General features: G+C 37.8%; 1 protein-coding gene across 1 annotated transcript; it reads left to right on the top strand.

Moving 5' to 3' along the window:
* The first annotated feature begins 39,049 nt into the window (after positions 1-39,049).
* Positions 39,050-70,961, top strand: wars2 (tryptophanyl tRNA synthetase 2, mitochondrial). The gene is made up of 6 exons (XM_042002654.1): positions 39,050-39,159; positions 55,168-55,428; positions 59,941-60,021; positions 65,439-65,521; positions 67,263-67,381; positions 70,238-70,961. The coding sequence occupies exons 1-6, from the start codon at positions 39,055-39,057 to the stop codon at positions 70,684-70,686; spliced, it is 1,098 nt and encodes a 365-aa protein (XP_041858588.1). The 5' UTR covers positions 39,050-39,054; the 3' UTR covers positions 70,687-70,961.
* Positions 70,962-72,089: the final 1,128 nt, after the last annotated feature.

Here is a 72,089-nt window from a genome sequence, read left to right as displayed (position 1 = left end):
GTTGTGCTTTGGGAAACATGGTTTTAAAAAAAATAAAATAAAAATGAAAAATATCTTCATAGTATTTTTTTTTGTAAATAAATGTCCAATTTCCCTTCAAAAGCAGATTTAAAATCCATTTTGTAGCCAAGAGTTTAAACAAGAATTGATTTTTGCAGGTCAGGAATTGATTTAGAATATTTATTATTTTGGTCCTGTCCAATATTAAATTAAATTAAATTAAATTAAATTAATTTGTTTTATTTTAATGCAAATTTGGCAACTTTATATATGGTTTTAATTTAATTTAATTTAATTTAATTTAATTTAATTTAATTTAATTTAATTTTAATGCAAATTTGACAACTTTATATATGGTTTTCAACATAGATTTAAGTGCAGTTGATTGTAGTTGATTATTTATGTTTAATTGTGTTTATACTGTGTTTATCACACTTTCCCCCCTCAGCGGCCATCATTTGGGAGTATCAGGTCCAGCAGAGTGTTTGCACATCGATTAAAACCCACACTTAACTATCAGGATGCTGCGAATTATTATCTGTTGACCAAAAAGCAGAAACACTATAAATACTGAAGTTGTTAATATCATGAGAATAATCTCTTTCTTATGGAACAGCACCCAACGTTAATCCACTTTGTAAACACGTCTTTCTGAGTTAATTCATGGGAAACAAAAAAACATTTGGGATAAATGTGTCATTTCCATTAAAGTACTGTAGTGAGTGGTGAATTAACACGCCTCATTTAAGAAACTTGGTGGAGACATTAGATTCAATTAGTAAACGCCACAACATAATGACATAATCTGTGTGAGATTGTAATGTGAAAACCAACATGCCCGGCTGAAATAAAAGGAAAGAGTTGATGCATACAATGCATTTTATGGTGAAATGATAAGATTTGAATAGATACTGAAATCTGTGTATTTTTTCCCACCTGACGTTAAAGACTTTTTACACAGTTAAAAGACCGCCTTGCAATGTTAATTGGTCATAGGATGGACACGGCTAATGAAAATCAGACACCTGATTTGTGACAGCTGCACGTAAAGAAAAAACATCAGAATTTCTAAGAGTCGAGTCAATATGAGGACATCTGGAAATGTATATTTAGCACAAATAGCTGAGTGGGGAGTAAATATTTTTACTGGATTTTTGCTTTTAATGATATGCTGCACATGTGGAGTGAGGCGGAGGCGAGAGGCATGGGAATCACTTTACTGACTGACTGTGTCAACGCCAACATGAGACAAGTGAGGGGCAACAGCAGACTTTTAAGTTAGCATTAAAAAGGCTAAAGGTTGGACACAAACCTTTTTATGTATAGACTCAAGACAGTTTGTTTCCAAATAACTTAGTTTTAAAGAAAGAACAGTCTACAGTTGTTTCATTCAAATCTGGGCATTTGTATGGTCTGGCAGAGGAAACTAAGGATTTGTTATGCATTGCAGACCGTATGCTAAACTCTCAGTTTCTTACTCTGATGAAAACTGGACAAATTATATTCTGAGGACCAGCTGGCTTTAAAAGAATAGGCATGTGCATGCATGTGTTTTTGTGTGTATCCATTCATGTGTGAGTGAATCAGACAAAATAAGGTCTCTGAATTTCCCCTCCAGTCATCACTAAAAGTTGTCAATCAGCCCTTCTTATAATTCTTAAAAGATGAGCACTCTCATGCTAAAGCTTGGCCCACCTCGCCACAGGCTTTGGCACAGCCTCTAAAGCACAGCCTGCTGGTCTACCCCTCACCCAAAATATGGAACCAGGGTGACGGGCACAAAAAAGTATTTTTCCCAAATGTAAAGTGGCGCCACATTAACTTTACACATTTTCAGTTTAATTCAACAAAGCAGTGAAAACACAAATAAAACATATCAGATCACAAATCGAGTGCATGAGGGTGTGTGTATTTTGAGTTTGAGTGAGTCTCACTTCTGGAGTGTTAGCATTGTGCCAGCATTTGAAAAAAAAATTTAAATTATGCATTAAGAAGCTTTTTGATCCAAAACAGATAGCTGAAATTAATGCAATACAACAGCAACCTACAAGTCAGATCTTTCTTTGTTTTTTGTTTTTTTAATAGAATTCTTATAATAACTTAACTTCTGCTGAATTAAACTGAAACTGTCTTACACCATTGGTGGTACAATGAGATCAGTTCTGAACCAGAATCTGTTAATGATTTTCATCTTTTGTTGCACAGGGAAAAAGTCCAAACCAGGGATACAGACTTGGTTTCAGCTATTAAAGTCAGCCAAAGTACCACCACTAATGTGGGAACCAGCAGCTCTATGAGTGAAAATGAGAAAGAATGAAGTGGCCGCGCTGCCAAAACATCCCCAGCAGACTTTGTTTTCATTGAAACATATGACACAGTACTGGTACAGTGTTATAAGTTTGCTCTAATGACCAATTGGGCTGTCATCTCAAGTAAATGTGTAATAGTGTTGAATAGCTCAGTTACAATTTAAATTACTTACAATTTTACTGCTTTTGTTTACATAAATCTAATTGCTCTTCCCCTTAAAATAAACCAGATACATCTGATAATGGAGCTAAGGAATAACCAGCATAGTGATAAGTTTAGATAATCTTAGATCTCAGGTTGTGAAATGCTTATCAGAAGGAGATAGAAAGTGAGAACAGTGTGGTGATGACAGATTTATATGCTCAGGAGGGATGTTGTAGGCTCCTCTCCTTCAGCACCGCAATCAGTACCGCAACACGGTCCTCAACTTCCACCTGCCAGCCACTGTGAGGTGCCCCCACCTGGTCACCTGGTGTCCTCGCTGACAGGTGAGGACAACCATCCTGTAGAGAGCAAGGCTTTGCACATGGCATCAGGTTTAACAAGCTGTCACCAGGCTTTAGGGAATGAAGAAATGATGGAGAGTTTGAATGTGTGTGTGCTCAAATGAACTGTACGCTTAAACATATGCACACATGTGTGTATATGTGCATGTGTGGGACACCACACTGAACCTGTTTCCAGTTAAAAGCAGAAGCCCCCACAACAAAGGCCCTGGCCGGGGGATTCGTAACGAGGAGAATATCATTTTTCTTTGGCCTCTGTGATCTGCCATTCTTACGTTTCACTTTCAAAGCTCTGCTTGCTGGCAGAAGTTCTCTCCTCCACAACTCTGATGGAAAGAGGGAACGCTGCCTTCCACCTCTCCTCACCTCCTTTCTCCTTTGCCAGAAAAAAAAGCAAAAAACTTAAAAAGAAAATGCTGAGACTGATAAAAGAAGCATGGGCGTATTAGAAGTCATTTCTCTGTGTTAACCTAGCTCTGAGGAGATCCTGGTATAATCCCATGACAAGCTGTTTAAAGCTTGTGGCTTCCTAGTTAAGGTCTCTTAGGGAATCCCCTGCTCCCTGCTCCCAGAAGGAAAAACCTTAAGGTTTTCTTGTCATCCAACTTAATCCAGTAGTTGTAAGACACAGATTAGGTTGATCTTGTGCAACTGCTGATGCAAAAGCTGTGTTTAATACACTTTTGCTTGGAAACATTTCCAAATTCAACAAAGAGTGCTGAAAATAAAACAAATTTGTCAATTAAATAATAATGGATTCCATTTATATTGCGCGTAATTGCTCAGCACTCAAAGCCCTTACAATGGATCCATTATTTGTCCACTACTTATTTATATTTGGTGATTGTAAGCTTCATGCGTAGCCACAGCTGCTCTGGGGTAGACTGGCAGAAATGTGTGTGCCAACGGCCTCTCCAACCACTACCGAAACATTCATACATATTCATACACCAGTGATGCTAACACTGGAGGCAAGGAGGGTGAAGTGTCTTGCTCAAGGGCACAACGGCAGATGACTGGGGGAGTGGGTTTCAAACTGCCAATCTTCCGATCATTGGACAACCTGCTCTACCACCTGAGCCACTGCCGTCCCACAACTAAAAGTTGGCAAATGAACCTTTCTTACACAACTCTACATATTCAGAAATCATCACATCTTTACCACAGTAAAATCCCTAATCAGAGCTCTCCTCCCCAAGCTTTTCATTCTCCTTCGTATTTTAATAAAGCCTTAAATTCACCCCACATTCAGCAATCATAATACAATGTCTTGCACTCACAGAATTTTCACGTGTCTCTGAGCACAGCACAAAACCTTCAATGTTTTCCAGCAGACTGGAATAATACCAGTATGGCAAAAGCCACTGAGAAAAAGAGAACACAGAAACTGTTTATATGGCAGTGGTGTGTCATTACAATTGAGGTGTTTCACAGTTTCTGGGCAGAAGTTGTTGTATGAGCAACAAATTTTAAATAGAAACTTTGTTTTTTTTTCTGGTGTAAGAAAATTGGAGTGACCAAAAAAAAAGAAAAGTTTGGGTTTTGTTTAAACAGGTTTAAGTGAGAGATAAGCATGAGTAATTACCGTAAAGCTTTTTATATTGTGTGCCAATTCATGTGTCTGCTTTCACACAATATTACTGAAGGCCAGTCTGCTCAGCTGAGTCACAAATTATGTGACAAATTGTGATATTAGTTCAGGAAAAGCTGTGTAGCATCTTGCTTTTAAGAAGCTCAGGGAACATGGGTGGTTGTGAAAGTGGATGTGTAGTTTCAATGCATTTTTGAAAGGTAGCAATATAAACCCACTACAAATTAAGTGACAGATAGTTTGATGCCTTTTCAATCCTGTCACTGGGGTTATCAGTGTCAGCTGAGCCAGTAGCTGATACAGCAGTTCACCTGCCAAGGTGTGCCAGGCTGAACCAGCAGCCAAGGCAAAAACACAAGTTGTCACTTAGGTGGAATGAGTAATTGCCCTCAGATTTTCCACCACTGCGTTTTCATAGGCCAGATCAGCAGCTGCTGTCAGCAAGCATGTAACATGACAGATTCTCAGTAATCTTAATTTTGTCCCATTTAACCTTTTATTTGACCTGATAACTACTCAAAGTCAAATTTACCTAAAATAAACTCTCACCACTTTCTGCATTCTGTTGCTTCTTAATTCATATTTATTTTCAATTTTAGAAATACTTTATGAATATTTTATTATTTATTTTAAATTAGTTATAAAACACACATGCTATATTATGAATTATATAATTTTAAAAAATGCATTTTATAAATCAAACATAAAATATCAGATTTACCTTCTGGGATTAAGGATTTATTGTTTTAATTTTTTAAATTTAATTTAATTCAGACACTTGAACAGGAGCTTTTGAAGGCTATGTCTTTTAACTATCAACTAAGTCTACTCACAGTGCCCCATAACTGCAGTTTTATGGTACATATTGTAGGGGCCATTGATTATTTCCTTAAAGTGATGCTCTTCCCTCTCATGTGTTGTGCAGATCTTGGATTTGACTTAATGCCCGCAGTTTGGCAGGGGGGATATTTTTCACTGAGCTGGTATTTATAGGCGGAAGGAAAGCAGCTTTGATAGAGCGTCGCTTGGGCGTTCTCCAAGTAGAGATGTATTCATGTCCTCAACCTCTTGCCTCTTCCTCTCTTCATCTCTTTTTATTTCCTATCAAACAAAATGGGGAACCTCTGAAGTACTCAGTATGTGCATGTGAGTGAGAAGAGAGAGAAAGATCTAATGCTCTGTTAAAATGTTGAAAGACTAAAAAAAAAAAAAAAAAAAAAACGCCATGTAAAACTCGTACTGGACGTTCAGAATCTCGTCCGATTCTTAGACATAAAAGAAGTTGAAAGTTTGTGAGTTCATAAAGCACAAAGTGTCACACAAACTATTCATTAATTCGTCTTTGCTACCTGTATTTCACATTACTGTCATGTTCTGTTGGACAGGGGTTTGAAGTAGAGTCATAGCTTTGAAAATGATTCAACCCATGTGTTCCTCTTGGTATTGTTGTAAAAGCTTAAATCCACCATATGTGTACCACATAGAAAGCAGACAAAGGGCTGATGCTGCCAGTTGCTTTCTGAATTACAGCGCTGGCTCTACAGGGTTCCTCCTCCCAGGTTTCAGGCTTTGAGGCTTCAAGGGGAAGTACTGATACTTTCATGCTGTGCTAACTATGGATATAGCCATCATACAAGCTTCACATTTTACTGCTCCGGCAGCATGGAGTAAGAAATTATCACCAAACCATGGCACTACTGCTCGACGGGAAATGTTTGGAAGTTAAACTGTCCTCCTGGTCATTCGAGTGATTAATATGGGTAATAAAAGACTAGTGATACATTGTAGAGCAGCCAACAGATTATTTTTTAACTAAGCGTAGTCAGACTGTAAAAGGCTGTTTTCAAAGCAGAAAAGAACAGGTGAAACAAATGTAATTCAAGATGACTCAGTTCCCTGATGTTTCACAGCTAGTGAGCCAAATTCCCTGTAGCAGAGCCCTGGATATTCAGCAAACACATTGAGCCAATTTTAACTTTGATTATACATGTGTTTTTCTTCACTTTACTGACAAGCCAATAGAATTTAGTTAATGAAATTGATGTAAAATCTGCTGTCTGTGTGTTTGGATAGGTTTGAAGCTCATTTAAAAGCTAAAGAGCAAATTAAATTAGTAAAAGGTGTAATGTGCAAACCAACAGGTGTTGCTTTATAACGGCAGAAAGTGAAAACCAAAAATGAAGCCCAAAAATAGCTCATTAAATCTTTTTGTCCTTATATGGAGATGTCCATCTGGGTCACTCTTAGCAGCCAGAGAATGAAGGATTTAGAATATTTAATCTTGTATCTTGAGGGTTGTTGGTTCGATCCTCGGCCTGTCGAGCTCATATCGAGGTGTCCCTGAGCAAGAACCCCAAATTACTCTTGATTAGGGCTGCAACTAATGACTATTCTGATTGTCGATTAGTCACCAACTATTTAAATGACTAGTCGACCAATTGGATTATGTATCATGATTATCATAAATGGATCTTATTTCACTTTCAGCTTTGAAATTTTGCATAAGGTTAAGTAAGTCCGACGTGCCTCATCTTTAAATGTTCGAGCATTGCAGACGTACTTCCTTGGTACACAAGGTCCGCTTTACAAATCTCACATGTATTTATTTTGTAAGTTTAACGTGAAGTTATCCCAGACTTTTAACGTTCTCTGCTGCCGTTTTCCTCCCTAGTCCACCATATTTTTCCCCTAGCGGATTTTATTGCGCATGTGCAACTCTCAGCAGAGATAAAAAAAAAAAGACGATGTCTCACTCTGTATTTTTTTTCCCCTCTTTGCGCATGTGCATTGTGCAACTCTCAGCAGAGATAGGATTAGAAGACGATGTCTCACTCTGTAAAGCACTTTGGGTAAAAGCGCTATATAAATACTTACCACTTACACGTTCAAAGCGGCCATGTATTAATATCCACTTGCTGGCATGTGAAACGGGGTTAAAGTGAAATTTAACTGTAAAGTGTCCCTGAAGTATAAGTTGTGAAGTCTGAGCCTCGGGACACTGCTGGGCAACAACAACTCCAGGAATGTTCATAATAAATGCCACTGTGTCGTGAAGATTAGTCAGAAACATATATTTTAAGGTCAGAATGTTAAATAGTGTTACTTTAAAAGATAAGCACCAAAAATAAGTAATAACTGCCTAAAAGGAAGGTGACTATGTTGGTGTAGGTTATCGATCATTGTAAGTGCTTCAGTAAAAGCAAATCAAATCAAATCAAACATTATTTATAAATTACTTTTAATGCCACAGGCAACACAAAGTGCTTTACATGATTAAAGACACTTATGCATATTAAAAATAAAACAAGCCTTTACATACATCACAGCAGAATGACATAACAATAAAAACACTCATTAAAATATTTTACACAGTCGCACCCCCAAACAATAATAAGACAACAACAACAATAAGAACTGCTAAAAATGAATGAATAAATAATGAATAAATAAATAAATAAATAAGAAGTAGTACAGTTGAGTAAAATGAAAATAAAATTTTGTGAAATAAAATTATGTAAAATAAATTAAGATCAAATAAAAATATGTTAAAAGCTAAGCTAAATAGGTAGGTCTTAAGCCTCTTTTTAAAAACATCAATGGTCTCTTCGGCCCTGAGGCCCTCCGGCAGACTGTTCCACAGACAAGGGCCGTAACAATGGAAAGAGACCTTGCTGTATGTCTTGGTCCTTACCCTTACAACAACTAAAAGGCCGGTACCAGAGGACCTCAGGGTCCGCGGGGGTTATTGACTTAAAAGAAGGTTCAATAAATCAGAGGGCCCAAGACCATTAAGACATTTTTAAACTACTAGAAGTACCTTGAAATCAACTGGTGTACCATGCCACCAAGTTCTGAAGTAGCTGTAGGATTAAGATGGACTTTTTAAGAAGAGCAGGGAGCAGGGCATTACATTAATCTAATCTACAAGAAATAAAAGCATGCATCAGCACCTCCTTGCTGGAAAGAGAAAGAAATGGGCAGATTCTGAATATATTTTTAGGATGATAAAATCCAGTTTTTGTTATATTTCTAATGTGTTTAGTAAAATCCAGCTCAGAGTTGAAAAGAACACCCAGATTCCTCACGCACTGAGAGGGATTAAAATGATGTAGTTTTGATAAAATGATCTCTGTCTTGCCCTCAGGACCGATAATTAAAACATTTGTTTTGTCCTGGTTAAGCTGTAAGAAGTTCTCTGCCATCCATGACTTAATGTCTAAATTACAGTTTAAAAGCATGTGGCTCCAGATCATCAGGAGACACGGCGATGTAAAGCTGCGTATCATCAGCATAGCTGTGAAAATCAATGCTGTGTCTCCTGATCACATCCCCAAGAGGTAACATGTACAAATTAAAAAGTATTGGGCCTAAAATCGATCCTTGGGGAACCCCACATTTGACTTTATGGATTGCTCAGAAGCCTGTATCCATACTTACAAAAAATTGGCCATCTGTGAGATAGGAGTAAAACCATTTAAGAACAGTACCTGAGTTTTCCAGTCTGTCTAATGAAATCTGGTGATCAACTGTGTTGAAGGCAGCACTAAGATTCAGTAAAACCAGGACAAAAAGTTTCTGTGAGTCTAAATTAAGTCTAAGGTCATTACACTTCTATTTCTTGGTTCTTGAAGACATTTCACCCATCACTCGAAAGGCCTCATAAGTTCAGTCCTGAAATAAAGAGGCATTCCTGATGAGAGGTGAAACGAAACATCTTTAAAATCTAAGAAATAGAAGTCCAGTTGTCTTTTTTCAAGCTTTCATGGGTAGGAAGCAATGGGTAGGTAGGAAGCAATTAATATCCATGTCTCTTCATAGACCAGTATGCATGCACTGTTAGTAGACTATTCGCATGTTTTCTCAATAAAAATATGTTTACTAAAAGATACACTGATAAGAACACTAGCAAGAACATTAAAGCTTTTCTATGTCTTCACACATAAAGTAGTTGTTTGCTGCTGTATTAATATTTCACTGAACATAAGTAAGGAAATATTCTGGTAATGAGTAACTAGGGAGTGAGATTCAGATTACAGGAAATTAAAAGGCCTATATAGCATGTGTTTATATTTCACCTGTATGTTTAACATTCTAACTTACTTACTTGTAAAATATCTAATTATTGTGTGATACATTGAAAACAAATTATATCGGTGTAGTAAACGACTATATTCTGGATTGGACGATGACAATATACAGACTTATAGTTGGAATTTATGAGTCGGCCCTCTGATGCCACCCCACATGTTTTCTCTATATCAGTTTTTAAATTTGAAGTTTGAAGTTTTTATTGCAAAGATCACAAAAAAAAAAAAAAAAAATCCCATAGACTTTTTCTGTGTTTCTGAACTACAGTTCGTGCTTTTGCTCTCTGTCTCAGTTACCCTCAATCTAGGCAGTGCACAAACACAACCATGTGAACATCTGTGTAGCAGGTTGAGAGTCAGGGTTCTCTACTGCATGTGGAACATCTATCTGCCTTAGATGTCTGCTCCACATGTGTCAGAGATGTATTGGGTGGGGTAAATATATATGTATGTGGGTGAATAACTTGGGGTGAGTGTTGGTGTGAGAGAGCAATAGAAGACAAAGAATGTGTAAATGATTGAATGATGTAAGATTTAATAGAAAGCTGTGCTTCTAATATACAAAATAGGACAAGCACCGGCTTCACTGCACCGTTTGTGTTTTTGCAGTAGACAAAAAAAAAAAAAAGAAAAAAAAGAAAAGGTATATATATGTGTGTGTGTGTGTGGGCATACTCATTGCCCCCCAACTTGGTGCTTGTACTTTGGGGTACCCACGGTGGATGGAAGGGTAGCCTCCCTCCGCCTTCAGGTGGGGGGACAGGTCCTGACTGTTTGTGCTTATGCACCGAACAACAGTTCCGAGTACCCACCCTTTTTGGAATTCTTGGATGGGGTGTTGGAGAGCTCTCCTTCCAGGGACTCCCTTGTTCTGCTGGGGACTTCAATGCCCATGTGGGCAATGATAGTGAGACCTGGAGGGGCGTGATTGGGAAGAATGGCCCCCCTGATCTGAATCTGAGTGGTGTTTTGTTATTGGACTTCTGTGCTTGTCATAAATTGTCCATAACAAGCACCTTGTTCAGGCATAGGAGGGTCCACATTTGCACTTGGCACCAGGACACTCTAGGCTGCAGTTCGATGATTGACTTTGTAGTCGTGTCGTCGGACTTGCGGCTGCATGTCTTGGACACTCGGGTGAAGACTAGAGAGGGGCGGAGCTGTCAACTGATCATCACCTGGTGGTGAGTTGGCTCAGATGGTGAGGGAGGATGACAGTCAGGCCTGGCAGACTCAAAGGTGTTGTAAGGGTTTGCTGGGAACATCTGGCAAAGTCCCCTGCCAGAAAGAGTTTAATCTCCCATCTTCTGCAAAGCTTCAGCCATGTCCCAGGTGAGGCGGGGGACATTGAGTTTGTGTGAGCTGTGTTCCGTGCCTCTATTGTTGAGGCGGCCACCAGGAGCTGTGGCCGTAAGGTTGTCGGTACCTGTTGCGGTGGAAATTCCCAAACTTGTTTGTGGATACCAACAGAGAGGGATGCCGTCAAGCTGAAGAATGAGTCCTATTGCGCCTTTTTGGCCTGTAGAACTCCAGAGGAAGCTGATGGGTATCGGCAGGCTAAGCGGAACGCGGCTTTGGTGGTACATAAACACTGGGTACAGTGGATATGGGGAGCTGCTGACCTCAGCTCAGGACGTTGTCAGTTAGTGGAAAGTGCATTTCATTGTGAATTTCAGCACCAAATTATGTTGTTTTCCAATAGTTAAGACTATACATTAAATACCTTACAAAGTTGTGTTGTAATGAAGAGAGAAATTACCAACAAAAAAGTTAAATAGAAAAAAGGGGGAAAAAAAGTGAAACTCAGTAGTATAAAGGTTGGACTACAGCATGCTTTGAAGTCAGATGTCTACCCCCCTCTGTCCTTCCAACTTCTTTGCGTTCCATTTTAACTGATAATTTCTTAAGTACAAGCTGCCTGAAAGAAATGCGTAGTTTGTTTGATTGATTACTTTGATAAACATGCTTTCTAAAATAAATGGTTTGAACTTGTAAAATAAAACATGGTTTTATATGTTTTCTGCCAGAAAAATAACTGATAAAATAAAAGCTTGAGATGCTGTGATTTAGCATCATCTCCCTGTCTTAGATTAAATATATTAAATCAACGAGTTGGCATACTATTCTACGGAAGCCGAGAGCGGCTAGGCCCGCATGCTTTTTTAACACCGTTTTCTCGTAATGATGGGATAATTTATCTATTAAGTATGTACATTAATAAATTATACTGGGACAATCATTGAACTCCTCCAAGTGCTCCTTCATGCTTTAGATGCAGCAATCTGGTTCTGAAGGAGCTCTGCATGGCTGTCAGTGTTCATGGGGGAAGTGAGCTGTTCTGTACAGGGATGCCTCAGTATGTCAGATCAAGCAACATCCATCACTGAACAATATGCCCGATTTTACTTCAATTAAGTCTTACAAAGGCTGAAATTGCGACCTGTCTGACTGTTAAGTTTTACCAGTCACTCATCCACATAATTACACATTAACACCATGACTGTAGCCCCTCACGTCAGCTGTCATGGGATCTGTTTTGATCAGGTGTCACACTTACTTTTGAGCCCACCTTAATTATCTCATTATCTTGAGAGAACAAATTTGTTTTCTCTAGATAATGAGATAAATGATCCCGTTATCACAAGAAAACGGTCCTCGTTATCTTGAGTTAACGAGAAAATGAACAAAAAAAAGAAAGAAAAAGAAAAAGAAACGTAAAAAATGTCACTTCATTTACACAGTTAAAGAAGGAAAAGCAACAGTGCACTGGTTTAAAATAATTTAGATTGAAACTGGCAATTCACACTTGGAGGGAGCACCAGAGGGGCGAGGCCCCGTGCTGGTCATTTTGCTGCTAGTCGAGGTGAGAAGCTGTGGGTGAAAGGAGGCATGGCAGTCCACTCTCTCCTGGCTCAGCAGTGGAAGCTATGTTAGATTTTTTTTTTCCATGGTTCTCTCATCTTTTAGTCTTTTGTTCTCCTTTTCTATCTCTGTGAGCCCTCCCACCCACCCTCCTGTTTACATTCCTGAATTCCCAACTGAATTATAGTGAAGAAATATAATCCAGATGATGGCTAACCACAGATCATTAGAGAGGGAGACAACTAAAACTCATCAAGCCTGATAATCACTATGTGTGTTGACTATGCCGGTTAATGGTTTGGATTAACGGTCACGGAGAAGCTTTAGTTTGTGAGTGGGTAGTGTAGCACAGATCAAACCACTGCTGAGTGGATGTTTGATTTTAAAAAGGACTTTTATTAGTTTCTTTTTCTTTTTCTGCTTTTTCTTTTCTATCACACTTCAAAACCTCCTTCCCAGCTGTTTCAGACTGTTTCTAAAGAGCTTTCTTATTTTAGAGTGGTTAAAATTCCTAATGCTCCACTTTCAAAATAAATCAAAACAATACTAGTGTTGAGCAAAATTTAGGCCTTTTCACACAGGAGTTGAGACTGATGTGTTGCTAATGTAAATATTTGCAGGAAAGGTAGGTAGTAGGAGGCTAAATGGAGCCAGCATCACATTATACACCACTCAAACCAACCATGTTGTTTTTTTTTACTGAAGCAGACTTGTTGTCTAAACTTAACCAGGGAGTGAGAAAAGCTTTTATTTTTTATTTATTTATTGTGTTGGCATGTTAGTGATGTATGCTGTTTTCAGTTTCATATTCACAGAGGTTCGTGGATGAAAATGCAGCATGTAGCTGCTCTATCCAACCACTCCCTTTTACTCCTTATTCAGATTTTGTGACATTTCAAATGATATGCTTGACAGTAGTATCTGCATGGATGTGTAAATGCTTATGAAAAGTATGCTATTTCTACGGGTGGTACTTTACAGGTTGGGATTACAACTAAACAAAAAACATATAAGACTGTTTCAGCTGGGAGACTTGCCAATAATGAAGGCTCTTTGGAAGTTTTTGCTAAAGTCATTCTTTGGAACATTATCACTGTTATAAATCATCTTATCTTATCTCGACATTTGCAACAACATCCTTAGAAGTGCTCCACAAAAAAAAAAAAAGAAAAAAAAAGCTGATTCAGGGTGCAAAGAAACACAGTATACAGTGAGTCTCTACATTTCAAACAACTACAGGCTGTCTGAAACCACTGACCTTGTTGTTCTGCTGAACACTGAGTAAAAATACGAGAAAACACAGCCGGGTCTTATTACATTGCATTTACATTACAATAATTTAGCAGATGCTTTTATCCAAATAGGGAACACACTGGGGGCCTACACATGGTTCGACATCTTGATTAAAATACTTCGACATGTAGAAACCGTGGATCAGACCAGCAAACTTCTGACTGAAATATAACCACTCTACATCTGAAAGCAAAATATGACATTTTCATTAAATTAATGATGAACATAAACTCTCTAGATTTTAATTTTTGGGCCTCCCAGCACAAATTTCCAAGCAATGTATTTCAGTTGGACATCTGATTTAAGTAACCAACACATTTTGTGTGTTTAGCTTAGAGGACAGGACTCCTGAGCCGGTAATTCAATGATGTTTTGATGTTAATACAGTTTCTGTTTTAACACGTCATACTACCCTTAAACACATGCCTAATTCTAGTCAGTTAGTTTGCAACAGTGACAAACTTGAATGATTCAGTTTCATAAGTAACTTTAAACTTAATTGGTTGGGATGGACTTTGCTGCATGTTAAATGTGATGCATCTTTTTTGTGTCTGTTTTACAAAATTTGGACACTTTATGTGCTATTGTGTCCAGCTGCATGAAAAAAATTGAATTGTGAAAATGTTGTCTTAAGCTGAATAAATATATTAAGTTTCCCTGATGATTTCATGCTTTGCTGTGAGACTGGGTTGGAAGTAGGCCAGTGATAAAGAATGATCCCAGTCCTGATCCATGGGTCCCAGTACCCTGCAGGTTTTACATGTTTCCCTACTTCAAAACACCTGGCTTAAATTAATAGGTAGTTAATGTCATGATGGCTGCTCTGCCTCTCCTGCAGCTCAATCAGGCTTTTACTCCACCTAGGCCTTGTGATTGCTCCGTCTCCTCACCTTCTCATCACCCTATTTAAACTCTCCTCAGCCTCTGCTTCCCTGCCAGATGGTCAGCAACAATCATTGTTTGATATCCAGCGTTCTTGTCTTTAGATTTCTGTGTTCGACCCTGCTACGTTTCCTGGACTCCCTGCTGCCTGATTCCCTATTGGACCTTCCTGCTCTCTGCCTACCTGGATAAAGACCCCTGTTAAGACTGACCACCGATCTCTGCCTGGCCCTGTTGAATATTTTTTACGTATTGGATTTGGATACCACTCTGCTTATTACCTAAGCCTTTGTGTACTCTATGCTCCACAGTGTTTTCAGGACCCTGCCATTATCTCCACTATAGAGTGCCTTCCTCGCCTTTACTGTGCTCAAATAAAACCCTGTCAAAACCTCTACCGCTGTGTGTGTGGCTGAATTCCCAGGTCCTCCTGAGTTAACCATTACAGTTAACTGTCTTTGTAGAACCTAATGCAGGCCAATAAGGTGACTTGAATCAGGTGTGTTGAAGAGGGGAAACATGTAAAACACGCAGCACAGTAGGTCCTAAGGAACAGGTTGGGAAACAATGAACCAGAAGATTAGTTTCTGTACATGATATAAAAGGTGTATATAACAATGAAATAGTTGAAGTAATGTGAGAGCGAAAAGAAAAGAAATAAAGGCAGAATTATGGACAGAATTGAAGATACTTGACAAAAAGACAAACATCACAGACTTTGTGCTTTATGGTCCGATAAGGCAGTGGACACATGCTCTTTATCTTCTTGGACTATCAGTACAGTTTAAAGTGATTTAAAGCTACAACCAATGCTGATTTGGTCTGCATCTTCTTTCCCTTGCTGCATACATAAGAGAAGAGCTGCATACTACAGGTCTGGTTTCAATTTCTGGAAAATGAAGAGGTTGTGAGATGGAGAGAAGAAAATTTCTGCCTTGTAAATCCATTATTGTTGAAGATACATCAGAAATCCTGCTTTAATATCACTGTTTGTGTAGGATCTACTCTCAATCCCCCACTACATAATCCTGTTCACCAACCGAGGTTTAGCTTCACAAATAAACATGGTAATGGATCCTTTCACATATACCAAAACGAGGAGGCAAAAGCTGAGGCACCCTTTAGCCCAATCTTTTCCAGATGGCACCAATAGATCACATTATTTGCTGTGTTCCTACAGCAACACTGCTCTGCTTCAATTACTTAAATCTTTTTTTTTTTCTTTTTTTTTGGCTTTCCTGGGTCTTGATTAGTATAGAATCCAAATCTAATGAAGAAAATTTTTCGTGGAATGGTGTATTACAGATGTACAGATGTGATGTCAGTTCAGCACTGCTTCTCAAAAGGAAAATTTCTGTCCCACCATTCCCCATATGTTATCCAAGCTGGGAGTGCATGATGCACTGATCAGAGCGCATCGTTTCCATTAGTGGATCCTGTTCCCTTTCATTCACCCATAAACTGGGCTATAATCTTTGGGACTCATTATCCCGCAGCTCTCATGCTACAGTTGATGGTTAACCTTTAATTGTTTCTTCTTGTTTTTTGTGTTTAAAGCTGAGCCGTTGAGTGGGTGAGGATGATCTCTCCAAGTTCTCCCAAGCAGATGACATACACCATTTCGCACAGACACTAGACCCTGGCATGTTTCAGTTTGAGGAAATCATGGACATACTGCCAACTTGTGGTGATGATATTAAGACAGACTGACATGCAGTCCAAGATGTGACATGACAGAAATGAAAGACTGATAGGTCATCATAGCTGGCTTGTTTATCAAGGACTATTCAGCTGTGGAACCCTAATTGGATCTCAGAAATCCTTAAACAGGATTTTTATGAAGGTCGTTTAGCCTCAACAGAATTTTCCAAAACTGACATTTTATTCCCTTGTGTACGGTATAATAGCAGTCTTGTACATTTTACATTTCCAGCTTCTTGGATGAGAGTCTTCTTCTTGGATTTCAGTCAGACAGCTTCATGCATCTTTTCACTTGTAACAACACAGGAAACAGGCGATTTGACTGTAGGCTGGTGTGCAGCTTCCAAGTGAAAACCAGTTTCCAATTTCCAATTTTCAATTGCACTTTCACTCTGAGATTAATAAGGCCTAAATTCCACTTCATTTGCAATTTGTTGTCTATAGTCACTATTTTGAGCAATGGTCAGTATCTTGAGATATAGATATAAGATATAATAGGAATTTGTTTGGTTTGTTCTGCTGATGTGCAAAGACAACTGAATTAAAGGGTTTTTCATGTCTAACAATGGCATCATGGGCAAAGGGTTGCAGATTTTTACATACATGCGAAACATCATAGAAGTACTCTCACCTCAGAAAAACCTCAGAAAATTTCAGCTGTCGTCCATTGAAGAAAGTAAATGACTTACAGGTGGACAGAGGGAAGCATTTACTCATTAAAGAGGCACATTATTTAGCAGTTGGTGGTAGGGAAATGCAAAGTTTATTATAAATGGATGTTGGACTTGCCAGGCGGTCCATTGTGTTCTCACTCAATGCTTGAAGGCATCACATCATTTTGCCAGAATTTTTATGGTTTTACAAATCAGTCCAGAGGAAACCTCAGCTTTCAACTTGCCAGATAAATGTTGTCAATCAGAATATTTTAAATGACTTACTGTTTCTTTAAAAGAAGAAACTTTCATCCCAAAGGATTTGCGTTACAGATGGAGATTTATAGTTGAAGAAAAACACTTCAGTTCATGTTTTTGATTTTGATAAGCAGAAAATTTTTAGCAACTAAAGTCTTTGTTTCCAGTTAGAATGAAATCCTGTTAAATCTGTATGGAAATTATGACACCAGAAGCCAGAATGGACATGTAGGAATAACGTACTTGACAAAAATATGAAAATGGTGCTCTGGTTGAAATATGCTGGTTTGCTAGAGATTATTTCTCTGGTACCAGAATCCAAACTGGTTTTCTGTTGGGAGACAAGCCATCCAGAAAAATCTGCATGGCTTATCAGAGAGCAGGTATTATTAGAAATGTGACTCTAGCTATTTTTTATTATTATTTCTAAGCAATCGTTGTCCCATTATCTCTGATTTCTACAAATTTGAAATAAAAACACTTCTGAGGCTGGGTTTAATTAAAAGGTAAGAATTTATAGGCTTTGAGTTCACAGCTTGTGTTTGCTGCTTTTATGAAGAAAAAACACTGCTTGTAGGCTCAAACAAAAGTATGGAAACAACTGTTTAAAAAAGTCAGCTAAAATATAGAATGTAATAATTCTCCATCGATAAAGGAGAAGGGAAGCCGATGTAAAAAAAAATAAATAAAAGAAGTTGATTTAATGATGTGCAAATGATGTAAGTATGTTTCTCTGCTGTGTAATTAATCTGCAACAGACTTAATAATAGTGGTAGCAGAGCATAGCAAACATGATACTTTAGTGATCCCTGAAGAGAAAGTGAAGTCAAATTTGAGGATGATTTGTCTTTGTCTCATTGAAATTTATAAAAACTTCCATGTTTGCTAATGACAGATTTACAGAAGAACATGTGTTTGCAGTTTTCAGGTATATAAATGTACAGTCCAGTGTGTGAGAAAATGTGCTTCCCTGGTGGAACTTTTGACACACAACACAATGGTGAATTGGTGTTAAACTGCCTGGTCAGTCCTAACTTGACCACCAGGGCTTTCTCCTCCTTAGCCTCACACCTGGAAAAATGTACACTGACTGTGTGTGTGTTTGATTCCTGGCTTGACTTTAGCTGTCATATGTCTTTGACTCCTCATCTTCTTGTCTCTAAAATATTAAAGAAAAGTGGCTGCCCACTTTCCCCATCCATAAGACTTAATTAAAATGAAACTACGACAACTTACTTCACATTACTGATGTTGTTGCTCCCAGGCTGAAATAAATCAGTGTCTTTAACGACAGATTGGTGCATGATTTAGGCAAATATATGATGTGACAGTGAGCTGTGTTGAACCCACGCAAGCTAAAGAAGAGAAGGAAGAAGCTGGAAATACACTTGTGATTTATGTGAGTGGGTGGGAAATCTGTGATTTTGGACAGTAAGCAGAGGCTTGCCCCTGGACAGTTGTGGGTGCGAGTCCCATGTTGCAGACGGCAGCTGAACAAACCCAGCAGAAGAATGTCGAGGCTGGAAAAAGCCAGCAGAAGAAATCATTAGAAAGAAGCCATGCAGGTTTGAGAATGAGGAATTATGTGAGAGGAACATTAATTTTTTGCTTTGACAGTCATGTTTTCAGTGATGAATTTTATTAGCTGAAATCCATTTAAATTGAAGAGGAGGTGCTCTAAAAATGTAGTTATTTTAAAATAATTTCTATTCCCCGAAAGAGGAAATAATCGCTGCTGCTTATGTAATATCTGTAGAACTTGGGCAAAATGTGTGGCTGCCTTTGCATCATTAATATAACCATGAAGACTAATGAGCTTATCAATCAGTCTGCTGTGTTCACCTGCTCATTTATCTGCAGCTACATTCAGCCATTAGATTACATGCACTTTAAAATGAGTAATTCTACACTGCAGTTGGATTTTCTATTTTCTTTGACTGCAGATCAACAGCTGTAGGTTTAATAAACTTTCTGAGGAGAGTTCCTGGTAGAAATGTCCTAGAAGAATTACTCTTCTTAAGTTATTGATAGAAATGGTGTCATAAAAATAAGAAAAAAAAGTGAGACACTATAGGCAGAAATTACTGTTTAGTAGCATTTTCTTCTACAGTAATATATCAGTCAGATAAAAAAAATGTTTTAGTGATTGTGTTTGTAAATTTGTCTTTTCAGGCAAATTATTGACATTTATTGGAAAAAAACTGAAATTGAATATTTAGATATAACAGGTAAGAACATGTTTAGTACAAAAAAACATAACTGCTTTATTGGTAATCACTTGTGTAGGGTTAATTCTAAATTCTTAGTAATTACAGATTATTTCTTGCTCCATGTAGTGTTGCCATCCATTTCTCTCGCTTTTATTTTCTAACACAACCTTCTTACAGTAAAATGATCATTTAAAAGTAAACAGTGATAACTGACACATATTTTGATCAGCATGCTATTTTTCATCAATTTAAGTAAAATGTTTTACAAACCTGAGAGTGGGAATGTCTACAAATATGAAGTTATTCATACACCAGATTCTTGCTGCTTTTTATAGAAACATATTTGGAGTCCAGCCTATGTTAAGCATACCTATTTAACTAAAATACAGTTAAATTAAATTAAATTAAATTAAATTAAATTATTCAATTTCATTCCATAACATTATTTATTGAGAAACATGTTTAATTTTTTTTTTTAATTCAGCTTTTGCTTCAGCTATGATTTGTTTAATTTCATCTTATAAAAATATTTGCCAAACTAAATTATTTGTGGCCTTGAAATTGCAGTCAAGATGAAAGGTTTGATAGAAAAAAACTCTTCCTTTTGATTTTCTACTCTAGTTTTTTTTCAATCAATTATATCATTTTCTATAAAATTGTTTTACAAAATCTCTAAGTTGCTTTAGTAAATTATCCAGAAGTAGTAAGTATTAGTTTAGTAGTTACTATTAAGTAGTAAAATCAAATCAAATCAAATCAAACTTTATTTATAAAGCCCTTTTCATGCCAAAGGCAATACAAAGTGCTCTACATGTTTAAGAAATTCAAGCAAAAAAACAGAATTACATAAAAATTAGAAACACTCATTTCAGTGTTGGTTCAGTTTGTTTCAATAAGGTCAGACGGAGTCCATAAAGATTCCAGTGGGAGTATATGACTTCTAGTGAAAGGTTTATGCTTGCACAACAAATATGGATCAGTTGGTTTCATAGTTTGTGTCTGATTAAAAACTTACAGTCCACATGTGGAAGAGCTGACCTCGTGAGACTCTGGAGCAGATGTTTGCAGTATTTTTAAGGTGCTGTCTCACTTAAGAATGTTGCATCAGATATCAGCATTTCATGCTCTCCATGCATCTTTTCTCATGTGTGACATTAAACCTGCAGTAAATGTAAATACCTGCCATGTTTAAACAGTAAATGCCACTCTGCAGACATTTACTGTTTAAGCAGTGGTTTTGTTGGAACCGAGAATATCTTCTATTCAGTAGTCATTAGAATAAAAACCAAAGTATGACACAACTCCAGGACAAATGAGAAGAAGTTTCCTGCTGAATGATATGTAATTTTGCAGATGAGGAGCAGCCTTATTTCACACCATCTCATAATAATCTGCTTATAAACACATCTTTGGGGAAGTGGCGATGCCTCCTTTCGTGGCAGTGAGGAATTATTCAGATCTCACCATGCCTACAGATGCTGTGTCCAGATGGGACCATGAGAAAATGCCTTACTGTGGAAACCACTTTTAATTTCTTGTTTTTATATCTAAAATAACTACTTGGCCATCCTGATTTAAATCAAATAAATTTTTAATTTATAGAGCATTATCAAGCAAAAAACAACACAAAGTGCTTTACATAATAAAAGCAAATTATGCATATTAATAACAAAATTTAAAAGCCTTCACACACCAGAGTATATAACAGGAAATTTAAACACACCTCTCTTTCACACACAATCTTACACACATGGACTCACACACATACAAAGTGCATGTACACTTCCCCCTTCCACCCATACCCCATTCTGTCCATACATGAACTCCCATCCTTAGTTACTGTCTCTGAACTGAATGTAAGTATAAAAATAATAATAGAATGAAAACATCTGGCTTGATGCTGCTGTGAGGAAACGATATCTTGGGGATCCAGTCACACCGGAAGCCAGCACGCCCATGTCCACAGAGGGCGCCACCACAGGAACCACCCAGGTCAGGGCAGGCCAAGGTCCCCACCACAGCAACAGGGCTGCAGTGCAGGACCCCCAGCCACCCAGACAAGGACAGTCACCATGGCAACGACTCTGCAGACAGAGCGATAGGTCTTGCTGTGGATTGCGAGATTGGCCGAAAAGGTCACCAGAGCCTCTCTGCTTAACATATGTGGGAGTATGTGAATGAATGTGAGAGAATGAGTATGGGTGTGAGTGTGTGTATGTATGCGCATCGTATGCATGTGGCTCTCAGTGTGTGTAAATTCATTATATTATCTGTATTGTTTACTGTGTTTTAATGGTATGTATTACACTACTACTACTTTCTTAATGTTTTATTTATTTATAAATTCTGGTTATATGCAAGTCCATAACTCAAATATTTAAATGCATTAAATATATATTTATTTCTTTAAAACATTATGTATTTAAATTGGGATTGTGTTAAATAAAAATAGCACACAAGTGTTCATCAAAAAATTAGAATATCATATTATGAAAAAGTTTATTTATTTTAGTAATTCCATTCAAAAAGTGAAACTTGTATAATATAGACAATTATTCCTCATAGACTGATATATTTCAAATGTTCATTTCTTTTGATTTTGATGATTATAACTAATGAAAATCCCAAATTTAATATCCCAGAAAATTAGAATATTACATTCTGTGCCTCTCCTCTCTTCCTCTAGACTCTGGGACCTTGATTCCCAAAGGACATACAAAATTTACTTTAATCAGAAAACATAACTTTGGACCACTCAGCAGCAGTCCAGTCCTCTTTGTCTTTAGCCCAGGCAAGACGCTTCTGATGCTGTTCAAGAGTGGCTTGACATAAGGAATGTGACAACCCATGTCTTGCATACATCTGTGTGTGGTGGTTCCTGAAGTGCTGACTCCAGCTGCAGTCCACTCTTTGTGAATCTCCCCTACATTTTTGAATGGGTTAGAGTGTGGCATCAGGAGTTTTCATTATTGAACCTTTCCACAATATTCTAATTTTCTGAGATACTTAATCTGGGATTTTAATTAGTTTTCAATTATAATCATCAAAATGAAAAGAAATAAACATCTGAATATGTCAGTCTGTGAGGAATTAATATTGGGCAAGAAAGCCTGGGTCCATGATTTGTCGCTATCATAAGGGGGTTTTGAGCCACGCTTCGTCTGGTCCCTCCCGTAGACACCTGTTTACCATGGGTGAACCTTCCAGGGGCCTATATTAGAATTGCCTAAAGCAAATATTTTGTAGGAGTTTGGTAAATCTTTTTTGTAAATATGCAGATTTTTTTCTAATTGATACTGAGTTTGATGTTAAAAGCACATTTGTAAAAATTCAGTCAAATTGTGGTTTTGATCTTGCTCATGGTTCCCATTTGAATGAATGAATGAATGAATGAGATGGGACCTTGGGGTGGTCGGGGGTTGTATTTGGCATGCTTTACAGTTTAAGATGTATCATTCAGACAGTGAATGACGTTGTATGATTTGTTCTAATTTTGTATTGTTTCTTGCCATAGGCAAGCACGTTGTGTAATGTACATGAATGTGATTTTAATATGAACAAGAATTCCCCAATGTAAATGGTCAACAGAAATGTATTTATTTAATCTTAAATTAAATATTGAAAATGCTTTATAAAATTGTCTCTAAGTGTTTTAATCTTGAAGTGGAAGTCTTCAGAGCTGTGACCCTTTCATAGGCTGTCTTTTTATTCCAAATAAAGTTAAAAAAAAAGAGGACAATATGTTTGATATCACATTTCTAATTGTGGTTGAAGCCTTTCAACAGGAGGCTCATCTGCAAAAGCTTAGTACCTTTCCTTACGTGTAATATATCTTACATTCATTGTTTCATGATAGCAACAGTGTTGTAAAGACTAGGTATTACTTCCTTACAATATAGACCTAATTTAATAACTATAACATGTACACTATTTTTTCAAAACCCTTTTTTTCTGCATTGAGTCTCTTGTTAACATCCTTCACTTTTTAATGCACAATATTCACACAACAAAATTACACCATTAATGTGGTACATTAATAATGTAATTTTCATTACGGACAGATTTTATTCTTCTAAAACACATAAAAGTTTTAGTTTTCAGTTTCTTCTCTTTTAAACAAACCAGCCTGTCATGTTTTAGCTCAATGTCACAAACTTATGATTTTCTCAGTGTATGAGTGGTTGCTCTGTTGCTATGTGTGTGGGTTCACGGTTAGTGAGAATGAACTTGACTGTTAGAATATATGATGCACCAACTGCCCTTCGCCCATAATCCACTTGGAATAGATCCACTCTGCCTGCACTGCAGCCACAAGACACACAGAGACAATTATGCACATCGACACACAGACCTGTTGCACTTCCTGTACATACATTGAGCCAAACACACGTCATTTTGCTGAGACTTTACAGTTAATTTGATTATATTTCTGATTTTATTTTCTCTGTGCTTTTATTGGGGGTGGGGGCTTTAATCTCCAGATTTATCAATCTGTACATTGATAAATAGTTTTTACCAGCAAGAGACACATACACAGAAACATTTTCCAAGCCATCTTATCAGCAACTTACACTACTGTTCAAAAGTTTGGGGTCACTTTGCTATGGGATTCAATAGGGAAGTGACCCCAAACTTTTGAACGGTAGTGTATATCCTCTTTAACAGCTAAATACAAGTTTGAAATTTGTGTATTAGTCAATAATGTACCATACGAAAAATCTAGCTTTGCCTCACATTGTAGATTGCCACTGACTCTTGCAGTGTAAGCACCATTTGTTCATGAAGCTTGTGTACCTCTTCTGATCATACTTGTAATGAAAACAGTTTTTCAAATGTTTCCACACATGCCACAATCAGACTGATTAGGGTCCAACATGTCCCTCTGAATTCAACCTCTCTCTGAGTTGAGAGAGTCTATTTGTACATGAAGGAAAAAAAAAAAAAAAAAGCAAAAAATCAAAAAACAAAAAAGAAAAACAAACAAACAACAAACAACAACAACAACAACAACAAAAAAAAAACCCAAAACAGAACATCATAACAAAAATGCTTGTTCCCAAGGAGCAAGAAGAATTCAAAGCTTATGAACAATAACAAAACCATCATTATCACAGTGACTATAGAAACCACAGTCACATTCATTATTAGTAGTCATAATCTACAACACATCATATAATAAGGAAGCTATCCAGTAATGATGATAGTAATTATAACATGTATGCTTGTATCTCTATTCAGACTAAGACAAAAGAAGGAATAATATGGACACTTGTTTTAAGGAGATACTTGTCAGAGAAAATCACTGTCTATACCTCTACAAGGTAATGTAGACCTATCACTTGTGCATGCATGCTTTGGTGCTGTTGACCCAAGTTTGTATACCATCCTATGCACATCTGCAAAGTCCCAGTCAGGTCACAGAGGTAAAAACCATGTTTTAGAGCTCAGTGGTACTCAGGTTGGAACTATTATGGATTGTAGAGGAAAATAAATAAAGCCTCAATGAATAAGTCTGAAGCCAAACAAATAATTTTTCTGAGATTCACTGTACTGATCAGTCAGTGACGTCACATGCATCTAAAAAATTCACACAAAAAAAAAAAAAAAAAAAAAAAAAAAAAATCTGTCACATAATAATAACGCCATCAGTCTGGCCATCTTGGAAATCTAAAATTTGTTGAATATTTATTTAACTTTTTAAATATCTTTGTATGGGACCTTCTCAGAATAATCTGGTAATGTATGCAGTAAATACTCACACATCAGCTTAACCCTGTTCTGCACAGTTTGGTCTACGGCATTAACAGAATATGTCAGTATTAGCTTATTTATTTGTTTTTCCATGACCCCAGCTTCTGACAAAAACATCATATTCATCTTTCAGTCCCATAGGAATTCCGAGACGCAACATTTAACAGCAGATCTTTAAACACACAAGCACACTAAAGCGGGCAGACTGATACACCTTCATTCGTAACCACACTGACTGCAGTATCGCTGCAACGTTTCATGTTTCCGCAGTGAGGTTGTTCGGGCTGAATGTAAATGAAAATGAGCAGGTTTGGTTGGAGAGACGGCAGGCAACTCCAGCTGTATGTAAAACAATCCACCATCACACACGCTCCAGATCTGATGTGTTGACAGCAGTGATGAGGCCTTGGAACAGATATTACACATCTATTACACATGTGAACACTCCCATACATATGCATTAAAGCACACACGCATACATATGTGCTGTCACTGCGCCCATCTTGTCCTCACATATACACAAGAGGGAAAAATGGCTTGCTGTTGAGTAGAACTTTTGTTTTATTTTAAATTTTTTTTATTTAGTGGTTCTGATTATTAAACTTTTAAATTACCCACCAATCAGCAGGCAAATATTTGCTTGGGTAAGTTATAAGGGAATATCATTATTTAACCATAAAGTAAATAAGGTCTTCATTTAAACATTTGTGTTATAGACCTTATGTTTTTCCCTTTTAATATTTTTTGTTTTTAGTTCATTGTGTTCAGTTTTTCAGCTGATGCTGAAGACTTCCACCACACCTAAATGTTGTCCTTATTAATTCAAAAGAGGTGCATTTTCTTAGAAATACTTTCAGAGAGTCCTAGCATACTTGTCGAATGGCTACTGCAACTTTCTCTTTACGACAGGAGAATTTCTGCAGTCAGAGCTAGCCAGCAGTTTTTGTACTGTTGCACTACTGTCAATGAAATCTAGATGTTTCCTCTAAGGATTTCTCACATAAAATACCCCACATGGGCCTTGGTGGGATGGTGGAGGTATAATTCAACAGACCCTTGACCAAGAGACTTGATGTTTACTTTGAAGCAACACTACATAAGTTTCCAACTTTAAAACTCATTTTGATATCACACTGACATTCATTATGGACATTGCCCTGCAGCTTCTTGAAACCATCACTTAACAAGTTTTTTTTTTTCCAGTTCAGGGCATCACGTGACAGCTGTGTTTTGCTTTATGGCATCACAACTGGAGGCACAACACACGGGTCACCAGATTCAGCAAAAACAAAATACCCCAAGAAACAAAAGAATCTACACTGGACTGGTTTTTACTGACTGTAGAGAGCTCTGAGAGGAGACTGGATGCAAGATGGATTAAATTTTGTAAGGGGGCACCAAAGTGTGAAAAATCTGCCAAAGTTCAGTAATGCACCTTTAATATGACTTTTGTCCTAAGTGATAACACATCATACTTTTTTCTTTATTTAAAACCACTTGATGTGATAGCATTGTGGTTTTAAATTAAGATGAAACACCTACAGCATGACAGCTTTCATAAAATAAATCCACAAATTTCATCTATCCAGCCCTTTAGCCTCCTGCAAATTAACTCCCTTCAAATTGCTCTGGATTAAAACACAGATGCAATAAATAGAGAAAAAATATGAAGTAGCTCCTAAAAAAGTTAGTTATGTGAACTGCAGCATCCCAGATGTAAATTTCTCCAATTTGTTCATCTGAAGCAGCTTAACAGCTGAATAATTCACATCTGTGTGTGGAGCAAACATTGTTGACCTCTTTTTCACTCTTTCCCACCTTTAAATGAGAGTAAATTAGGTGTTATAATGTTGTGGCTGTTTTTAGTGGCTGCTGAGAACAAACACACATGCAAACACAAATGTTTTTCTGCACACATGCTGAATTGTTGACATTTGGGCAGACAGTTTATTCAGTGTACCAGCTCTTAATCAGTCATCAAGTTCCGGGGAAATGTACACACACACACCTACACGCAGCTAACTGGATAACCAGGTCACATTTGCAGTTCAGGATTTTCTTTGGCCTGTGCTGTCAGCCTTTAATGATTAAATCATATATTGGTTCAGACTTTCGTTACACTGTGTTAGCACATATCTGAGGTTGAGAGAGTGACGTTCACAAGCACTCTTATACCAAGAAAGAAGTCTTAAAGTCAAGTTACAAAAAAAAAAAAAAAGGAAAAAAAAAAGGATGAAACTGTCTTTTAATTCTAAGGTTTTGTGTATCAGCATATATTAATAAAAAGCCATCTGGTCTTTACCAGATCTTAAAGTTAGATTAAATTAAATCTGAAAATTAAATTCAGCCTTAGCCGAGCAGTAACATATGGCATATTACACTATGTCTCGATTTATATAACAAGATCTAAAAAAAAATAAAATGCAGAAACAGTCAGTGAACAGCAAAATACAGCCTACTTTAGAGGTTGAAACAGTCCAAAGTCCAGACCTTTAAAAGGATATTTAGATTAGTTTTTACTAATGTAAAAATTCACAATGCAACTTTCTCTGAAACCTTCACGTAACTTTGTAAGTGTCACGTTTTTAGATGATGGAAACTTTGCTCTCATTCTGATTACCCAGTTCTGAGGATGAGTAGCTTTTAGGGTTATCAGTAAAACTTCTTAGTCTCCAAACTAAATTGATTCTGACCACTTTCTAGTGCAGGTAACACTTCTTATATGTACTTCATACAACTTCATACAACAATAAAAACAGATCCTCTGTAACTTCATTGAAATTCTGAGGTAGGGCCTTAAAATAGTTGTATATGCCCACAAACTTTAAGGAGCAAAAGCAACAATGCAAAGAAGACATGTATAAAAGTCCTTTACAACAATGCAAGAAACTAATAATTTAATTTAGAAATGATTATCTCAAGACAGTTAAGTTAGAAATGTCTGAATATGTGGCCTTTCTCCAGTGGGCATACCTGACTTTCCTATCCCACACAGCAATGGACAAAGCTACTTACTAGCTTCTGTATTATGAATTTTATTATTTTATTTTATTTTATTTTATTTTCTTGAGGAATGTAGCTATCTGGAAAAACCCTTGGCAGCATTGTGGTGTAATATCAGGGCAGCTCTGTTGAAGGCGCACGTCTCTGCCTCCACTCTGTGGCAGACTGCAGCGAGCAGCAGCAGCACTGCTGAATCTACTGTTTGCACGTCAAACAGTCGTTCAGTCAAACAGATGTGGTGAAGTCCATTACAGATAATGTATTTTTTAGCAAGATTGTAATTGTTTTAGCTTTTGTATTAAAAATATTGTTGTGAGTACATCAGGCTTTAAAAGGTAAACATTAACAGCAATTAACATTAATGTGCATTGTCTAGTTTTATCCAGAACAAATGTTATTCTTATGATAGATAAGATGAATCTTAATTTATTTTTATTCTTTTTTTTCCCACAATAAATGCTAAGAGAAAAACTACACTTTTTTTGCATGACTGGAAGGGATGGATATCCCAGAGGAAAATGACACATGTTAGTCTTCCTTCATTTTAATAAAAGAGGGAAAAGCTGAGCAAATCAAGAAGCATCTGATTTTGGGATCAGTAGAGTCTCGAGGAATTACAGTGCAGGGAAAATAAGGAAAAACTGTCTTTTAAATTGAGTTTGTCTGAATGCCTTTAGTTTCTTTGGTGGGCTGCTTGGAGGAGACATAGGCAAGAGAGATGGAGGGGGGTTAAATCCAAAGAGACCACCATTATTTTTCACTTCACAGGGAATAAATGAACACTGTCAGGCTGACTAATGACTGGGTCTCTACTGTGGTGGAATCAGCAGAAAGTCTCAGTCTACCGATGCCAGTCATTTTCTGATGAACCCCGGCTCTGATGGATTGTAGGATCTGGCTCTGATTACACGCTACACTGGCATCCACTCATCCCCTGATCCCCTTTGTTATTTTGGAAACGGCTAATAAACACACATACGCATCCAAGCCAACTCACACTTGCAGATACACACACCCGCTCCTACTCTGCAGCTCTCGTTAGTTTTGACAATTTTCTCTCTGTTGGACTCTTGGAAACTCCCGAAACTCACATTGGTTTGGTACCCTGAAAATTACAAACAAGTCTGAGTTGTGCTTTATATTGCTAAAAATGTGTGTATGGTCTGCTTCTAAAAGTGCTCACGGTATTCATATAGAGGCAATAATTTAATTGTAATCTTTGTCCACATATAAAGAAGACTTTGCTCATGTGATCACTCTTGGAGGATTGTCCCCTGTGGGAGCTGTAATTTACTACCACACTAGTTAAGTAAGGATGTTTAACTTAGGCAAAAGTTACAATACCACATTATAGACCCACTTTATTAAAACTAATTTTATTATATTTACTGGTGTACGCTGCTTTAACACTATGAGCCCTGTGCTTATTTTTAGGAATTTGTTCAAAATTGCACACATATAATAAAATGAGTAAATCTCTGCAACCACAAGGCCTATTTGAATACTTTTGGAGTCATTGTAAAGGAAACACATGTGAGATTTGTTAACATTTATAAATATAAGTACATTTGTAATTGGTGAAAAGTAAATGAAAATGGCACATAGCACAAAAGAAAAAAGTTGCATGCTTGCTTAAAAGAAATCACTTTCATAAGGACTGTGAATATCCCCTTATATTGATGTACCTGTAGCTTGAAATCTCTACCAAAGCATTGCACAGTATGTGAACATTATCTCTGCAAAGGTCAACTCTGATAAACAGAAGCAGAACAAAATTACAGAGGTTGCAGTACAGACGGTTCAGGCGAGGTCTCCATAATGGCTGTTTTGGCACAGTTTGGTACCACCTGTTGTCCAAGTCCACCCAATTAGGGGACCTACTGAAGGTTTTAAAAATTTAATGTTGCAGAAGGCAAAAAAATTTAATTCTTTTCACTTTGAAAGTTTCAAAAAGGTTTTTATTCCTTTAACAAACTCACCAAGCAAAAGCGATGAAAAAAGTCACCCGTAGCATTTTATTTTCCTTTAGACAATAATGATAAAAACATTTTTTAACAAATGACTAAAATAATAATTAAATAATCAAAACTTGACACCATAGTGGGATATCAACACTTACTTTTGGTACTACATACCCAAACAAAAAAGTAGCGATAACTGACATGTTTACAATCAATCAATCAATCAATCAATCAATCAATCAATCAATCAATCAATCAATCAATCAATCAATCAATCAATCAATCAATCAATCAATCAATCAATCAATCAAACTTTTCAACTCTTTTCATACCAAAGGCAATACAAAGTGCTTAACAAGATAAAAAAAAAGGATTCATGCATATTAAAACCAAAATAAGTCTTTACACATCAAAACTGAATTACCTAAAAATGCGTATCATCATTCTTACCCAATGGAAGAGCAGGAAGCTAAATGGTAAAGAGCTCAAAGAGATGTGGTCTCATGAAAGACTCTGAAGCTGTGACTAAATTCTATTTTTAATTTTCTTTTCTTTTTTTTATTTTATTTGTTTGGACCTAAAATAACTGTTTAAAGGAACAGAATCTCATTATAATTAACCAGATTGTCATAAAAAGGAGTTAAAAGGCAAAATGATCATCTGGAGGTTGTAGAAGTTTGGCAGTAGAGCTTCTAACTGCCACGAGAGCTGTGTTTATCTCATCTGACTCAATTGCCTACATTTACTTCAGTTTTAAGCTTTAATTTTGTTTGCAGTTTAGACTGCAAAAGCAAGTTAGGGTTAGGAAAACATCATGGTTTGCCTTTGGGTAATCTCTTTCCTGTGCATTTTATATCTTTTATTGGTTCTTCTGCTAAACATATAAATGGGGTACTATCAAAGAAGAAAACTCCCACAGGAAAATAAATGGCTCAAAAACACATGGCTCAACACATCACAGTTTATTTTTGATTTCTACAACTTGATAGCAAAACAATTAATTAGAAACAGAATAACAAAAAAATCCCAGTCATGAATTTAAAAACAAATGACGTGGTAGTTGTGTATGAAAGCATAGTTAAGATTATTAGTACAACTCACACAAAGGTTATTTAACATGTGAGTTGTCAAGCTGAATCTAAACACATATAAAGAGCTGCTTAAAACTAAGTTAAATTAAACTATACCATCAATAATAATAATGACACAGCCTCACTCTTGGAAGAGGCTGCCCCCACGATCTCTTGTAATTCTGTCTTTTCTGTGTTTCACCCTTTCTGCCCCCTCACTGCTCTCCTGTCATCACTACAATAGGCAACAAGACAAGGTGCTGAAACAGATTGCTTCCCTGTGGGACTCCGAGACCCCCACTGCAAACACACACTCATGCACCATCATACACACACTGAATGTGCCTCACTTCACATCTGCAGAGGTTTTCCCCTGCATGTCCAGGACGCACACAGTCAGATCGACGCAAAAAAACAAAACATCAAAACCCCTGTAAAAAAAAAGAAAAATATCCACAGTATTCTTATCCAAAATGTACATAATGTCAGTCGGGTTTTAAAGACTAATTTAAAGAAGATTTTGATGAACTTTCTGCATTTGTGTGACACCAATTTCAATTCCATGAAGTTCTTTGCAGCCACCCACTATTGGTGGTTACATCTTTTTTCTCACACTACACTCTTCTAGTGCTTTTAAAGTAATGGTAATCACAAAGAGGAGCCAAAGAAGGAAAAAAAGTTATGTGACCTTTGACATGTCAGTGAAATCACATAAGCAGTTTTGATATGCTGTGTCTATTTCAGTCATCAAACGGAAGAAGAGGAGGCTGGAAGTGGAAAGGAGCCAGAGATTTCTGATCATGTGAGAATCAATCAAACGTTAAGGCTCCTGCTTGATAAGCCTAAAGAGAAGATCATAGGGCATTTTTTTATTCTTCCATTTAAATTTCCTGTTTATTAATTATCTATGCTACAAAGAAAAATTACTTCACTGTATACTATAGAAGATATACTGATTTACTACACTGAACAGTGTAGTAAATTATATGAAGACTGATTATGTCAGAAGGCAGTTGTTAAATCCAGTGATTATAAAAGTCTTAGTAATTAGACAGAACCAAATAAAATGTATTATTTGACATCTTTTGCAATGTATATTGGAATAAAATATCTAGAGGATTAACTAATACAGGTCTTTATGAGAATATTTGAATTTGGTTATTTAAATACATATTGAAAGAAGCAATTACAGGATAGTGTTTCAGTAGAAACCCCTCATCCTGGAGTATACAGTATATATTTCCATATTACCAAGCTTAAATGGGGGTTTTTGGTAGGTGGTCATGTAAATTTGTATGGTCCAAATATATTGTTACACATTTGCATATCAATTTGCTGTCCTACCTAACATTTCCTGATCATTAGAAGGAAAAATAAAGAATTATCATCAGAAAAATGGCTAGAAATAAAGACAAAAACATATGTGGTCTTGTAATAGTGGTTTCACTAAAAATTACTGTTAGCATCCTTTACCTTGGCATGTCTGGGCTTCGGATCAGTCGGCTTCCGTAATAATTATGGTGGAAGTTTCCTCCATGTTTCAGCCAGCAAAGCTTTCAGTTCTTACCATAAGTCCTCTGCGCTGTGGATTTAGGTCAGAACTCCAAGCGAGCTGTTCTAACATTTTCTCCTGGGTAAAATATCCTTTCAGCAGTCTGCCGATATGCTTTGGAACATTACCCTACAGAGGCGTCCACTTATGTGTTTTAAAATACATTTTTCGGCTGAATTCATCAAGTTTGTATCCAAAATGAATTCATTATCCAGTTAGAATAGGCCTGGACTTTTGATGTTCCCACCGTCACGCTGTACCGTACCCTCGGGGCAATCTGGCTGGAAGTCTTTTCTACTTTTCTGCACACAGACCATCAGGTAGTTTGAACCTGAAATAAAATCTGACAAAGCTTTTTTCTTTCTATGCATGCTTTTTGTAAATCTGATTTTATTTTTCAAGATTATGAAAGCTTTCTGTGGTATCACTCTCCCTTTGCACACATATTGCACTGTGACGTGAGATCAATCTGCTGCTTGTTTTTCTAGATCCATCTGTTTGAGTCCTGTCTTCTGTCACAATTCATCACATGCAGGTTCTTCACACTAGCTTAAAAATGGACAAGATTCAGAAGAGTATCTGAATGATGTGGCCATTCCAAGGTGTTCTTGTTAATAGTTTCTTAGGTGGTAAAATACGTGTATCTTCGAACATTTTATTTAACACACTTCTAATCATAATGAAAGTTTGTTGATTGTTTAAGCATTCAAACATGTTTGGTGTCACTGTAAGGGGGTAAAGAGAAAGATGCAAATGCAATGGTCTTACAAACGCTCGCTCTTTCACACATGCACAGTCACAGATATTTGTAATGAAATCCAGATCCTCCTTTGGGAGGCAAACATTGCTTTACACAAAATACTCTGTCCTGAATGTTTATTATGCTTGTCGAGGCTTCCCTTCGGAGAGCAGCGAGAAGACTGTGTGCGGTCAGCCCCACATTTCAATCATTGACACATTTTCTGCATTTCTTGGTATTGTGCTTTGTTATTATTGTTATTTTGATTCTGTCAGCCAAATTCTATTCTCCAGTGTTCAGCTCATAGTGTGATTGATTGTCCCACCACGTAGACATCTGTTATTTTGTCCGCCTGTCTGGACCTCTGGCCATCTGTTCACATCTTTTGCTTGTCAAAGTGTCCGTCATTCAGCTGGTTGTCTCTCCATCCGTCCTTCCATCCATCCACTTGGGTGGTGGATGTCCTGCGGATTCTGAACGCTTACAATGTCAGAGGGGAGATCCTGTCTTTCAGCATCAGGCAGCAGCAACCCCCACCCCCCCATCATGCCTTGCCTGGCTGTATTATGACAGGTGGAGAATTGGTCACCACCAGTCGGACTTTCCTCCCAACATCTCTCCTCAACTCAGAATGGCTGTTGCTGAAATTGTTTTAATTTGTGGATATTTATTCTGTATTTTTCTATAGAGTAAGTCTGATTATATGCAATTTTTAGTTGGACGCGTAGTTGAGTAAAGAGGGGAGAAATCAGGGGGCTGATGGAATTTTAAGATGAATATCAAGGAAGGAGAAAAAAAAATTAAAATTAGGATGGTAATATACACAGCAAAATAGAACAGAAAGAGAAAGATCAAGGGAAAATGAGAAATGAGAGGCTGATGCAAGAATTAGAGGTTTGGTTGAAGAGGAGGAATAGCAACAACAGGGGGTGCAGAGAGCCTGATGAAGATTTAAAATGAATCAACCCTGATGGTGAGAAGTGGAAAAGATTTGTGATGAAAGCACAAAGTCCTCACTCATCAGCTGGATGGCCTCTGGTTCCTCTCTGGAGATCAGACTGCTGAGTTTCTCTTTCTTCTTCTTTTCTTCGAACTGAGTGATGGACAGTTTTCATATATTAAAGTAGAAAAAAAATCACATTTACTTCTTAAAAAGTACGAGTTACTTTAATACATGTGAGTTATTTAATATTGTGTTAATGTAGAAGAATGTCTCAGTCACCTTTGCTGTTCTTTGGTTGCTGGAACACCGTACTCTCTGACCTATGTCATGCTATAATACTTAATCTATTCAAAGATATTCTAGATTCATTTCAGCTACTCGAATGAAACGTGAAAATTTCTTTTACTTTGACAAAAGTACACGAGACACACTATAAAGACCCTAAGATTAATATGTTGTTTTCTTTTAAGTTGGCATTTATCTATGTCATGTCATTGGAATAACATGAAATAGGGCTCTCATATACCAGGCTGACAGTTGACTGTCAGGCATGTCAGGACAGGAGCATCAGTGACAACTGTCTCCCTTCTACTAGGGTTGGTCAAGTTGATCCAAATATTGATATAATTGATACCAGGGTTAGTACTGGTATTGATCGAATCCAGCGTGAGGAAATCGATATTTTTCTTACAGTACTTTGAGGGCAAAAAGCCAAAGAATGTGAGGACAAACCAATAGTAGGTTTTACTTTTTTTTTTAGACAATTTGCACTGTTGACTTTAATTGTTTGTGAAAATAGGGAATAACAGAATTATTTAATTATTTTTGTTACATGTTGATGCTATTTTAAATTGTTTACAAATACAAAAAAGATTAATTTATTTTCTGCCTTTCACAAAAGATGTTTTATTTGGCAATAATTGATATTCTGTGTTTGATTATGATGATTAAATTATTGTGAAAATTTAAGCAAAAAGTATCTGTATTGGTATCAGCGATACTTGCCCTGGATTTACTTGGTATTGGATTGATACCTAAATTTGCAGTATCGCCCAGCCCTACTTTCTCCTTACACTGTCAGCTTTGTTGAACCCTTTGCAATACCACTTGCTAGTCGATAGTTAAAAAATGTCCTTGCGGTGTGTTCAAGTGCTGTTTGTTTTTCAGATGCTGGCAACCCAAGGAAAACCAGCCATGCAACTCTTGCTGCTGGTTCATCACATGGGTTTGATGGAAAAGTTCCTAAATACAGAACTTTATGTTTCAACAGAATTAACAATGCAGCAAGATTTCATGTTAGCTTTTGCATGATTTTACAATGGTAAATGGTCTGTACTTATACAGCCCTTTTACCCAAAGCACTTTACATGTACGTCACATTCACCCATTCACACACACATTCACACACTTATGGCGGGAACTGCCACGGAGGCGCTCACCATGACCCATCAGGAGCAATTAGGGGTTTGGCGTCTTGCTCGGGGACCCCTCAACATGAGCTCGACGGGCTGGGATCGAACTGGCAACCCTTGGGCTGCAGGAAAAACACTCTACCCACTGAGTCATGCCGCTCCAATATTCACAATATTTGGCAATGTCAGCTTGTAAAAAAAAAAAAAAAATCAGATTCAAATTTCCACTTTGGTCCATTTTGTGTGAATTTGCAAGAGGGCATAGATGAAAGTGAGTTATGTTCTAAGATAAAAGGGAGTCAAGTTCAAGACCTTGATATTTCATGTGTTAGCATTTCCTTCATTTACTATTTTCTTTTGGTTTCAGAGCCGAAAAGTTCTTTTTTCTTTGGTTTCCTAGCTTCCTTCAGTAATCTTCGCTTGTAATTTTTTGCTGAATCCGTCATCCTGTGTGTTCCAAAATGGCCAATGTTTTTATATCCTTGCTGTCATGTCAGGCAGCTCTGTAGAGGAAAGGGCTTGGGTTGGGAAAAAAAATTGTGAAGTGCAGTTTCTCAGCCTCAGGATGCTGCAGGACAACAACAGCTCTAGGAATGAACATAACACATGTCCTAATGTGATCAAAACAAATCAGAAGCACAGATTTTTTTAAGGTTTGAAACCTGTGTAGTGTTGCTTTAAGAAATAATCATAGTTTGGCTCACACCCAGTATTCATGTAACACCGGTAAGCAGGATATTACACATGCACCTGTTTCCATGGTTGCTAGAGGTTGCATCTAATTGCAATACCTGCTTCAACCTAACTTCCATGGTGTTGTTTAATAGGACAGTCCTTAATGATAATTATGATTTTATGTTGAATTAACAGAGCACCACTGGAAAACTATATATTTTTTTCTTTAAGATGCTTTATTATTAAACATGGTACATAAAGTTTGATTTGCTTGCCAGCTTTCATTATTTCATCTTTGAACTTGCATGCTGCAATATATCTAAAACAATTAATATAATTCATTTTCCAAGCAGGAACCAAATAGTTTACTTTTTCACCCTTAGGTGGTCAACCAGGCCACAGCATTACACCACCAGGTTGTGTTGGATTAAATGTTTAATTAGTGATCACTGGTGGAATTGTCACTGCTGAGCTAATCTGTGCTACATATCACATTACTGATAAATTTAATAATAAGACCCAAAGGAGAAGAGCTGCTCTCTATTCTTTTGGGAAAATGGTACAGAGATTAAGCACTGGAGGACCGACCTATACCGGGTGGCCAGGAAACAAGCTGAAAGTTTTTGCGCGCGCACACACACACACACACACGCACACACACATACACATACACAAACAAGAAGACATACAAAACCATCTCCCTTCAGTCGTTTGTTGCTCCACCAAAACCAGCTCTCCCGTCGGACAGGCGTGAGAGAACATACCATCTCAGGTCTCCAAATTTGATGCACAAAAGAGCTCAGCCCGAGCGCCTCGGGAAATAATAATGAATATGGAATGATAGTCTGTATTTTGTTCTGCAAATGCAACCAGATGCAAAAGGTGGAGGGAAAGAAAAAAATCAGGAGCAGATGTTTGAGAAATGAGAGGTCTCAGGGACTGTGAGCAGCCGGTGTGCCCTGCAAACATGTAACTTTACCCAGTGAGGAGCATAATCAGTTGTAGCATGTATATCGCCACTTTGTAATGAGGGAAGGTATAGAATAAAGGGGTTCTGCAGCTGCTCCCTGGGAAAGTTGGGTTTTTGAGGAAGCTGCCAGACACAACATCACTCAATTAGCATGGAGACCTCAAACAACAAGGAAACTGCACATGTCTGACACATTTCTATAGCCTACTGTACATTTTGTGGGTGGGAGTGTGTGTAGTTGCATATCTTTCTCTTCCATAGGCTGAACTGGACTCAGACATGCATAAAGAGCAGTGCATGCAGCTGGTGTACAGTTCAACAAAATGACCAGAAAGTCCTGTGTTCTTAGTTTGAAGACTCAGCAGTTGAGGTTTCCCAGAAGATAATTTACATAAATTTAACTGTCTCATTTTTATTAATACTAGAGATCCAGTGACTCTCCCACACATGTCCACATTGCTTTTATAAAGTAAATATGCCAGTGATGCAAAAGACATCTGATTTATCCAATGGAAGAGTAAGGAAAGATGAGAAGACAAACGCTTTTCCAAGAAAGAAATACTCTTTTGTTGTTTTCCTGGAGATCCAAGCTGTTTAATTAATAAAAACAGTATAAATACAATATAACATCTCAGTGTATTACTCAAACATGCTTTCATAAGCTATCTATCTATCTATCTATCTATCTATCTATCTATCTATCTATCTATCTATCTATCTATCTATCTATCTATCTATCTATCTATCTATCTATCTATCTATCTATCCAGTAATACTTGATTCTACGGTGGAAGTAACTCTGGGGCAACTGGAGAGGATTATCTAGAGAAGAATGTTGCCGCAGCTGCTGAACATGATGGACAATTTTTCATATCATCTACACAACACAGTGAAGAAATAACAATGTTTTCAGAAAGAAGCTTCATCAAGTTTACTACAAGACAGAAAGATACAGGAGATCATTCCTACCAGCCTATTATTATTATTATTATTGTTATTATTATCCATCCATCCATCCATTTTCTGCCGCTTATCAGGAGTTGGGTTGCGGGGGGAGCTGCCTAAGCAGGGAAACCCAGACTTCCCACATTCACCAGCTCATCCGAAGGGATCCTGAGGCGTTCCCAGGCCAGCCGTGAGATGTAGTCCATCCAGCGTGTCCTGGGTCTTTCCCAGGGCCTCTTTCTGGTGGGAAGTGCCTGGAACACCTCACCAGGGAGCACTACATACTCCCGGAGTACCCCCCACAGGAGTCCCCGGGGGACACGGTCCAATGCCCTCTCCAAGTCCACACCCTGAGCACACCCTCCCGTCCCCCTTTTTGAAAAGGGGGACCACCACCCCAGTCTGCCAGTCCATGGGAACTGTCCCCAATGTCTATGCGACATCAGGGACATTATTATTATTATTATTATTATTATTATTATTATTATTATTATTATTATTATTTTTTATTATTATTATTATTATTATTATTTTATTTTTTTATTTTTTATTATTATTATTATATCCTTCCTGCTTACCAAAATTCCTACATGGCTGATATAATTTTTCCGTTTCTGACTGAAATGCTGTTCACTATTTTGTCCTTTAACAGCCGCCATAGTGTGAAGTCACAATCCAACATGGCGCTTCCCATGCAGAATAAGTCGAAGCATCTTTTCAGATTCATTCACAAGTTTAGCTCGCCGAGAAGGTTTCTCTGCGCAAACGCCAGTCCGGAAAACAAGGTATGTGCTGCGGACAAAGGAAAGCTCTTTTTGTGCCGGTTTCATGTTTGCTTAACGCTGCTGTACTAAAGTTCTCCAGTTAGCAGCAGGTCAGCAACAGACTGCAGAGGAGGGAGCAGCATGTCAGCTCTGAACTATCTGCTAATTATCCTTTTAAGGAGCCTGAAGCATGCAGCTCCAAGTTAACAACAACAGGCGTAGTTGTTCATATAGGACACTCATTAAAACCTCATTCCCCTAAATTAATGCTATGTTGTATAGTACGTTATTGTCGTCAGAACATATACATTTTTTTATCGACGTAATATTTGTTTATTTTACACGTGTATTGAGAATAAATGTATTAGTATGAATAAAATGCGGTAAATTTATTTTTTTATTGACGGTGTAAGATCAATGAAACTCTAACACTGATATTCGATGGAAGATAAATGAAGGATAATGTGAGATTGGGAGATCCAGAGCCCCTGCTGCTCTCTGGATTGAGAGATGTTGTTGTTAGTCAAGAAAAAGTCCCTGCAGTACAGTGCTGTTTTGTGGCTTATTGCAAAAGATGAACAATATTTTAAAAAGTGGCCTATTAAACTATTTGTTCTCTTTTAGTTCATGCAAAGATGTGCCAGGACTTTTCAAATATTGTAACCTAACTTGTGCTTAATCCAGATAATAGGTATTTATTTTCAAAAGAACAGAAACCACAGACGAGCATAATTTTTATTAGTTAAACTGGCTTCTTTGCATTTTCAAGGTAACATATCTTGAGAGCTTTTTGTCCATCAGTGCACAGACATTGCTTTATATTCTATGCCGTAGTTATTGCTTTCTTTATGGTCTTTGTTGGAACAAATGGTTTATTTTAGAATAGGGATGTTATTTGTAACACTTAAAGCTAGTTTTATTATTTCTATTATTGTGTTTCTTTTATTTCCAAAGGCTTAACTTTGTTGCTTTATTAACTGACTAAAATACTCAGCTACAAGCCACACAGCTTCTCTACGAAAGAGTTTCACATAATTAATACATTCAGATGCATTTATTCAAAATTACTTAAAAGTGAGAAGTGTGGAGAATATATAGTAGTTATTAGACTGAATGAGTTCTAAAGAAACTTTCACACTCATTGTCAGTAGTCATGCTTATGCATTTATAAGTCATGCGCAATATACAATCCAAATGCATAATCTAGGCAACTGTTATTTTTGTTGTAAAGTTTGTTGCAAACTTAAAAACGACTTAATGGACCGAGCGATTGCCGTTCTGTGTGTGCTGCTGCAGAATTGTTTACGTCAGCAGGTGATTCTCTCAGACCAATCAGCAGTCTGCAGTGTATGCAGTCTGGTTTGGCCTGTACAAGGCCTAATTCATCCCTAGTTTTATATGTTCTTTAGTGGGGCAAAACATTACACAGTGACAGTTTGTTTGAACCTTTCATCCTCCAAACGTAAGGTTACTGAATCAAAGTCAGAAAAGAAGTAAAAGACAGCTATTTTGTGCCAGTCATCAACATGTCTCGCTGGAGACTTTCAGGAGATTTTCTTCATGTAGGGGATTATCACCCTCGTGAGCAGCTCTTCTAACTGCATGATGTGTTCAGATGTGAAAGTAAACCAGGCCAAAGGAAGTCACTCGGACTATCCTGGTTCAAATGCACCCTGACACTTTACTGAATTTGCAAGTTCCAACAAAACTGCAGCTCTACAGAAGTTTTTGAAGCAATGTTAAAATGATGCTCATTAAGTTCTAATGATATTTGACAAACTTATGGTCCCTTTTGATTTCAGAAAACTGGACTGGTACGTTGTATTTATGGCTTTTCTGTAAAGTCAACCAGCAGCAGTGGCAGAATGCAAGAAGTCAGCTAAAATACTGTGGACAAAGTTGCATTTCAAGAGGTCATCCATTCCTGTTTAAAATTCCCTTAAAGTGTGATTATTACTTTTCATCTAAGAAAGTAAAGTAGCAGGATTGCAGCAGGAACCTTGGGTTTTTATGACAGCTGCTTTCAGTTTGACAGCAGAAAGTGCTTTCAGAGGTTTGAAACCAGCAGTAATGGTTAACTTTAGTGTGAGTTGCTCAGAAGGCAATGAGGAAAGTACAGATGAAAGCAAGCACCCGAGCTAAGCTCTGGAGAAAAGGTATTCTGGGAAATGAAGGAAGTCATAAATTGATGTTGAACCAGACTGAAGGAGAACGTGGCTGCACGTAAAACACTTAGACATGTCGTCTGAGGAATTCATGAAATTTTATTTGACTCAGTTGGTTTGTAAATTTACACTTTTTCTGAAAACCTTTTGTTTTTATAGTGTCTTCTATGACACATCTCATCAGTTTTTTGACGTTGACAGTTGCAGCTTTCATATCTGACTAAATCTGGAGTTTATTTTGTTCAGTTTACTGTCCCAGCCTTGTGTGTGAAGTCATATTATCTGAAGTGCTCCTTCACTGGATTCAAGAGCCTTCTTACAAGTCAGCTTGAAGTTTTCTGCCATTGTAATTCTGCCTTAGAAAAGCAAATAGGGTGTTAAGACAAACTCTGAGTCCCCTGGCAGACATAACTAGTTTGTGTCAGTTTCAACAAGAAAACTAAATATTGGACTGCTGTTGCATTCTGGTCCAGCTTAAAACCTCATTCTTCAGCCCAGAGCCCCTCTGCAAGTTGATGTACGAGCTGTTGTACAGTATGCACGTTCACTGCCGTCCTGTCTGCATTTTGTTAAGACAAAGTCTCTGGAGAGGCCCGAGAGGTGTGCGACGTGAGGGGAGGAAGGAGCTGGAAGTAGGGCGGGGGGACTCAGAAAGCATCGCAGCAGTGCTTCATTACCAGCAATAACATCAAAACTGAGGTGTTGGATTTCATTTGTTTTAATTTTCTCCAAATGTGGATGGCGGCGTGCAAACCCCAGCATGCTTACAATACTCTGAGGTGTGATATACGTCAAACAAGAAGCTATTTTTGAGGCTCTTCTGTTTTAAAACTCAATAAACTTTAGCAGACTCACACAAGGATGGTGTGTGTGACACTTGTCATGTGTTTTTAGTTTTTTGAGGAATGTTCATCATCTTTTGTTTGCTCTATAATTCTGTTATTTGTAGTTTTATTTTCCATCTGCTCATGCCTGTACGTATCAGTATTGTCATTATTATATAAGAGCAAGAATTGAGATGATGCTCTTTTTACTGTTTTTGTTTCTTTGGGCATCGTCCAGGACAGATTATGATCATATTTTACTTTTGGTCAGGGATCAAATCAGTACTAATCTTGGATGCCAGTCTTGAAACTATAGTGACTTTTTAGATTCCCTGTGCTACAGGGTTTGGGGAATGTGAATAATTTATATTTCAGAATATTTATGTTTTTGTTTTGTTTTTTTTTTCTTAAACATAGATTGTTGAAGATGTGTCCCAATTTTATTTTGTCTGAATCGGTGTCATTGGTCTAATTTTAATTTGTGTAAAAGTTAATGTAAGTTAACGCTCAGAAAAACCAACATAATATTTATTGTGCTATTTTAGCCTGTGATGCTCAACTTGATCTTTATAATGCTCGTTGCCCAAGTATCATGAAGAAGGAACAGTCCATCTCAAGTTATATCTACATCTCACTGAAACCTAAAGAAGTAGGATTATTGCAAATGATACAAAAAAATAAAATAGGTAATAATTACAGCTTTAGGCTCTAAACTCAGTGGAGCAGAACTTCTGATTCATGGGCAAAATGGGATTTTAAATAAACTGGTGCTGAAAGTGTTTCTAGTTCATTTCCAGTCACTGTTAGTCAATAGTCTGTATAGTGTTACAGGTCAGGTATTTACTTTATTTCATTATTTTTAATTATCTTAAGAACACTGAACCATCATCTCCAGATCAAGCTACTGTTTTTAAAGACCAGAGCAAAAGTTTCTATGATGTTGGCTTGTTGTCATGGCTTCAAGAGGCAGCTGATTGAAGGGAAAATCACCGATTGGGGATGTTGGTTCCCTTCATTACTAAACTCACAGCCAATTTCTTTTTTCTAAACGAGATAAAACAACACATTTTACAGCTAAGGCTTTGGGTTTATTATGCAGTTAGTCAAAGTATTTAATATTATATTGTCATTTTCCCATAATAATTAAATATAAAGCCATATTAAAGTAGTTACAAAGATAATTTCTTTAATCTAACAAGTAACTGAATTGTAATAACATGATATTACCCTTTTAGATATGAGATTACTTTCTTTTTGCACACAGCAGATGTGTGGGAATAATTTATTTTTATTCACTTGAGCTTTGTTTTGAAGTGAAAATTGATATAAAATCAAATCCAGCCATGCAGCCATCCAGCCAGCCAGCCAGAGGCAGGGTACCCCCTGGACAGGCCACCAGTCCATCGCAGGGCTATAATCAAATCATGACTAGATTTGCTATTGAATGAAATTTTAGAAAATCTTGATTCTCTTTTCTTTATCTAGCTCATAAAACACATTGTGTTTCCAAGTACAATTTATCTGGAGTCTTTAAGTTTTGCCATTGTAGTTTGTTTTTTTTTGTTGAAAGTAAAATATTTGTTCTCACATCCTTTCTGCCCTACAGCTGAATATCGATCATAAACATGCCGATCCACTTCCAGCTGTCCCTCGCCTGTGGTCCTGTTATTGGCTGATACCAGTCATGTCAGCTCTGGGCTGCAGGAAAGAGGAAGTGACTTCTAATTTGCCTCTCTGTTTTCCTCAACTCCAAATTCACTTACTCGGGTGTCAGCTAAAACCATTAGAGCAGCTCCTGCACCACATGGGAGAGGCCAGCGAGAGTGAGGAAACATGGCCTCCCCTTTGAGGATGTACATTAACTGCCCTATTTATTTTCAACTGTCAGAAAAATCGGCTAATTCACAGCAGTCCCTTCTGTGTAATTAGGTCTGTCGTAATCATTCTCCAGCCAGGGCACTCACTCAGATGCTCTGCACATTTAGCCCTTTATTTTAAAAACTGTCCCACATGTCGGCTTATTCCTATTTTGAAAATTCATCTCACTAAACTGAATTACAGAACTGGCCCATCGAAATGCAGCCATAGTGGTGCCTCCTGTGTTTTACTTGTGGGCCTGATCCAGATTTTTTTTTTCTTAACATTTTTAATTAAAACATACCAAGTATCAGATATGAGCCTTTCAAGCTGCACTCAAGTCAACATTATCTGCCCTTGCAGGAGGAAATGACTACACTCTACAGAGGTGCTGGTGGTGGAGTCTTGACCTGAGTGTTACCATAATTACACACTGATAAATTTACGATGTGAGTGCCATTTATTTTTTGCTGTGTTGCGACTTTTATGTGTCTTTTTAGGTATTATTAGCTCTCCTGTCAGTCATTTGTTTCCTGCAAGTACAATAAAAGTTAAGCATGTCTGTTGTCAACACTTAGGGAGAAGGAAGTGGTCTAATGAAACAATTTGAAACACTCATTATGTGTTTAAGTAAAGTAGTTCTATATAAATTCAGCTAGTTTTGGCTTTTTGAGATATACACAGCTGCTCTACATGCAATCATGGAAGATGAGGAATTAGTTTTAATAGGTTTAGAATAAAGCCGTTTTAATAAGCGATAATGATTTTGAGCAAATTAGTCCTTTTTGGTAAAAAGACAAACAAAACAATGGATTTGAATTCTCTTTATTTTGGCCCAGTTGTATTATGTTTTAAATTTATGCATTACTCCATGCAGCAACGCAGTATTGACATTAAGTTGTTGGAATGAATTCATGCTGTAGGGATCTAAAAACATGAAGTCATATTAAAATGTGTGGTGTGTGTCCACATCACATGCTTTTAGTATGTTCCAGTTGTCCTCTGAACTCGGAATTCCAAGAAATTTTTCCTGGAAATGATGAAGTGATCTTGTTTTTCCCAGTGACGATCTCGTAAGTTTCAGAGGACCCAGAGATTCCAGATTTAAAGATGGCTGCGCCCAGTACCACTTGTAGTCCATTGTTGTCTTTATTAAAATTCTCTATAATAAATTTAATGCCTTTTAAGTTTCTAGTGTAAAGAGCAGTGAGTTCTTTCTATTGATAATTACTTTGTTACAGCGGGTTTGTTCGTGTCAATATGTGTGGTTTATTAATCATAATCACCAAAATTGGCTGCTGTTTCCATGGTGATTTTCTAGTTTTTACACGGCATTTGTAGGTGCTCATAAATTGGCTGTTTTCTGAGTTGGTGCAGCTGGAACGGCAACTACCTGGTAATGATGTCACCAACTCTCGTCCACTCAGAATTACGAAACAACTAGAACGCACCACTTGATGCAATAGACATATTTTTGACACATTAAAGTTAAATTTGAAGCAAATAGAAATGCAGTACAACACCTTGTAACTGTTTTATTGGAAAGCAAGGAAACTTGGTTATGAGATAAATGCTAAAAGTAATCTTTTTCAGTTTGTATTTTTTTTGGTTTGTCTCTCCAACATGTTTTGTGTGTTTATTGTTGAGGACGAGACTCAGCTGCCAGTAATCCACTGAAATTATGTTGATAATGTTTTGCAATGCAGTGATGTTTTTCTATCCTTTACATATTTGTTTGTAAAGTGCAACTAAATCTAAAACAACATTTGTAAGCAGTGATTTAGACAGGACTCAACATGTGTAATTCTTACGTTGGATGTAGCAAAACGTCCCAAAATTCTCCAACTTCCAAAAGCAGGTTGTTCCCTATGAGATATTTAGACCCTTATTGGGTCCTAAATAAAATTTGATTTAGTGCTCCTCACCAGTTTAGCACCTCTGGGGATTAATTAGTACTTGTCCTTGACTCAAACCTCAACCATTGTATTTGCTGAGCAGAAAAACTACATCTACCATACAACAGAAGAAGCAGCCCACAACAGATGATTAAACCAGAATTATTTCACAACCATGATGCAAATAAATTAGTATAAAAGCAAGTTTTTGTGTGTATTAACCTTTTTATTTATAATATTCAATGATATTTATTTCAATTACAAAATTACAATTGAACAAGATGAGTAAAAATGTTTAAATGATTTAAAAATAATGTTAATAACACTTGCAAACTGTAATTATTGTAATTTTCTAATCAAGATTGATGGTAGGACATGATCTTTCCTTCCAAGTAGAGATGTGTAGATTTGCATGGTTCCATTTCTTCTAAACTTTTTTCATAAAAGCAGATTTTTTAAAGCTTACATGTGAATTAAAAGTCTCCGTATTCAGAGCTACCCTTTAAGAATGTTCCAGTAAGTAGCATTAATATGGACAATAGCGTCTCACAGTTTGAAGTTTGTTCTTACCTTCAACTATCTTCACGAATGTTAGTCTAATAACATCAGTAGGTAATATGACACCAGTATTTATACACTGTTGGTATGAGTCACTTCCCATAAACTAGAAGTCATTAGATGTTTAGTTTCTAATGAGCCAGATAACAGCTTCCGGCCTTAAGTAGGAGCCGCTCGTCTTGGTTATCTCCCCCAGGCTCTATTGAAGTGTGGTTCCTTCAGAAGCTGCAGCCTGTTAGGGTTGGAGGCCGGGGCTGTCTCCCCTGCCAGGTTATTTTTGGAGCACCGTCGGGCCCTGTCTGCGGGGAGGGCTGTTTTTGAAGGGCCTCCAGTCCCATTAATCAGCCGAGGGACCCCACGGCGCGAGTGGGCCCTGAGCCCTGTCCCGCTACACTGCAGTGTTCTGTTCCTGTACCCCTGCTCTCTGCACAGTGTGAAACTCAGAGGAACCTCATCAATCTCACCTGTCCCACATGTCAACCGCAGATTTAATCAAATGCTCCTTCTGGGCCTTCCCCTCTGCTGCTGCCCCTCCAACACACTCACTCGGCGAAAAAGAGAAGAAAACAGCGAGAGTCTTAACTGGACTGTAGTCACATTTACTTTTTTTTTTTTTTTTTTTATTCATGGCAGTATATCCTGCACATTTTCACTTGTTCTTTTTCTAGTTTATCCACAGCTGCATTTTTCTTCTTCTTTTTTTGGGCTTGTGTGTCCACATGCATTCATGTATGGGTGTTTTCTTTGTGGTCATATGTACTTTGTTTCAAGCTGTGGTGTGTTCCAACACTGGCTAAACATATACATACCTTTAGGGATAAAGACGGCTAATACAGTGAGCCCCATTTCCTGTTTGATAGCTCACTGAAGTGCGGCTCTGTTGGTCGCCTGCTCTAACAGGTCCCAAAGTGAGCAAAAGACAGAGCTGAAGAAAGGTACACAGGAAGGTGTGTCAGCGTGTATTTCAGCATGATATTGGTGTTAATGGGATGCCTGGGGTGCCCAGGACAGCAGAGGAACACTGAGTCCTGTGTGTAAGACACCCAGCAGGGTAGCTGTGAATATCCTCCACCTGTGGGCCCATCGCTGCGCTCTGCAGACGGAGTCAGATCTGGACCTCTTTGCTGGCCCACAAAGAGCTGATGGTAAGTCGCAGCGGGGTAAGCATCGATGCTCCCAGTGGTGGATTTGCGTCATGTTGAAATTGGCGTGGTGAAAAGGCGGCGACTGTTGTGCCCTCTTTTCAGCTCCTTGTTGAGAGAGATGTCAGTGGACCACTGCAGAACACCGAGGCTCTGATATGATGGATGAGCCCTGAAAAGCAGCCCAGAGCAGATCTGAAAAGAGAAATTCACTGTTTTGCAAAGTCTAACTCAACCAAAACCATGGCTGTGATTAATAACATTGGTTGGAGGGATACTATACTGTATGTCTGGGAAAGCTAAAACTACCCAGTACTTACAACAATGATGTGAATTCTAGAAGCAGCTAGAATTAAGCATGTTGTTCAGAAAGACAACAGATCCTTCAAAAGATGAGCATGCAGTCAGGATGTGTGTGCACTTGTAAAAGTAAACCAAACTAATATTGTAAGTTTGAAGTACAAAAAGTAATAAGACTAAATCTGATGCTGTGTTCTTTTTATGTGTGAGTTTTTTTATTCTTTATGGATGGTTGAAATTTTTGTCCAGTTTAAAATGTGATCGTTGAAACCATCAAAATATATGGCCTCATAAATCTGCCAGTCAGAACTTTGATCTTCTTAGCAAATTTAAGACCCAAGTTTCTTTGTGTTTGAGCTTTTATCCCTCCGCTTCTGGTATTTTTCATTGCTCTGCATTCTTTGTTATATAGAAGAGAGTAATTCATGCCATCCCAGCATGAGATTTATATACATTTGAGCATTAATTTAATTTAGCTTTTGATAAAAAATGAAGTGAATTAGCTCCAGCTCGACTATTATATTTAGTTTTTATTAATGCAGCTTGTGCAGAAGATCTAGTCATAATACTGTTTTTGATTGGCTGTCTGATAGTTTTCTTTCTGCTGCTGCTGATGCTTGATGGGAGCTGTCAAATTCTTATGAACAGACACCTTCACAGCTTCACTAATGTTGATATAGGCAGACTACGACACATGCGGACATACGTCTATGTTTGCACATGACCCGTATCCCTATGGATATTACCACACACACCGACAAATGAATAACTATTCCCGGAAAGGTCCCGGAAAGTGTGAAAACATGGCCTATTAGTGTATATAACCTTCTAGCTTTTGCCGTTAATGTCACACACACGGAGCGTAATGCGTTTAGCATATGGCAGACGTGAATAAAGAAGGCTTTCGTCGCCTTTTCAGTGGTGTAGTGCAACTAATATATGAGGAGAGAACTACCAGTTTTGTGTCTGCTATCTTAACATCAGCAGGCATTCATGCGAGAGTGAGCATAGAAGTAAAGACACAATGAAGAGGGGCGGACTGCACTGTTCACTGCAGCTTTGCTCTTTTTTAAAAACTATAACTAGGCAAAGAAACATAGCATGTCATTGGACCCCAGGTCATTGTGTTTGAAAGCTGAAGACTTTATTTTAATTCTTAAAATGTGGCATTTCTTTGTCTACATCTTGTGCCTGTGTGGCTCTAAAGATTTTTTTTTCTGCCAGCTGGTCAGCCAGTCAGATGCAAACCAGTTGGTCCCAACTCTCATACCTAAAGATATTGGGCACCAGCATGAGGTTTACTTTGGTGAATTTGAAATGTGTGTTTTAGTTACTATTTGATGGATTGCTATAGGATTTAGTACAGGAATTCAGGTTCCTCAAAGGCAGTATTGTAGTAACTTTGGTCATATTTAAAGTTACAGTTTAGTCTGTTATTTCTAGTGTTTTACCAGCCCCTGTCCAAATACTGTTTGTTGTCCAGTGTGGTTTCATAAGAAAGAAAGAAAAAGAAAGAAAGAAAGATTAGCATTACCACAGTTATGTAATTTTTTTTATTTATATGGTAGTAAACAGTTCAAAGCATATAAACATTTTATCTTATTTGACTTTCAAGTTGGAACCATTAAATCAAAAGAAAATCATTTATTTCTTTATTTTCAAATCCAAAGATGTCGCCCCCTGCTGGTCATTATGATATAATGTATATCTTAAGACAGAAGTCTTCAATTGGGGTCCTTTTGTATAACTCACCAAAAAACTTCCACCTAGTTAATTTGCAAGTGGTGATGCAGCACCTGCTGCTCATGTAGCAGCTGAAAGGCATAAGCACAAACAAAAGAAGACCTAAAAATAAACAGATTATCTTCTAAAGTTTGGATTTACATTAAATGAAACAAATTTAAAAAAATTGTCATGTTAATGTGTGTCAAATGTATTGTGCTGTTCATGATGGCGCAGGAGCCATGGTTGGTTTAAAAAGTGGTCTAATCTAACTTGTAACCAAACTTGCAAATCTTACTGACATTGTTGCTGATATACAAACTTGAAAGTCCTTTGCAGAATACATGTGCCATTGCAATACATGTAGCATTCAGCTATATGATGGTCCCTGCTCCATCTTTCCATTCGTTTGTCTTAAGGCATCTACAATGGTATAATTCCTCTGACCAATGATTCTTTTTTCTTTTTTCATTCAAAAAGCAGCTATTACAGGAAGTGGTTCTTTTATAAAGCACCTAACCTGCTCTGGGGCAGTTTGGATTTCCAGAATAAGTTTCTGTTGTGATTCACTCCAATAAGACGTAAACTGGATTTGTGATACAGAAAGAGATGAAACTGAAGCTACCTTGCCATAGGAAATTAAATACTCTGGAAGAACAGAGAAATTTATTTTTTGTTCCAGGGCTGTGGGAACAGAATGATGTCATTTATTTTCTTGCATTCCTGGTTTGGAAGTTCTTGCAGCTTGCTCTCATCATATCCTCAGGGCAAAACTTTTTTCCTCCTGGTGTCTGATAACTACTGTGTGATTGGTCAGAAATTTGAAGTTGGTTTAGGTAATGTGGAAAACATAAAGCAGAAAGTTGTAATTTCCGCTTTGTTGCTTATTTGAAAGATTCAACAAGGTTGAATTGATCATTTTAAGGAACTGGTTGCCAAGGCAGTGAGGAAGAAAATCTATACAACACATGTAAAGCATATAAAGATATAAAGACATGGACACTACCCCACGTAAAATCCCCCCTCACCATGGACGAGGTTCCTCACAAAGTATTAAATAACCAGGCTGGAACAGGCTAGTCTGAACAAAGAGACTATGTATTTGATAACCTTAAGACACTAGTCCTGTTTTGTAAAACTGTCCCCAAATCTGGAGGCTACATCCAGGCACCCTTGGAGCTGTTGCTTAGTCATGGATCATAACACAGCTTCATATCCTTTACATCAGGACATACTAAGACATTCTCTGCCTCCTCCTCCAGCCTGCCTGTCTCTAGCAGTCAGGTCAAGAAGTCACCGAAAAGATTGTACTGGAACAAGGCCGCAAGTCACAGATGGTGTCAGCCCAGGGTTATGAAGACCTGGGCAGAACAACCATGTGGGATTCTACAATACCTTTTCAACATCAGCCTGAGTCAGGCCAAACTTCCTGTGATGTGTAAGACGTCCTGTCTTGCTTCAGTACCTATCTATCCTAATGACTACAGACCAGTTATCCTCACACCTCACATCATAAACGTCCTTGAGAGACTAATATTTGTTCACCTCAATAGGCAAGTATAAACCATTAAGGACCCATTACGGCTTGCTTATCTCAATGGGCTTGTGTTTGAAGATGCCATCATCATCTTGCTTCTCCTGCCCACTCTTATCTGGACAAATCAGGCTGCACTTCTATTCTCAAGTGTTTTTCAACACAATCCAGCCTGCAGCCCTTGCTGTGTGGAAAGCTTCAAAGAAGACAGGTGGATACCTCCATACCAACCTGGAGCGATGACTACTTAACAAAAAGGCCACATTTTGTGAGTTTAAGTGGTTGTGTGTTTGAGATGGTGCAGCATGGACCACCACAAGGGACTATACTCTCACCATTTCTCTTCACACTTCACACCTCAGACTTCCAGTACAACTCTGAATCCTGTCCTCAGAAGTACTCCGACTCTGCAGTTTTTAGGTGTATCAGTTATAAACAAGAAGACTAGTACAGGAAACTGGTCACTCAATTTGTGGGATCTTGAACATGACCAAAACAAAAGGGATCATTATGGATTTTAGGTAGAGCAGAAATAAGCAAAGCATTGTTTCCATCTTTAGAGAAAAGGTTGAGGAGGTAGAGTACTACAAAAACCTGGGAGTTCTGCTGAACGAGACTAGACTGGAAATGAAACTCCAAGACCATTTACAAAAAAGGCAGAGCAGACTCTACTTCTTGAAGAGACTGAGATCCTTCAGTGTCTGCACTAAGATACTGCTCAACCTGCTTTGCAGCCATCTGTTTGGGCAGCAGCACCAGAGCCAGAAATTTAAATAAACTGAACAAACTGATCAAGAAGGCTGGTTCTGAGCTGGGGATAACTCTGGAGCTGCTGGTGCTGACTGTCCACAGAAAAATGCTTCATAGTTATGCTGTTGCTCTTAAGTGTTAAAAATGAGGGATTACTGAAAACATCTAAAATGCTAATGTAATCTAAAATCAACCCTGTGTTCTAGAGTTGAAGGATATTTAAGTTTTAGTCCTCACTATTTTTTTTTTTATGTATTTTTTATGTGGTGTTAAAATCTGGTTATAAATGTATAAGTTTGAACAGCTTGGAGGGCAGTTAATTTATTGGACTGTAATTTTTAACAAGCCACAAGATATTATTTAACCTCCAAGATGTGTCAAGCAACCTACAAGCACTTCACAAGTAAATATCTTTCACTGTGTTAATATAGTCCAGAAGTATGCTAGATATTTTATTACTGTTGGCGTTGCAGTGTAGTATTCATTACAAACATTAATTGCTTTACAACATTTGCTGTCTCCTCTATCATCATAGAGTAGATGATTTACTTCTTGAGTAAACTTTCTCCTCCAGACACATGTTTAAAGACACCTCCCCCTGACCAAAACTAACATGGAGGTGTCTGGTGAAGGAGCGTTCCGTGTGATAGTCCATGATTGCCCAGTGGCTAGTTAGCTGCAGCATTGACTCTTATTTGACACACAATTGGTTCAAATGACACCATTACCATGTCTGCATGGCTAATGGCCTCCCCTGGGGGACGGAGTAGAGGGGAAACATGCGTTAGGCGTGTCGACTTGAGGTGAGAACACACATGAGCCAGGCTCCGGGCCCCATCCACACCCAAATCAATCCTGACACCTCTTAAGAGGCTCTCAGCATCAATGGCACTCCAGTGCAATTACCCCGTCAGTAATGACATAAGCACCCAGTTCCTTCCTGCCCCTCTCTGACTGGGGAAAGGGCCGCTCCCTCAGGCCAGTAGATGGAGATGTCGTGGACCAGGTTGACTTCAGAGCAGTTGTTACTTGATCCCTCAGGGCTGAGAGATGTAGAAGCTGGGGGCCACGCTGGTAAGAGAGAGCACCAGTGTGGCGTTATCTGATCTCAGATGCTTTGCTGAACCTGTCTTTCAGTCAGATTGAATGTGATGTAGCTCAGCAGGCTGTCAAGATAACCCATTTCTCAGCAGTGACCGAAGAGGATATCCTCTGAAAGCTTAAGGTTTTAATTATTAGTTATGATAACCTTAAGCAGTGCAGCTGGGGAACATATGATCGCCAAGCAGATTTGAGGCGATAACAGAGATCCCATTGGTGTTGTCGAGGGTAGTTTTAAAATGGACTCTTCTGGAATGTCATGGGGTTGCCATTAACTACCCATCAATACAAACTCACATCAAGCTTCATTTATGGTCTTAAAAATGTTTACCAAATCCTCACAGTAAATCAGAGAAGTCGGTTAAATGTTGAAAGACAATTTATTAATCAGTCATAATAACTTATAAAGAACATAACTGAAAACACATACAGTATATGTCATGACAAGCAGAAGACACTAAGCCAGCACTGTCCATAAAAAAAAAATGCTCTTCCCTGATTCTTTTTAGTGATGCAGTATGTTGGCATAGTGGGGAAATTCTGTTTGTGGGAGCTTAGAAAACATTTAACAACTCAGCGTTGCAGCCCCCTGTTATGATAAATCATGAGATGGTCCCATAACAAAATGTATTTTATTCATGTGGATGCAAACAAACTATCCATGTTTTTTCAATTAGGTGGTGAGTGTGAAGCCTTGCCCAAGTTAGTTTTTTTTTTTTTTTTGTAGATGATAGTGTTGTCAAAAAAAACCAAAAAACTTCTCAGATACTAATTGATTTTAAAATGTAGTATCTAGTTAGATATTAATTAGCATGGGTGTCGATACTTAAAGGCTGCATGAAGAGCAGGAGATGTTGTCTTCTGCTCCATAACAGCCTAAAAATCAATTGCAAGAAGCTGCTACTGACTGATAATGCCATTGCGCACAGTCAAATATTAAGGTCTTTTAATGTAGACTGTAGACATGTGGCATCTACAGTGCAACCCATGGAGTGTTTTCTCAGAGGTTTTTGTTCTACACATGTAGATTTGGCTGGATGAGGCTTCCTTCCAGTATCATACCTGATAGGTCTAACCTTGGAGTATTTATCTAATTTGATTCCAACCACGTAATACCATTTCCTCATCCCAAAAAAAATCTAAATTCCTTATCATCTTTTCACCTTCTAAGTTAGGGCATTCATCACTTCCTTTTGTGCCAGGACCTGAATCCTAGTCTCTACTGTGGGTGGCGATAGCATCGCCCAGGCTCCAAACTCTTTGTCTTGTATCAGCCCAACAAAAATACAGCTCAGTCACAACCCTAATCTTCTATTTAACCACTTAGATGGAAAAGCTCAAATCATCAGATGCCAATGTGGTTTCATGTCTCGTGACAGGTGACACTCTTCTCACCATCTAATTGTATGTATTTAAAAGGTGCCACAAGCAGTGGTTAAGACTCTCAGGAAAGCCAAGTGGTGTAGGTCGATGCCAGAAGAAATGGAGCGATCTGGCCCAGCTAGGCTCTGAACAAAAGAAAACAGTGTTTGCCCAGTGATACTAACACAACACACACATTGCTCGTGCTTTGTCTTTGTTTGAATCTTAGTGATACACTGAGCTGCATGTTAGTTTGTTCAGTTCATGTCTGTGGTTGCAGCTCCCATCATTTGTTGGATGTGTTGGGACAGAACAGAGGTGCTAGCCATGGTTGTAGTAGAATTACTGCTGCTGGCCTCCAACCTGACAAAATATGAGAAGTGAAATTTCATTCTCCACGGGCTTGTTTCTAAAATTGACATTGTCTCTTTCTTTGGCTTTACCCTCAAAGATCTCCTGTATTTAATCCTAACAATGTCGAATTAATCAGTCAACAAAGGATTACTATGTTAATTCTGAGGCTGATATCAAACACCTGTAATATTTAAGGTATAAAAGCTGTGAAACATCTTGCATCATTTTGTTTATTTAAGGTGATATTACAGTACCACTCAAAAGTTTGGGCACCCTTTCCCATTTGATTTATTGGGAAAGTGTGTCCAAACTTTTGACTGGTAGTGTATGTAAATTATATAAAAATGATGAAGATATATATATATAAAAAAAAAAAAACAACAACAACAAATCTTCAGATACTGGCCATCTTTAACTCACCATATAGATAAGGTCATCCCTAACATGTTCCTGCTTCTTTTCCAGGAACCCCCTGGAGGTGGCCGTGTATTCTCAGGCATCCAGCCAACTGGGGTGCCTCACTTGGGAAACTACCTGGGCGCTCTGGAAAACTGGGTAGCCCTGCAGAACCAGTACCCCTCTGTGCTCTACAGCATCGTAGACCTGCACTCTATTACTCAGCCTCAGGATCCGACCCAGCTCAGGAGCAACATACTGGACATGGCAGCAAGCTTGTTGGCCTGTGGTATCAACCCAGAGAAGGCGATCCTCTTTCAGCAGTCTCGGGTGGGTTGAAGGAGGTGATGGTGGATGATAGATTGATGGATGGCTACCTGCTGTTTGTCAGAGATAATTTGGATTTAGATTTTCTCAGCTAATGCGATGGTTTGGTTTTTTTTTTTAGAAGGTACAGATATATGATTCTCACTAAATTTCCTCTTATTGATATAAAATACAGTTATCCACCTTTTTGTTACAATAGCAGCATCAAAATGCTATTTAACTAACAAATTCATGTCATCAGTTAATTATTTTCACCATGAGATTACAATTTATGTCAAGACACATTGGATCTCATAAATTTTGGAATATCGTGATTCAGATAAGTTCTTCATACGATGATGATGATTCCTTTGAAATTGTTTGCTATGATGTAAAAACAACAATTCCTTCTAATCTATTTGTAGCATTACAGGATTCCCTTAGTAGTCTAAATCCCAAAAGGGCTGGGTGATATGGCCTAAAAAATAAAATCTCCTGGACAGCAGAAAAAAACAGCTTGTAAACCTTTGTCATCACACAGGAGCCACTGGGGACATGAGCCCCAAGATGCAGGTCATCTCTTAACAGGAACTTGTGGGCTGAAGCTGTTTTGTGTGTCTCGTAGAGAGCTTAATTTCTCACTTGGTTATGTGGGCAGCTAAATTCCAGCTGTGACTGACGGCTCATGTAACTGTGTATCTGTACTGGTTCATTGTGGAGTCTCAGAAACTCGACTCTTTCTGGCGAAACGTGTGCACTTACGCCACTTTAACCATAAAAAGTGAGAGGACTTTACTCCGTGGACCTAAACAAACAGATTAAAGATTTGGGAATGAAAGTTGATGGTTAAGTTGTCAGGCTTTATTGTAACCTACAATTTTCAAAAATAAACAAAATATTCAGACAAAGAGAATTTCATATGCATCAGCTCAGCTGACTGCAGTCATTTCTCCCACTCTGCATCATGTCTACTGAGGTGCAGAAATAAATAAGTTGTTCTTCTACCTTTGATATAAACAGCCTTTAAATTAATTCTGAAACGTCTCTTGACTTGTTCGGAGTCTGAGGTCGCAAAAAACCAGCTCCTAATAGCTGATAACACTGTACCTTTAGGAATGAGCTCCTCCTTACTAGCTGCTGTGTTTACTTTTACTTGTGTGTCCCTCTGGGAGATGGGCGGAGGGAGGGCCGATTGCCATCTTGGCAACCTCCAAGCCAAAACTCAAAAGTTTAGACCAGCCAGCCTATAATGGCAGTTACAGGCGGGTATTTCTAGTCATCAACAGTAGCCCCTGTTCACTGACTGTTTCGACTTGTCATTGTTGACGTGTCAATTTGCACCTGATATTTTTGCACTTGTCAAGAAAATGCATATCTTTTTATCAGCAGCATCTTAAGCTGACTAACCTGAGTCTACTGTGTGACAAAAATCTATTATGTTTAGAGAGAGGCTCAGCAGTTAGAGCAGAATGAGATGAATGGCAGGGGAAAACAGGGCTGTTTCTATGATTTAGTGGTCAGAGACCTGAAAGGACTTGACCATTATACCGTAACACACCATTCTGAATGTGGATTAGGAGCTGTAAATCTGTTTTAGGTCAGAAAGGCAGATGGGAGGCAGGAAATTGACAAAGCTCTCACTAAACGAATATTCATGTTGCCTTTAATGAATAGAGGATGGCTTCTCAGTTGTGGCTGAAAAATTACAACATAGTTTATACTACAGTAATTTTATGATATTTGTAAAAAATAAAGAGGAAAGGGGGCATATTCCTTTTATTAAAAATTAGAAAACCAGTCCCCCCCCCCACCCCTCATCCAGACGTATGCAAGGATTGGAAGGCTGTAGTTAAGAGAGAATACAGACAGAGAAGGAAGAACTGTAGTTATCAGGTGTGTGTCTATTTATGATTCCATCTTCTCTTTTTCCTGACAGTTTTCCCTCTTTGCAGGTTTATCAAAGAGAAAAATGTATTTATTTTATTTCTGTTGACTGTGATGTTTACCGTGTAACTGATGCAGACGTACCGACCGCTGCAAATGTTCATTTGGTTCCTTCTGATTCTTCTGATAAATTCATGGAGACTGTAATAACACTAACGGCCCTAAAGCACCGTGAAGACCTGCTTTGGCCACATGAAGGAAGCTGGAAAGATAACGACAGGCTCAACATTCGCAGCACTTCAGCACATCTCAGATTTTTGGGCTTAAATTTACAGCGAGGATGGAGAGAGAAATCAAAACAGCTGTTCTTTCTCCCCTCACACCGGATGTGTGTTTTCTTTCCTTACTCAGGTTTAGAAATTGGTGTGTGTGTGAGTTAAGTTTAGTCCATCTGTGTTTCTTTTCCCCCTCCTCCTCCTGCACAGACGCATCCAATCCTATTTTTATTCCCGTTTAGCTTCATGCCACATAACTTGGCAGTGAGGTGACCCCCGTGTTGAGCACGCCTGCTCCACATGTAAAAATACGACGACTGCCCAAAGAAAATACTCCACTTCTTTGGAAAAAAAAAAAAAAAAGAACAGAGCTGGTAAGCAGCTGAACTCGAAGGATTTGTGGATCTGCTGATTCATTGACTTCAGTTTCGATAACAGTGCTTTTTATAGAGGTTTTTTGGAAAAAGAGTGGATGAACTTTGCAGATGTAACTGTTAGCTGCTTTCTAAACCTCCTTTTTTAGGGTGTAAAGAAGCTGTTGTCTCAGCTGTATAACTGAGACAGTTATCAGTGTAATACTGATTGGACTGTAACATGAGCAGATCTCTTGCTGCGGTGCATTTGGCCATGTAGCAGTAATGGATTTCCTAAACTTCCACGCCTTTTAAATATTAGACATTTATTGCACTTCAAACCTTTTTGCGCTGTCATCAACATCTGTCCCATCTCTTGTCTGTCTGCACTGTGTAATGAATACCGGCCCTCCTACATGTTAGCCTGAAATCCTACTTTATGTTCCTGATGTCTGGTCGTGACGTCACTCTCCCCAGAATGCTTTTCAAGCAACAGGAGGCAGAAGGGGACAGTGATATAACCAGCAACCATTAACTTTAATTTGCTGAAGAAGAATAAACTTTCCTGCATCCCTGCACATGTTCCTGAGGACACGCATGCTTTTTCCCATACGAAGGACAGCCTCCCTGAAAGCAGATACGCCATGTTGGAGCTAATTTACCACTGCCAGACGCAGCAGCTACATATTGAGATAACATATACCTCTTCATCACTCCACATGGGGTATTAAATTTATGAGGACACATGCAAAGACTATTTTTATTCAAATAGAATACACAACATCTATCTATCACCATCACCAAAAAGGAAAAAAAAAAATATGTTGAATCTGAAATTGAAGAACAAATTGACATACCGATGCATCAACAAGTATAGTGAAGCAGTGTGTGATGTGCTGCTCAGAGATTACTTTCTGCAGTTTCAACCAAAAATGATCACTGTATTATTGTATGAATTTATAAACATTTTATCATCTAGCATTAGCAAATAACCGGCCAGTCCCCCACCTTCAATGTGATCAGCTAATGAAAGCAATTTCAGTCAATATATTAATTAAAAAAAGAAAAGGAAAACAATGAATAATGATGGCATGGATATAACATAAAACCACTTAATTTTCCTAAAAATGTTGAGCTTAAACTAGAGGATGTTATTTGATCTATTTTTTTTTTTTTCACTTTTTCTTTCTTAAGACAAGAAAAAAATTTTTAACAGAAAAAAGTAAAATATTCTTCAAGTTTAAGAAGAAGCATCTTTTGCACTCTAAAACTAGTTTTGGGGGCCCCATTGACCTCAAGTCCATATTGTATGACATGGATGTGATGCCATTTATTTATATAAATATTTAAATTAATAAATATTTAAATATGCCAGAAAATGAACAAATCAGATAATGAAATAACTGAATTAAATGAACAATGCAAGCATGTGTAAACTATAGATATGGTTTAAATGAATAAATGATACTATCCTGACAACAAACACATATGGGGGAAACACAGATTCAGAAGGGTGAAGACAGGCAGTGCTCTGCCTCTCCACTTGGAGTCGCTAGGGAGTTACCCTCCTCCTCCATTACCTCAGCTGTCCCACAGCAGGGTCTTCATCCATCCATCTGTTTGTTTAATATGTTGCCTCTCGTTATTCCCCCTGTAAATCTCCTGAATACCTCTCTGAGGACATGCACACTTTTTTTAAGTGACTGGGCTGAACTGAGTGAAATTCACATGCACGGTGTGTGTGTGTGTGCAGATATTTGTAATAATGAACGAAACTAGAGCAGCAGTCTTTGCTGGTCCTTGCACATTTTTGAGAGGATAGGATTTGTGTGAGATATTAACCGACAAGGCAACAAATTTTGAGTTTCTCGGGAATTAAACACGCTGAGCCTTTGATGTATGACAGAAATGATATATTTAGGCCACCTGGATGGAGTGTAAATTTGGACTTGGTGTTGCATGCATATGTTTTTTGGTGTGTGTATGTTGATGTTTAGTTGTGTCTCCACACCTCTCCTCTGCAGGTGTCCGAGCATGCAGAGCTCTCCTGGATCCTCGGTTGTTTGACCACCATGCCACGACTACGACACCTGCCTCAGTGGAAGGTTAAGATCCGCAGCTAGACACACACACACACACACACACACACACACACACACATTTATGATTTCTAAACATTTGTGATATTTAGTGATATATTCTTTTGTTGTTGTGCAAACTGATGTTATCAAACTTACACACTTGGTATCAAATCATTTCTTTTTGTTTTGTTTTGTTTTTTTTTTACAAACTACAAGTCATTTAAATGCTGCCTCTTAATATTACATTACTTATACTTTTGTGTCACAAAACTGTTTCTGATTGCAAACTCTGCTCTCAAAACATGTTCTGTTAGTCGTAAAATACATCTCTGATCCAAAGGTTGTACTTCTTAAATCAGAAAGTTTTCCTTGCCAAGTGGAACTTGTGGGCGGGAACTTTGTGGAAAGATGAGACGTAAGGTACGCCTCTATTGGCCGGTGTTGATGGGCGTGACAGTTTACGGCATCCATAGTGAGTAAACATGAAGGAGACAGAAAATCTGTGTGAGGGTATGTGTGCCTATAATTTCTCTCTTCATTGTAGTGAGAATATTTCAACTGCAAGTCAGTTATATAAATTAAGATTTCAGCTAAATGGCAAAAAAGAAAAAACACAAGTTTAACACAAATAAAACATTTAGTTTAATTTTTATTAGTTTGTAGTTTTTTGTCAAAGCTATTTTTTGTACCATTTCTGTTTTATAATATAATAAATAAACAAAGTAACAGTAAAACAGTGATGTGTATGATAAGACATTATTGCTACTTTAACTTTAATGATGTATCATATTTTGGGGGCATTTCGGTGTCTTTTTATTACATTAAACTGCAGTTATTTTTTCAAATAATTTAAAGATTTTCTTTTCTTTTTTCAAATATAAGCTTTTCCACCACCTGTTATTAACAATTTAATTAGAAAAATCTGCAAATAATTTAGCAAATGGATGTTTATTTAAAATGGATAAACATGTTTTAACTTGACTCAAGTTTATTTATCACTTCTCAAGCATCTAAAGCTCATTTCGAAGTGCTTTACAAGATAAAACAGTTAAAAACATGCTCATAATGACAGAAAACTGAGTTTTCAAAGATTGTAAAACTTTATGAAAATTAGTTTGCAAGTAGCTGTGCAATAATAACAAACAGTAAGAAGACCAAAAGAAAAAAAATTACACAAAGATAATGATTAAAAACAAAAGATAAAATTAGGAAAACCTCTTTTAAGAGGTGTACAAAGATCATTTAATCCTGGACCCAATCCAGGAGCTGGTTCTACAGGAGAGTAATCTGGAAATTAAAGGCTAAATACTGTGAGCAAAAAGCAGGCCAACGCTCTGAGAGCGAAGAGTCGGGGGGGCGTCTCAATTATAAACGTGGTGTACGCACAGGGTCTGAAAATGGCGTACACCACTCCCCAAGCAGAAGTTGTGATCTATGAAAACAAATGTGACGGGGAAATGTGCACACCTGTACGTAAACTCTGATCCACGCATACGGACATTTTGGAGACGATGCAGGTGGTGAATTGCAGTCAGACTGCATCATCTTCCTCTCACACATTTAATTCCTCTTCTCACCAAACATCAGTTATAGATTCACGTTATCATAAACATTCAGACCAGCAGTGTTATCTGCACTGCAGCTTGTAGTGAGCCAGAACTGTTGCATCAACATCTTTCTATATAAAAAAAACAACTCAAATCTTAAACCCTGTAGCAGAGAAAAGGGCCGGTCTGTGTGGCAGCCGACAGGTAAATCATCACCATGGTTGTAGCCTAAACCGCTCATTGACAACATCATTTTGCCAAGGTGGGAAGCAAACAGTCTCCCCCCTGGCCCACCCCCGCCCAGTATGAGGCCTGCGACGCACAGCCCTCTTAATAACAGGAAGGCTTTACACTGGACCAAGGATCTGTGAGGATGTAATGCAGCGTTTGAGATGAGAACAATGCAAAGGATCATTTTTAAAGATATTGTAATGTATTAAATGTGTCACACGTAACTGTCCCTGTGCTCCACATCTCAGCCAATTTCTTCAAGTTCATCATTAATGGTGCTGAACTTTGTGTTAGGTGTAAAGCTTCGGTCAGATCCTGACCACTTCCACCGGACACAGCTCAGCAACCACATCTCCCTCGTCAGGTCGGGACCTCCTCGTCCTCACTACCTCCCGCCCCCGACTGTGGAAGAACTGAAGGATGCAGCACCTCAGCCTCATCTTTTATCTAAATGTGTAATAAATAGTTCACACAGCCAAGACATAAAATATGTAACACAGCTTTACCGGCTTCTTCTGTAGTTTCTGCCAAGTCAGTGACTCCCTGCTTCGTGTTCCTGTCCAGTGTGTGAGCTGGAGTCTGATCTTCTTCCTCCGGTTGCAGACATACTCTGACAGTGGGAGGAAAGTCTTTTTGGTTTTTTTTTTTTTGCCTTCACCTTGCGGTCCGACCACTTCTTTTTTATTAGCTCCAATAAAGCGGATCTCATGTATTTGGGGGTGTTAATTTGTCTGTCTTTTTGTTAGCAATATAACTAAAAAAGTTATAGATGAATTTTGATTTTTTTTTTTTTTTTAGAAAATCTCAGGAATGGAATAAGGAACAAGTGATTAGATTTTGAAGGTGATCCGGATCATCGTCTAGAACCAGGAATTTTTTTAAAGGATTCTTTTCTATGGGGAGGTAGGGATCATTTTTCCATTATAGCTTCTAACTAGAAAATAATACCCACAATCATTGGGGGAAAAAATATAATGTCTTGGCAGAGATGTCTTCTAGTTTATTTCTGTCAGTTTCCATCAGACTGCAACACATCAACATGTTGCACTGGCAGCGTTTTCTTTCATTTCTGACTGCTGCTGTGGTCACCAAACATTTCTTTTCTCACCTCCACCAACAAGCTCTTAAATTTCTGTGTTGGAAAAGTTTATATTCCTTTTTTTTTTTTTTTCTTTGTTGCCATGATTTCCTGTTTGATCAGCAGCTTCTTCACATGCAACAATATTCATGTTCTGCTTTTCATTGACCATTTATAGCTGGTTTTTGTGCGTTCAGGGCGGGATATGAGACCAATTCAGGTGTGCACATTTGTGATTTATAAAGGGGAAATTGATTGCAGGTGTGCGTAAGCATGGTTTTAAAGGTCTGGATTTTTTTGGGTGTATGCCATTTTCTTACACATACTTTTAGTATAGATCCTACGCAATGTTTTATTAATGAGATCTGGTCTTTAAGGACTTTATTTGGGATTAGAATAATCCCAAATTATCCTTAATATGGACCAGCTTTTCAGCATCACTTTGGGGCAGGATGCTTCTGAATTTGGGCTCCTATGGACATGTGTGTGATATGTCATCATATAACATCATATAAACGCTAGTCATATTTTTCAGTAACTAAGGCAGCTCCCATTGAGGACTGGAGGCTGTTAGCACACAGTAAATTTAAAGTTTTTAATACTGGAAAAGACAGATGCAGTTATTCAAATTATCTCATCGTTTGTTATGTGTAAATTCTTGACAATTACTGTACATTAATGTCCTAATAGCTACATGTGTTATCGTGTGGTATTATGAGCCTTTATTAAATGTACATATATACTATACCACTTTATTTATAAAGCATATGTATAACAAAAAGGCCATCAAAAGGGCTTACACAAGAAAAATAAAGAAAAAGCCAAAACAGTCTAAAAGAAAATACATTAAAAGCACATTATAAACAGGAAATAAAATACATTAAAATAAATAAAAGCCAAGGCATAAAAGAGTTTCTAACTGTGATTTAAACATAGCCACAGAAGGAGCTAGTCTGACATGTAAAGGCAGATTATTCCACAGCCTCGGAGCCACAACAGAACAGAATGTTCACAACAGAATGATCGATCATCTTCCATTTGTACTCTAACTTCGGGACTGTAAGAAGCATCTGGCTAGCCGACCTGAGGGAGCGGCGGGACGCGTAGGGGTGAATCAGCTGCATTCAGATGCTGTGAAATGGTCATGAAAAGTGCTCAAACTCTGCAAATTGTCTGTACACTGCATGTTTATTACTTTGTTGTCAGATATTAAAAGAAAAGGTTTAGCTGCTTGCCAGAGTAAACCTTGATTCTGATGTTAAAAAAAATATAACAGCATTCACTAAAGACAGAAAAGATCAGCAGAGGGAACGTGTGATTGCAGGAGATCCATCTGTGAATGAAAACCGTAACCTTCCGTAGAAATGAAACGTAGTTAGAACCGTATACACGACAATCATGAAACATAATCTGCAAAATGGTCCTTTGTGGAGAAACAGTAGTATTAAGTGGTGTTTATAAAATCATATGTATCTAGGGTCAGTGTAGTCGGCACCAACAAATATAAAAACAGCTGGGAAAAGTCCCACATACAAAAAAATAAATCTTCATGTTCCTCGATGAACATTAGTAATCAACATTTTCTCTATAAATTAGACAACTACATCAGTAATCGCTGCTTCTCTGCTTTATTTGCTTCTGTGTACACAGTTTTTTCTATATTTAAAAAGCTGTGCATGTTCATTGATTGTCTTTGCAGCTTGTTTATGCTCCTACTTTAACCACTGTGTGTAGGTCACTGCTCTTTACAAGGAGAGTCAGCTGCTGTCATCCCTCATCTGGAAATATTTATTAATCACTTACTGACATTTAAAAGACAGATTTATTTAAATGTTTTTTTAATACTTTAGTTTTCAGTTATTACTGTGTAGATTCAAATTAAACTGGCTACAGGAAATAAAAACACTGTTTTGGTCCAAGCCTGAAGTTATGAACTTGGTTTTATTTATTTCTACTCATTATATCATCAACTCTGTGCAGTTTGATTATGTTGTAATTACGATGTAATTAAATAGTTACGATGTAGTTTCTGGAAGTTTCTTCCACCAAACAAGCTGCAAGATGGTTTGTTTGAAAAGTTGGACCTACTTTTAGATTTATTCAGATTCATGTTGAATTAAATATTACCGCTTCTTCACTTGACTTGACTTTATTAGTTAAAATAATTTTCTATTTCTCAAACATCTTTGTCTATTTTTTAATCATTTTGTTTCTCTTTTTCTCTGGCCAGAGTTTTGGTGTGTATTTAGTTATTTCCGTGGACACTTGCAGGTTTAACACATGACTAGAGGGAGCAGCAGAGGTTCCCTGGTTCTGCACAGAAAACACCTTTTGTTTGCCCTGCAGACGAGTCGATCTCAGACTCAGTGGAAAACACCACATGAAGTCAGCCGTGACTTGTTTGTCTGGCAGTTGATGAGTCGTAAAAGTGAAAATGGCTCCTTGTGGGGAGAAGGAAAAACAAATATCAGTTTGAGTCACTCGTTCGCTCTGCCTGCTTTTGTTTATGCAACTTGTTGCTTTTTTCTTCCTTTTTCCCCCCCTCACTCATTTTTCTTCTTCTTCTTTTTAATCTTTTCCTCCAGATGAAAAGCAAACAGAAGAATGAAGGCAGCGTTGGTCTCTACACGTATCCCATCCTGCAGGCCGCCGACATTCTCCTCTACAAGTGAGGTTTCCATTCAGACAGATATGCATATTATTGTAATATTACCCTGACATGATTCATTGTTATTTTTTACTCTTGGCTAAACCTTAGCATGAATCCCTGATTAACTTATCAAGATGTTATTTTCAGTCATTTTCTGCCTCTTGGAAATCATGACACAACACTAGGGTTCCTTATTTTGTACATAAGCTGAGAAACATAGTCAGCAGCTCCTTTTCCTCATTGCTAGAATGTAGACATGTGCAGCCATCCTGTGATCCAAAGCAGATTCATCCTTTAGTGATTGAAGGCCAAAACTATAGTCTGTGTTTAATCTCATGGAGACTCTGTGGCGGACACTTCTCTCCCTAAAAGCAAGATCTGTTACCGAGGTAATGGATATAAATGAGGATGTGTCTCAGTGAGGGCTAGGTTTAAAAAAAAAAGGGCTCTTTTTTAATATTGCAGATTCTTGACATTTTAGTTTGGTTTCATTTTATTACTTTTTGTACTGATAAATGTGTGTTAAAGAGTATTTTATATTATTTATACCCTGTTTTGAATATTGCTTCAAGTCTAAGAATATAAAGCAATAACCTGAAGGGAAAGTTAGAGTCGACACTAATCTTAAAATCCAAATATTGCTTGACTGCTGGAGATTGTGATTCTGCTGCTCATTTTAAAATCCGTTTTCTGGAGAAAAACTTGATTAGCTGGGAAAATTTCCTGAGCTCTGCTGTCTGTTAAAGACAATTTAAAGAGACAGTTCAAGAATATTACAAAAGAAGAAGATTTTTATTTAATTGTCTCCACTGATTTTTTTCTGTTCTAGCAGCTCTTTTAGAGACGGCTCCTTTATTAAGCAGTAACTTTAATTAAAGCAGCTAAGAGTGTGTTGTGTGGTTGTTCTCCAGCAATGAAGATGTTGTTTGTAGATTGACTGCATTTGGATTTAAAGGAAAAAAAATCAAATTCCCCCCCAAATATAGATACTAAATTTAAAACATTTAACACTAATTCTTGTATTAAAATTTTAATATTAAATTTAAGGAAATTATTTAGTTTCAAAAAGCCAACAATTGTTTTTGACTAAAGATGAGTTGGTGGGTTTGCCGCCTGCTCTACAGCACAATTTTCTGTGAATATAATGAATCTTATTAAAGATATGTGGACGTAAACCTGCCTGAGCCACTTTTACCACTTGGTTTTTGTATGTAATGCCAAAAGATAGTTATTGCTATCCCATTATTGTTAACATTTTTGACCATTTAACTATTGTTACTACATTATTATCTCAACCATTTGTTAAAAAACATTGATTCTTATTATTGTCCAAAGGAAAAGAAAAGATTAAAAAAACTAAGTTTTCTCTTGCTTTTTTCTCACTGCAAACATTAAAGGGTTAAAACTTAACGTTTAAAAGTAGAAATAATTTTTATTAAACCTGTCTTTTCACCTCTTTGTAAAAGGGGAATAATAAAACTGTAAAAGCATATAATAAAGATAACAGGAAAAAGAAAAATCCTTTCCTCTGTAAAAACAAGGGTAATGTAGAGCTAAACTAAAGCTGATTTTATTAAAGAGGAAATTTATGGGATGGCTTCCACCTGAAGGGCAGCAAATGTTGCTAAGCAGACGCTGAGGAGGCCTCCCTCTGTGACCAAGTGCTTCCAGTTTTTTCTCACATCTTGTTGCATCCTCTGATTCCTGTGCAGTCGCTGTGTGCAGTTTGAGTAGCTCATGTTGGGATCGTTTCTCTCAGGTCCACTCACATCCCCGTCGGAGAAGATCAGGTCCAGCATCTCGAGCTGGCTCAGGATCTCGCTCGCATCTTCAACCACCGCTTCGGGAATTTGTTCCCTGAACCCCACGCACTTCTGAGTAAGAACGCACCGCATGGCGCCACACATACTGTACACACAATAGATATAATTATATGTGAGCTTTTTAAAGTCTGAAACGCACAATGAAGACGCGTTCTGGTTGACGACGATTTTCCTGCAGCTTTGTGTGTTTATGCACAATATTTTGCTTACTAAGTGGAAAAACTTACACTAAAACACACGCTAAAGAACCTCCTTTGGTTTTTACAACTGTTAACATTAATAATTACTTCAGTCATTGTTATACACTGGATCTTAATCGAGTCCTTGAATTACCTTATTGTATTAAAACAAGAATATTTCAGCATTTTTTATACGATTTTAAACTGAGATTAAACTGAGTTGTTTATCATGAATATTTAGAAATACTGAGAACATGGAGGTTTGCAGCCCTGTGATGAACAGGTGACTTGTCTAGGGTACTCTACCTCTCGCCTGATGGCAGTAGGGATTTACTCCATCCTCCCTTCAGCCCTGAATGTGATAAACCCAGTATAGGAAAGTAATGAGTGAATTAAGTTTGCTTATTAAATTACTTGAAGCTGTTGCACTTGCAGATTTTCTTTCACCAGCTTACATCTGAAGTTGCAGTCCAGTATATGTTGTGCTTTTGTGGCTTTTAAGATTAAATGTCAAATTTTCTCCCTTTAGATTTTATTTTTCCTAAACAGTTTTCAGCCAAAAGGCCAGCCTCTGAGAACTGAGTTTTAATTTGAGGGATATTTATCACTAAAATAAGTCCTAGCACCAAACCCTGTAACTATCTGATCATCACATGTTTTCAGTGGCAGCTGAAACTTGAAAACCTTCTGGGGAATAAATATATGTCAGGTTTATTTTATTAATTCATTTAGCTTATTTTACTTTTTTTAAATTAGGTAGAGACGTTTCAGTTTTACACTTTTTTTTTAACAGTGATCAAGACAGACAGGGTGCAGCACCTTCTTACCTTAAATAGATTTTAAGGTAAATCTGATATTACATTAACAAGCAAGATGTTAATTTAACTAGAATCAAAGAACATTTACGGTGTCGATTCAACTGCTTGGAATCATTCAGATAAAAATTGCACATAGAAAACCATGTTTACAGAACATATACTGTACACGGCCGTCTGAGCTGGGCTTCCTTTGTAAAGGAGCTCGGCGGTTAAAAAAAGATTAGATTAAAAGCAATATTGAGTGTCATTTACTGGGAATTTGATATTATGGGTGATATTATTGTTCCTGTTTTACATTAAAATGATTGCTCCATGCTTTCTAAGATGTACTCTCATCTTTTATGCACACACATGGCCAACATGTTCATAGATCCCACCTCCCAGTTTATTCTCCCCTGTTATCATTATCATAAAAGCACAAGACTGATTCAGTCATGTGTGCAGCGAAGCTTTGATTAAAGAATATTTTCTTCATCTTGTATCAGAATGATGGAGGGATAATAGAGGCAGGAGGATGTCCTCAAGATGACTTCAGAGTCCAGCAGTATCTGGCTCTGGCTGGTAAATCCCATCCTCTTTTTTTTGTATTTAGCAAAGCACAGTTGTGAGTAACCCCCTTCCCTTTGAAACCAAACCAAAGGCTGAAAGGCTTTCAATTAGTTTAAGATAAAGATGTGTCCAGAATGATGAAGAGGACACATGTGGCCAGTCTGTATGGAACTTGCAAGATGGTGGAAGAATGCCAATGGCAAGGGTGGGGGGGATCCCCTTTCTCATACTCTGCTCATCACTTCACGCTGCAACACGTCTGCCTCGCATTGAGTTGCTTTCACGCAAACACATGCACACACACACACCAAACAGCTATAATGGAGCTGTAATCTTCACCCCTGCACATTGCTTGTAATTGTTTCCTTTATTCGCTCTGACATCAACAGTCTCACCATCTGTGTCATGATGCTGCAACAAAGCATTTACTCACCCTGACTTAAAAGAAGGAGAAAAATAATGTGAAAAACTGAATGTGAAATGGAGGTGCCATCTTTTAAAAAAACCCTCTCCTCTTAATGTTGGTTTTTGGTTTGACTGAAAATGGTCGAGAAAGATGGTTGAGTCACGATACTTACTGTCTGACACTTGGGTCTTAATGATAAAGCCATGAAGCCGATTTGTCCGATTACCAGCTAAATTTGATTCCTCTATTTTTCATTAATTTCATAAAGTACATTTAATGTATTATTTTCAATTCAGCTGTGTGTGTTTTCCATCATATGTGGTGGCTTTTATTAGCGACTCTTATGATTTATATTTGCTATAATCTAAAAAGTCATTGGTTCATGTTTTTCGAATTGAATGTTTAATATGTGGATGAAGGTCAGTCCTACAGCATAAAAAGCAATCTGGACTTTCCATTTCATTACAGTCATTTAGCTTTAATCCAAAGCAACTTACAGTGGTTAGGCTGTAGCATTAAGGGTCTTGCCTAAGGACCCAACTGGAAGGTCCCTGGTCTACCACATGCTCTGCCAACTGAGCTATCCACCTACATTAGCACAATTTAGGTCTGTGCAAAAAAAATATATATATATATATATATATATATATGTGTGTGTGTGTATGTATGTAGGTATATGTATATATAAATATATATATTTATATATATATATATATATGTATGTATATATTTTATTTTATCTCCATTTTCTTTTTCTCTGAAACAAAACCAAAACACTTTTTTTCCTCACACTGTGGCCAGTGAAGCTCACGTCTGAGTTTTATGAGCTTCATAAAGACAACTTTTCAAGTAATTTTGTGTTAAATCAAATTCCATCACTCTGCTTATCTTATTTATACATGAACCTCTTGATTTGTAACTCTTACAGGTTTCTGAATCCTCTTCTTTTCCTTCCACAGGCTCTACACGAAAGGTCAAATCCCTCCGGGACCCATCTGCCAAAATGTCAAAGTCGGACCCCCACACGATGGCCACCATCACTATCACCGACTCTCCGGACGACATTGTCTTCAAGATTCGCCGGGCTGTCACAGACTTCACCTCCGAGGTCACCTTTGACCCAGAAACACGTCCAGGTGTGTCCAATCTGGTGACTATCCACGCTGCCATGGCGAGGATCAGCGTGGAGGAGGCAGTGTCACAGGCCAGAGGGTTGGACACCGGAGAATACAAGAAACTTGTGAGCGAGGCTGTGATCCAGAGGCTGTCGCCCATCAGAGACGAGATTGAGAGGCTTCGGTCGGACCGAGCGCACCTGGAGGGGCTGCTGGCTCAGGGGACCTGCAGGGCTCGGGAACTGGCTGCACCTGTGCTTGCAGAGGTCCGACACAGAGTGGGTTTCAGCTGAGGGAGGGGGTGTGAACGGCTGGAAAATAACACCACATTTAATACTGCAGGGCATAAATGCTCAGTGCTTAACTGCTGCTAATGTGTGGTTTATTCCAATGACTCTTTCCTCGTTGAATATTGTGGGGTGTAATTCATTCGGTAAGAAAATGTGTTGAAAGCAGCGTGGAAACGACTCAGCTGCAGAGTGACTCCTTTCAGACTGAAAACTGATTCCAGGCGACCTACTTGTTTCACATTTCTTTTTTTTTTCTTTTTTTTTTACAAAAAAATAAAGACCCTGCATCTATTGATGCAACAACTTTTTATTCTGTACATGGTTTATTTACTCACTGTTAAGTCTGGTTGTATTTGTTCCCCAAATTACCACATAATTTATCTTTTCCATATTGTTTAAGTATTTCATCTTCTCTTCAGAGCTGTCTTTAGCTTAACAACTGAACAACCAGAATAATAAAAACATCTGAAAACTCTGTTCAAAGGATATGTAGGTTCAACGCAGCATTCAGTGATGTTATTGTGCAAATGTTTAGCTAGAAAACCTCTTCTTTTTTTGCATTCTCAGTGCAACCTGGTTTAAGGCAAAACATAGTTTCATAAAGGTAAGTTGTTTCTGAGCCTAAACCCAGAAGAGAAATAAAGTAAATCAAAGGTGTGAAAGAAAAGGTTTCAAAAGTTCTGGTCTGAAAGAAAGGAGAACCATTTTACTTATTATACTTATGTAAAGACCTGAACATAGAGCGTGACCTCCGCTTGCAAAAGACTGTCGAAGTGAATAACTGTCATGAGCAGCTGTCTCATCTCCTGATTTTCAACTATTGCTGCGTTGGATTCGTCTCAGCTTTCCTTCATTAAGATGCAACATCATCACTACGCCTGAAGATGGGTCCTGTTACTGCAAATGAGATCATCAGTTCTAATTGTTCAATTTTATATATTTAACTGTTACAATAAACAAGAGAATCTATATTTATTGGGATTTATTTGCATTTCAGCAGTTGTTATTTACAGATTGTCATTTCTTAAAGTTCTGTAATGTTGAATTACACAACATAGAGCTTAGTTCCATGTTGCAACAAACGACCTTTTTTTGACACTACATGGTGAGTTTATGAACAAACACTGACATGATCAGATGTAAACTTTACACAATGTAAAAACATGTAATAGAGGTAATAACTATAACGTTATAGTGGATAAAAAAGTCTTACTGATATTTCTGCAACATTAATTTTAATCCGTTAATATAATGTAAGTAGAGGAGTGATACGTTACATTCTCTTGTAATTAAACCATTAAACACGATTTTTTTGTTTCCCTTATCTATGATTCTTCTTTTGTCTTCTTTTTTGGTACCACTCTTCTTTTAAGCTCTTTCCTTTTTTTTCAGCCAGAGTTTATTTT

This window comes from Melanotaenia boesemani, chromosome 12 (genome assembly GCF_017639745.1).
Source record: "Melanotaenia boesemani isolate fMelBoe1 chromosome 12, fMelBoe1.pri, whole genome shotgun sequence".
Lineage (NCBI taxonomy): Eukaryota > Metazoa > Chordata > Actinopteri > Atheriniformes > Melanotaeniidae > Melanotaenia > Melanotaenia boesemani.
The sequence above is the reverse complement of the archived record's forward strand: the minus strand, read 5'-3'. Positions and strand labels throughout refer to the sequence as shown.

What these genes read in the sequence shown, in the direction of transcription:
- wars2 (XM_042002654.1), top strand. Translation starts at nt 39,055, where the DNA reads ATGGCGCTTCCCATGCAGAATAAGTCGAAGCATCTTTTCAGATTCATT. An exon ending in GACACCTGCCTCAGTGGAAG is followed by an intron (nt 60,022 to 65,438) that starts GTTAAGATCCGC and finishes CTTTTCCTCCAG; the next exon opens with ATGAAAAGCAAACAGAAGAA. An exon ending in TGAACCCCACGCACTTCTGA is followed by an intron (nt 67,382 to 70,237) that starts GTAAGAACGCAC and finishes TTCCTTCCACAG; the next exon opens with GCTCTACACGAAAGGTCAAA.